This window comes from Camellia sinensis, chromosome 8 (assembly GCF_055761805.1).
Source record: "Camellia sinensis isolate YWXY chromosome 8, ASM5576180v1, whole genome shotgun sequence".
NCBI lineage: Eukaryota > Viridiplantae > Streptophyta > Magnoliopsida > Ericales > Theaceae > Camellia > Camellia sinensis.
In genome coordinates, this window is record NC_138968.1 from 8,164,670 (window position 1) to 8,236,758 (window position 72,089).

The 72,089-nt window shown below is 34.8% G+C and overlaps 4 protein-coding genes and 1 pseudogene across 17 annotated transcripts; 3 read left to right on the forward strand and 2 right to left on the reverse strand.

Moving 5' to 3' along the window:
- Positions 1 to 7,142: 7,142 nt before the first annotated feature.
- On the forward strand, positions 7,143 to 10,647 carry LOC114287634 (cell division cycle 20.2, cofactor of APC complex). Of its 3 annotated transcripts, none has more exons than XR_014339022.1 (6): positions 7,143 to 7,468; positions 8,164 to 8,433; positions 8,995 to 9,264; positions 9,348 to 9,929; positions 10,038 to 10,282; positions 10,396 to 10,647. XR_014339022.1 is itself a non-coding variant. In XM_028231044.2 (6 exons), the coding sequence occupies exons 1-5, from the start codon at positions 7,373 to 7,375 to the stop codon at positions 10,179 to 10,181; spliced, it is 1,362 nt and encodes a 453-aa protein (XP_028086845.2). In that variant the 5' UTR covers positions 7,144 to 7,372; the 3' UTR covers positions 10,182 to 10,207; positions 10,396 to 10,647. The 3 variants fall into 3 exon arrangements, 1 of the variants encoding a protein (XP_028086845.2); XR_014339021.1 differs by having other exon boundaries at positions 7,144 to 7,468; positions 10,038 to 10,292; positions 10,381 to 10,551; XM_028231044.2 differs by having other exon boundaries at positions 7,144 to 7,468; positions 10,038 to 10,207.
- Positions 10,648 to 19,009: 8,362 nt separating this feature from the next.
- LOC145797488 (late embryogenesis abundant protein At5g17165-like) lies at positions 19,010 to 25,081 on the forward strand. Its single transcript, XM_082884657.1, has 2 exons — positions 19,010 to 19,294; positions 24,548 to 25,081. The coding sequence occupies exons 1-2, from the start codon at positions 19,182 to 19,184 to the stop codon at positions 24,804 to 24,806; spliced, it is 372 nt and encodes a 123-aa protein (XP_082740783.1). The 5' UTR covers positions 19,010 to 19,181; the 3' UTR covers positions 24,807 to 25,081.
- Positions 25,082 to 26,174: 1,093 nt separating this feature from the next.
- Positions 26,175 to 53,907, reverse strand: LOC114287631 (uncharacterized). 12 transcript variants are annotated; one of them, XM_082884649.1, is made up of 12 exons: positions 53,765 to 53,903; positions 51,903 to 53,154; positions 37,423 to 37,575; positions 37,265 to 37,336; positions 36,330 to 36,565; positions 35,348 to 35,487; positions 34,960 to 35,081; positions 32,619 to 32,729; positions 32,410 to 32,526; positions 28,800 to 28,889; positions 28,617 to 28,708; positions 26,175 to 26,393 (listed from the first exon to the last, which is right to left on the reverse strand). In XM_082884649.1, exons 2-5 carry the CDS (start codon positions 53,145 to 53,147, stop codon positions 36,458 to 36,460), a joined length of 1,578 nt encoding a protein of 525 aa, XP_082740775.1. In that variant the 5' UTR covers positions 53,148 to 53,154; positions 53,765 to 53,903; the 3' UTR covers positions 26,175 to 26,393; positions 28,617 to 28,708; positions 28,800 to 28,889; positions 32,410 to 32,526; positions 32,619 to 32,729; positions 34,960 to 35,081; positions 35,348 to 35,487; positions 36,330 to 36,457. The 12 variants fall into 12 exon arrangements, with proteins under 12 accessions (XP_082740775.1, XP_082740778.1, XP_082740779.1 ...); XM_082884652.1 differs by lacking the exon at positions 28,617 to 28,708 and adding an exon at positions 28,083 to 28,160 and having other exon boundaries at positions 26,303 to 26,393; XM_082884653.1 differs by lacking the exons at positions 28,617 to 28,708; positions 28,800 to 28,889 and adding an exon at positions 28,083 to 28,160 and having other exon boundaries at positions 26,303 to 26,393.
- LOC114287636 (ADP-ribosylation factor-like protein 8a pseudogene) lies at positions 31,573 to 32,156 on the forward strand (annotated as a pseudogene).
- Positions 38,762 to 41,688, reverse strand: LOC114287635 (uncharacterized). Its single transcript, XM_028231045.2, has 2 exons — positions 39,944 to 41,688; positions 38,762 to 39,852 (listed from the first exon to the last, which is right to left on the reverse strand). The coding sequence occupies exons 1-2, from the start codon at positions 40,453 to 40,455 to the stop codon at positions 39,213 to 39,215; spliced, it is 1,152 nt and encodes a 383-aa protein (XP_028086846.2). The 5' UTR covers positions 40,456 to 41,688; the 3' UTR covers positions 38,762 to 39,212.
- Positions 53,908 to 72,089: the final 18,182 nt, after the last annotated feature.

The following is a 72,089-nucleotide window of genomic DNA, read 5'->3' on the forward strand; positions in this document are numbered from 1 at the left end:
TATGTGCTTATAACTGTTACCCCTTTCAAGTGATGAAATATAAGGAATGATTATGACCTCGTGTAGTGGACTAGCTTAGAACTTGTTGCTGACATTTTTTTTTTCTTTTTCTTACTTTTTCTTCGTTTTATTGTCGGTCACCGAATAAAAAAATAGAAAACCGATGGGTGAATTTCCTTGTTTTTAGTTAATAAAGTTAATAATCATTTTAATTATTTTCCTGCTTTTATTTCGCTTTTGCTGGTGCCACATAATTTGTGCAGTTAGAATTAACAAGTTGTAATTCCAGCCCTAAGCATCCGGGGGTTGTGTCGTGACAAAGGTGGTATCAGAGCAATGGTTTCAAACAAAATAATAATAAGAATAATAATGAATATGGAAATAAATTGTTTTTACATGCGACATTAGTCCTTTTATGTAGAATCTTACGTTGTACCATGACTAAATTTGGTGATGTAGGGATGTCCAAGCAAATTCTTAGTGAGGCATTCTAGAATGAGCTCGAAACCCTAAGTCTGGAGGGAATCTTAGGAGTGCACCACGCCTCTGCCTCACCAGAAGGATGGGGAGACTCTGAAGACATAGTCAGGCGACTACATTCGGGCCTAGACCAACTGATGGGATGACCAATATATGTACAGGCCAATCCTAATGATATAGCATATCTATCCTGGAGGTAGAGGCGTGCCTATTTGCGAGGACAATATCTCGACCACATTTTGCTAAGACGAGGGGAAATGTTTTCCCCGGTGACTATATATTCACCCACATCCCTAACCCTTTGGACATTATTAATGTCTAGAATGTTGATTTTACCAATGGCTTAACATATGTCGAGACACCTGGGTAGATCGTCGACCGAGCATTTTGGGGATACCTGCAGTCTGTTCCTCTTTATACAGTTTGGGTAGCATGGGTATGTTTCAGGATAGTGCAGCTGGGATGGGAATTTGAGTTTCTTATGCAACAGTACTTTCCATGGCTTTTTGACTAAACGCTGAAGAGGAGGAACCTTTTGTTTTTGTTTTTTTGAGAGCTATCCATGATTAGTTCTAATCCCTATTTTTGTACTCAAGGATTAGACACTGACATAACTTTTAACTTTTGCATAAGAATGTGGTACTAACACTATATTTGTATTAAGGAAAGTTGGTGTTCTATATATATATATACACGATACTAAATTTACTTTGTAGTAATGACCAATGATAGTAACGGAACCGGGTCATCTGTCAGCGGAACTAAGTTAATGGAAATAATCATGGAAAGAGCAGTTACCAGCTTTTTGCAAGCCCTGCAAACTAACAAAAACAACGGAATACCAGGACGATGAGAAGAGCCAGTTACAATAAAACAGTTCCAGGATCTGAAGCCTACCACATTCACGGGTGGTTCAACCCTTTGATAGTAGAAGTTTAGGTTAGGGACATGGAAAAGATTTTTTGCACGCTACCTTGCACAGAAATTCAGAAGGTAACTTTTGCTACTTTCACTTTCAAAGATGATGCGCAGGAATGGTGGCTTCTCACACTGGAAAAAGAAGAGATCGCGACTTAGGCAAGATTCTTGGAAGTATTTTATGAAAAATACTTTCCAGATTCACCGCGGGAACAAAAGGCGTCTTAATTCATACATCTAAAGCAAGGAACCATGACTGTGGCCAAATACGAGAGCAGGTTCACATAACTAGCTTGAAAGTTTAAAGTCAGTTTAGAGGATGACATCAGGAACAAAATTGAGGTTTTGAAAATGCCAACTTATGCGGAAGTGGTAGACCGAGTGTACATTGGGAAATAAGATATTAAAACCTCGCACTCCGGGGAACCAAGCCAAGAGAAAGGATTTCGGGAAAGGGACAGCAAAGAATACGGTGTTGCGCCTCCCAAGAGGGTAAATATGAACATACCCAGTTTAGGCAATCAGGGTCCTACTAACCCCAGAGGTTGCACCATTCCAATTTGCCCTACTTGCGGAAGGGCTTATTGGGGACGATGCTATTGAGATATAGGAGCATGCTTTAAATGCGGACATTGGCTGCGAGATTGTCCAAAGCTTACCAATCCTACAGCCAGCCCCTCTGAACCAGTCCCAAAACCCGCAGTACTTGGAAAAGTGAGGAATGACCAAAAACGCTAAGGAAAAGCTTTTGCCTTGGTGCCTGGAAACACGGAAGTTATTGAGAACATTGTGTCAGGTACACTTTTGTTTGTGGTCGTTTAGCTCATGTTCTCATTAACTCTAGTTCAACTCATTCTTTTGTTGTACCACACTTTGCTTTCAAGTTAGCATCAACACCCGAACCCTTAGGATATATACTGTCTATGTCCTTTCCTTCTGGTCATTCTGCCATTGGTATTGAGGTGTACAAATTTTGCACTATATCCTTAAAAGATGAAACCTTATACGTAGATTTGATTCCCCTCCATATTGGTAACTTTGATGTGATTTTAGAAATGGATTAGCTAGCTGTTAATCACACCTCTATCTATTGTAAAATCAGAAAGGTCTCCCTCCAATTACCAAACCAACCCGAGCTTGTCTTTAATGGAACTGGAGTTTTCACCCCTTCATGTGTCATATCCTCTATGACAGCCCAACGACTTTTAAGAAAGGGTTATTGTAATTATATCTGTTATGTGATCGATACTCAACAAGAGGCCCCTATACTTGATACAATCCTCGTGGTTCGAGAATTCTCAGATGTCTTTCCTGAAGATCTACCTAGTACCCTGGTTGACCGAGAAATCAAATTTACCATTGAAACTCAACCTGGTACCCAACCAATATCAAAAGCCCTTTACCGCATGTCAATGACGGAATTAAAAGAACTAAAGACCCAACTCTAGGAACTACTAGACAAAGGTTTCAATCGACCAAGTATGCCGCCCTGGGGAGCTCCAGTACTGTTCATAAAGAAGAAAGATGGTACCATGAAATTGTGTATCAATTATCGAGAATTGAACAAGGTCACCATCAAGAATCAGTACCCTCTGCCATGAATCGATGACTTGTTTGATCAACTTCAAGGCACCCAAGTATTCTCGAAAATCGATTTGCGTTCCGGCTATCATCAATTAAAAGTTAAAACGATAACATCGAAAAGACTGCCTTCAAAACACGTTACGGGCACTATGAGTTCCTCGTCATGCCATTTGGCGTCACAAATGCTCCAGCAGCCTTTATGGACCTTATGAATCAGGTGTTCAATCCCTATCTTGACAAGTTCGTCATTGTTTTCATTGACGACATTTTCATATACTCCAAATCACCAGAAGAGCATGAACACCACTTGCGAAGAGTTCTACAGACACTACGTGATCACAAACTTTATACCAAGTTGAAGAAATGCGAATTCTGGATCACTAGTGTACATTTCCTCGGTCACGTCATTAACAAGGATGACATCTCGGTCAACCCCCAAAAGGTTGCAGCAATCGTGGATTGGCTACAAATTACTAACGTGTTTGAGATTCGAAGCTTCTTGGGTCTAGCTGGCTATTACTGACCCTTCATGCAAGATTTCTCGAAGATACCATCACCCTTGACCCAGCTAACTCAAAAGAACACACCCTTTGAATGGACTGACAAGTAGAAACGTTGCTTCCAAGAGTTAAAAAACAGACTTGTGACAACTTTTATACTAGCACTCCTTACGGGAATGGAAGGGTTTGTAATTTATAGCGATGCCTCATACAATGGTTTGGGTTGTGTCCTTATACAAAATAGAAAAGTCATTACATATGTCTCACGTCAATTAAAGACTCACAAGAAGAACTACCCGACCCACAATCTGGAATTAGCTGTAGTAATCTTTGCCCCTCAAAATTTGGCGCAATTATCTCTACGGAATAACTTACGAAATTTGCAAGGATCACAAAAGTCTTAAATATCTGTTTACACAGAAAGAATTGAATATGAGGCAACGACGATGGCTATAATTTATGAAGGACTATAATGTAGAGATCCATCACCATCCAAGCAAAGCTAATGTCGTAGCAGACACGTTGAGTTGAAAAACTACCAGAAGTTTGGCATGTACCCTTGTTCCTTGCAAGATCAATGGTGTCAGGACCCAAACCCGCCCCTATAGGTTTAGCGTCTTAACCGGCCAGTAATCTTAAGATTACCAACGGCCTCTGAAACAGAATCACAAAATAAAGGGGCTAGCGGAAGCAAATAACAAAAATATAATTATCCAATAAGCTATGCAGACTTATATGAAACAGAATATTTAAAACTTTATATACATATCCAAAAATCATTCTCACGTTATACACACACACACACACTTAACTACAACATTTTAAGTACAACCAACAAAAACAAACAAAGTCTTATATATAAAAAAAACAACCGGAGCTTAACACGCGACACTTTAGGAACCTCCACATGAGGCACAATGGTTGGCTGACAACAGAACACAGATCCGAACAGAAGTCTCAGGCCTGATCTCCAGAACGCTCATCGATATATATATATATATATATATATACATAGTGAGCTAAAACCCAGTGAATAACATAAATGTAAAGAGGTTAGTGAACGAATTCCGAACATATCATATTCATAAACCAGATCATAACCAAAGAAATTCTCATATCCGAACATAATAATGGTGCATCTAATAGAACATATCACATCATCATCCAACTAGAGTAATCTGTTCCAGATACCAATTAAACACATCACCAATTTGTCAAGTGGCTAACGAGATCTCATAATCACATATATGTCATGAACCCGCATTAACATGTCCCATGACTTGGGACTATCTATAGATACCATAATAGATTTCAAACATAGGACATTCATTCACATAAACAAATATCATTTCAGAAATCATAAATTATCAAATCACATTTGGAACATAATTCACATGAACATATCTTTATAATAACATTACTCACAGTGGGCTTCCAGAAACAGTTGATCGGCCTCCAATTCTCGACCTACAATCAAAACATATATAGCACAAAACACGTCTTATCATTACACATCTATATGGCCATCACGGCTTAGTTTTCTTTGCATTAGCTTCTTATTCTTTTTATCATACGCTCGTATACATTGAAACACACTCTTTGTAATCTCTTAACTTAGTACATTTATTTCTTAGTGTGTTTCTAATTCATATCCTCATTATTGTTTCTTAATTAAGGCTTAGGAATGTCTAGGATGCAATGAGGATGCTCAAAATGCACTTTAAAACACCTAACAAAATTTCAGAAAACAGGGTAGTTCGCTCAAGCGCAACTTTGGTCGCTCGAGTGGACCCCTAGGTTTGCAAAAAGTTCTGAGAGCATTCATTTTGTGCTCGAGCTCAACTTCCTTCCCTCAAGCCAAGGTTCAAAATTAAGGGTAGTCACTCAAGCATAGATTGTGTCGCTCAAATGGAGTGCTCATGTGTGCAAAACTTCTGGGAGCTTGCATTCTTCGCTCGAGCGCAACTTTCACTGCTCGAGCGAAGAGTGTGAATTCTGGAATTTCCACATTGCTCTCTAAGCTTCAAAACTCAATTCCAATGAATCAAAACTCATTCTTTTGGGCCAAAACTTGAGAAAACACTTGTAAACTTGTAAAACATCATGAATTGAAAGTTATTTTGCCAAAATCAAAATCCAAAAGTATGTCAATTCTTCAAAACCAAACTTTAAAACACATGTATGTAAAGATTCATAAAATCCAAACTTCCAAAACATGGACAAATGAGATGTTTTCATGTAAAATCATGGTGAGCTCTCGAGACATAGCAAAGATATGCATTTGCATGTAAGAATTTGTGGAAAATGGAACTCAACAATGTAGAATTGTGCATGCATGTACATGATCTCTTTTCAAAATTTATGAACTTAACAAATTTGAGCTCAAGGCTCCATGCATATAAGAAACTCCTTTCTAAAACATGTATTCAAGAGTTAAACATGGTGAATGAACCATGTATGTACCATATAACTCATCATTTGAATATAAATACTCAAAATCAAACTCAAGGATGTAAGAAATCATGCATGCATATGAAGCTACTTCAATTTCCATCATTTTTTGACAACCTTATGCAAAATATATGCAAATGATCATATATGCACCATGAATTCAACTCATGCTCAAGAATTGGGGGGTACAAAACTCACCTAGAGCCTTGAATTACTCTTGTTCTAACATAATCTTGACCAACCCTAGCTTAAGCTTCAAGTTCTCTTTCAATTTCTCCCTTTCTCTCACTAGAAGTAACCTCACTCACTCTCTAGAAGTCTATCTCAGATTTTGAAAGTTCAAAATGATATGGAATTTATTGGATTGTTAGTTACATTTGACATATGGAGTTTATCCTCTATGCATTTCTTTCCATTTATAACAAAAATGACCACTATATAAATTATAATCAAGCAACACATCTTCAATTATAAAAAAAATATATATATTTCAATAGGTCATAACTAATATCAGAATGAGTCATAACTAAATATTACTTGATATATAGTTATAGCCAAAATAACAACCATAAGAAGTTATAACTAAATTATATCTAACACTATAATGTATTATAACTAAAGACCATTGCGACATATGATAGACACTTTTTTGCGGTATGTTTTATAGAATTTCTTTACTAAAATATATCATTTCTATCTCAACCTATCTTTTTTTAACTCTTAACATTTAAGTTTAGTAATATCTCATTGTTATTTATTATAAAGAAAAAAAAATTAATGTTATCATTAATTTGTGTCCTTTCTTCACCGAATTCCTGACTACGCCACTAATTGGAGCATTTAGAGCTTTTACTTAGTGGAAAAAAAACAGATACACCATTGGAGATGTTTTTAGAAGTAGCAACAAATTTCTATTTTTTTAACAAATAAATAAACTAGTTAGAAAATTTGTAGTTCAAGCATTAGCTTATGAATTAAAAAACTATGTTTTACGTTTAAATTATTAAAATGCCCTGCTAGTAAAAGCGAATATCTTCGACATAGTCAATTTGGCGCATCACGATAGAGGGTGTTTTCGTCAACTGAATTGAAACGGCTATTTGAACAATATAGCCGTTGCACTTTCCAGAATCTGGACAGCAAACGAGTGATCGAAATTGCAATCTTTATCAATATATAACCCTGTCAAAACTCTTGATAATTCAATCAACTACTCTCTCTCTCTCTCTCTCTCTCTCTGCGCTCGGTCCTACCATCAACAATCAACAAAGCTACCAGCGATTGACATCGTGTTCTCTCTCTCAATTTTGTTGTTGTTTACTTTCTTTTATCTAACTTGCTTTCCAGGCTTGCTTTTCTCTATTGTTTTTGCAGGGTGTTTCTTGTTTTTGCTTTTTCAGGGTTTCTCTCTCTCTCTCTCTCTATTTTTAGTGCTAACAATGGATGCAGGATCCATGAACTCTTCAACAGGGAAAGCACAAACTCGATGCCCCCTTCAAGAACAGTTTCTTCATAGGAAAAGTTCTCGAGAAAATGTATGCATACGTATGCCCTCGAATAGAGTTGTAAATCCTTTAATTCATTGACGGTTGTCATTATTATACATGTATATTCTCATTTTTTTTGGCCATGAATCTTGGTTTTGTTTTCTCGATTTGATTTGATACTTGCAGCCGTGATTTTGCTTCTTCTTGATTCAATTCTTAGGCTAGGATTTAATATTTACTTTAATTGACACTAGGTTTCATGATTGATTAGTTTTTTGAATTTGGGTATTGTTGTTCATAATTGGATTTCTGAAGCTAGGGTTTCTGCAGACAGGAATTTGTTTAATGCAATTGCTGAAAGTTTACATACCTCAGTGATTCTTATTGTCGGTTTCTGTTTATTTGAATTGACAATAGGGTATATGCTTAATTAGTTTTTTTGAATTCGGGTATTGGATTTCTGAAGCAAGGGTTTCTGGAGACTAGTTTTTGTTTAACGCAATTCGTGAAAGTTTACATACACCTCAGTTATTCTTATTATCAGTTTCTGTTTGTTTGAATTTGACACTGGGGTTTATACTTCATTAGTTTTTTCAATTAGGGTATTGTTGTTCTGGTTTGTAATTGGATTTTTGAAGCTAGGGTAACTGGAGACAAGTTTTTGTTTAATGGGATTCTTGAAATTTTATGTACCTCAGTGATTCTCATTGTTAATTTGTGTCTTGCTGTACTGTTTTCAACAGTTGGATAGATTCATACCAAACAGATCGGCGATTGATTTCGATTATGCACATTACATGCTGACTGAAGGGCGGAAAGGCAAAGAGAACCCAGCTATGAGCTCTCCATCCAGGGAGGCATACCAGAAGCAACTGAAGGAAACCTTCAACATGAATCGAACCCGGATACTGGCTTTCAAGAACAAGCCGCCCACCCCAGTTGAGGCCATACCAAACGAGTTCTCAGCTATTCACCAGTCCAAACCCACAAAGCCCCGTCGTTACATTCCTCAGGTAGGTTCATATTCTACTATCGCCCTTTGATTGTGTTGTTTACAGTAACATTAAGATTGATCGTATAAGATAGGTTGAATTTGGACTTGGAAGGGTTGCCTTAGAGTGGTAAGATGATGATTTAAAATGCAAAATATTGGACATAAAAAATAATCAAATGTAAACTACTAACATTAAGATTGATCATGTAAGATAGGTTGAATTTAGATTTGGACTGGTTGTCTGAAGAGTTGTCAGATGATGATTTAAATTACAAAAAATAGGAAATAAAAAGTAATCAAATGTGAACTATTTGAATTTTGCTTCCATATATGCATTAATAAGTGGAGATTTACACGTGCTCATGAATTTGTGAATCAACAATAATTTGGATGAATGTTTATGTTGTTTTTCTTTTCCATTTTATCTTTAAAATTCTCAAGTTATCAACCGTAATAAGTGGAGATTTACACGTGCTTATGAATTTGTGAATCAAGAATAATTTGGATGAATGTTTATGCTGTTTTTATTTTCCTTTGTTATCTTTGAAATTCTCAAGTGTTTTTCACTTGGATCATACAGACTTCCGAGAGAACGTTAGACGCTCCTGACCTGGTGGATGATTACTACTTGAACTTGTTAGATTGGGGTAGCAGCAATGTTCTTGCTATTGCTCTTGGAAACACAGTATATCTGTGGGATGCTACTGATGGTGCCACCTCAGAACTTGTCACCATTGACGACGAAAATGGCCCTGTGACCAGTGTCAAATGGGCTCCTGATGGACGACACATTGCAGTTGGCTTGAACAACTCTAATGTCCAACTTTGGGATTCTACAGCTAATCGACAGGTTTGTTACTCTTGTAGATTGCAGTTGAGTACTCTTTTCCATTGTTTAATTAATTTTGTTACCGTTGAATGCTGATTCTACAGCTACGAATCTTGAGAGGTGGCCACCAATCACGAGTTGGATCTATGGATTGGAACAATCATATTTTGACAACTGGAGGAATGGATGGTCAGATCATCAACAACGATGTAAGAGTAAGATCACATATTGTTGAAACCTACAGGGGACACCATCAAGAAGTCTGTGGGCTAAAATGGTCAGCCTCGGGTCAACAGTTAGCAAGTGGGGGAAATGATAATCTCCTGCATATATGGGACAGGTCGACGGCTTCTTCTAATTCCCCAACACAGTGGCTTCACAGGCTTGAAGACCACACAGCCGCTGTTAAAGCCCTTGCTTGGTGTCCGTTCCAGGGTAACTTGCTGGCCTCTGGTGGAGGTGGCAGTGACAGGTGCATAAAGTTTTGGAACACCCACACCGGTGCTTGCTTGAACTCGATTGACACTGGATCACAGGTCTGTTCTCTTCTGTGGAACAAGAATGAGCGCGAGCTGCTTAGCTCTCATGGCTTTACACAGAATCAGCTTACGCTTTGGAAGTACCCATCTATGGTGAAAGTAGCAGAGCTCACTGGCCATACATCCAGAGTTCTTTTCATGGCTCAGGTACAATTTAATTTAATCTGAAAATTTTATATTTCTTCTACCTGAGTGAGTGAGTGTTTTATGTCGAATTTATTGATTCTGATTTCTTTTCGGTGTATTTTGATTCAGAGCCCAGATGGATGTACAGTAGCATCTGCTGCAGGGGATGAAACTCTAAGATTTTGGAATGTTTTTGGGACTCCTGCTGAAGTGGCGAAACCTGCACCTAAGGCAAATCCTGAGCCATTTGCTCACCTGAACCGCATTCGTTAAGTGGCATAAACAACAAGGATGGTGTGGTATGCACAAAAAATCCCAAAGTCTTTGGGTTAAAGAGACTGTCTCATGGTTTTTGTCAACTAAACTATTTTTAGGTAAATCAAATGCATTTTTTTTTTTCAAAATCTTTTCCAAGGTTGCTCTGGCATTTTCGTGCATAGAAAATAGAAAAAGTTATTTATTTTCTCTGTTTTGCATTTTCTCACAGGTTGGTAGAGGAGATTGCAACCTATGTCAATTGTTCATTCGAAACCCCCCATCCCATCGTCCAATCTGTAAGATATTCAATTTGGAGTGCAATTCATCTTGTATTCTACAATTCCATGCTCAGGTAGTGATGACTAGATTTGATTTTTGAGTGCTTCTTTTGTGTGTGTATCTATTTGTACCCCAAATTTTGCTTAATGGAAAGCCTTCAATTCCTGTGGACGTAGTCACTCATTGTGATGAACCACGTAAATGTCTTTTGTTCAATCTATATATGCATATATAATAATTTAAAATCTACTCAAATTCGTGTCCCAAAGTATCCCAAAACACCTTACAGTCATTAAATCTCAAAGCCAGAAGAATTTGGAACGGATCTTTTGCTCTTGAAGTAACATGAAGATGACAAGATGTATTGATTGTAAACTTTCTGCATGGTTTACCTCTATTCTGAAGCCTAACCATGAGCCCTTCTCCTCCCAATTCATTCTAATGATGCTCAGTATACAAATCTGTGTTATTCATTACAAAGTGTTTCTGTTTTTCATTGCATGGCAGTTAAGAAAGCAGAAAAAAGTACTAATTCGAGGGTAAAAAGAAAAATGACAAGTGCTATTGAAGAGAATTAGGAAGTGTCTCATTAAATAAACAATGCTCCAACTGTATCAACACCGGCCATGAGCCCAATAATGACTCCATATATGAAGGGTATGATATAATTTTCATACATAGGGTCCGTTTGGGAAGAACTTTTCTAGGTTTTTTTTGGCTATTTTAGTCATAAAAGACAAAATAGTCTATTTTAGTCACAAAAAACAAAACATCACATCCAACCCATAATCATTACGCTCTTCTCTTACAAAAAAAATCAAAAAAACCAAAAAACTCTTCCCAAATCAAACTTTTTAGTCCAGGCTAAAATAGTCAAAAAAGCCAAAAAGCCAACTCACTTCCCAAACGGAGGCTAACAGGGAGGCAAATAGGCAGCTCAAGCAAGTATTATTAGAGTGCAAAATCATCAGCAAGGCTGAAGTTTGGGCTCCACATAGAGGCACAGGCACAACCGTAAGAGAGGGAAATGATACCCAAAAAAAAAAAGAAAGGTTAAAATTGACACGAAAATGAAAATTCAGAGCAATCTTATAAGATGAATAAACAAATGTTCCCCGTTAAAAATAAATAAATAAATAAAATAAAAATGACCATACTCTCAAGTGTTACAACAAACAATATAGAAAATAGAAACAACATAAAAAAAGCAAGAAATATGATGGGAAGAGAATATATGCTAACGATAAAGTAGACCAAATATGGTTTTGTTTGGATGATAGTTTTTGTAAATACTAGCTTATCAGTGGGCTTCCATAATATAAAATTACAAGTCCTCGAATTTAGAAACAATTCACCAGAAAAACTCATTGGTGCCCCGCCAAACGTAAGTCTGGTGCGATATCAAATATTATTAAAAGCCTAACATCAATTGGTTTTAAGAGAGACCGTGAAACATGATTCAACTAACAATTGGTATAAGAGTCAAATTGTGTCACCGGTTTGATTCGCCGAAGTGTCATCTTGAGAGAGGGGATTTATTGACTACACGAAGAGTGTCTGCAGGTGAGATAGTAAAAGAACTCAATCTGGGGCATCAAATAATTTGTATGTGAAATGAAAGATTGGAAGAGTAACGACTCTCACATTTCCACCACCTGGCGTTTTGGACCCAATGTGAGGCAATGTGAGGCCCAGTGACTTTTTGCACCTCTAGTTTCACAATATAAATTTAAATTTTGAGACATAATTATTCAATGAATAATGACATATAGAACATTCATTAATAAAATGATGTGAATTAATATAAAGTTTTTACTTAAAAAAAAATACTAATAAAAATATTTTTATTTATAATATTATCACTTCATTTTTTTTGTTATTTTTTGTGTAATATTTTTACTTTCTTTTGTTACTAATAAAAATATTTTTATTTATAAAATGATGTGAATTATTTATAATATAAAATGATGTCTTCTTCCATATTCAATTAGAAGTATTTTGAAGAGGAGAATTTTGGCAATTGGGTTAAAAAAATCTAAAAAGCTGGCTTTTTGAATTTTGTGTGCCACACTGACTTTCTACTTTTTTGTACATTTAAAAATAAATAAATAACAAAAAAATTGACTTTTTAACCTACTTCTATGACATTAAGAGGACAAAAAATAAAATAATAAGCAATCTATCCTATAAACAATCTAAGAAAAATATTTTATTTATTGTGGATCAATTTGAGAAAAATAAGAGCATAAACTCGTATAGAGAATGAGGGTACCATGCCCTGATTCTAAGGGTCGACAATTTATTTATTTACGACCAATATATTAGTAGTTTGGGACAATTCTCTATATTAGTAGTTTGGGACAATTCTCTATTGTTTGGCTCGATTATGACAGCCAAGTTTGGAACAATTCTCTATTATTTTTGGCTCAATTATGACAACTAATCTATATTTTGTTCATGGACAAAAATTAGTCTTAGAATGAATAGAATTTAGACCTTACACATTAAAATTTTAAAATTAAGGAATTTTATTTATTAAAATATCATGAAGTATCCTCCTTCACTAGTTAATATTATTTAAAAGAAAATTTTATTAATCTCCTATTTTTTTATTTTATTTTTTGTATGTAAATATGATTTAAACATAATTGAAAAGAAATATGTAAAATATGAATTAAAATTCTAACTTATGTGGTATTAATTGATTTTCATAAAATTGGAGTAATTATATCCTACTGGAATCTTGAAAAGGTAATGATTTATTTTATAAAAAAAAAATTTATTGTTTTAATTAATAATATTTATAAAGTTTCTCACTCATTTACAATTATTTTTTAAAAAATTTCAGTGATTTAATATTTTCCTAATAAAAATCCCCCTAATATGAAAGGATAGATAGAGTAGTCATTTCAAACTAAGCTGCCGTTTAACAAGTTAGGGTTGAGTTGGAACAAAAAAAATATAAATAAATTAAATAAATCGATAAAATAAAATATCACATATTTTATTTTTTTTATTAAAAAATCAAAAATAATTAACTAATTAAACTAGACTAAATTAATTAAAAATTTTAAATTTTAAATTAAAAACGTTATTCCCAAACAAACCGGAAATGTTTTGTGATCGTAAGAGCATCTCCACTGGAACCTTTATTTTAAGGGGCTTGATGGCTCATATATACTTCCAGAAGCTCCATTAAACACTCTTCTAAAATATGAATTGCTACAGTGCCTCCCTATTTGTAAGGAGTCATTGTAGGACCCTTATATATATTTGTTTTATTTTGTTTTGTTTAAGGATTGTAGCACACATTTATGATTTTTATTTTTTAAAATTTAGGGCAAATTACAAACACCCCCCTCGAGGTTTGGTGAAAATACAAATTCTCCCCTAAGGCTTGAAAAATTATATCCCGCCCCCTGAGATTTATATTTTCATAACAAATTGCCCCCTGAAGTTTTTATTTTCATACAGATTCTCCCCTAATTTTTTCTAATTTGTTATCTCGGGGAGCAATTTGTAATTTCTCAAACCTCAGGAGGAAATCTGTATTTTCACCAAACCTCGAGGGTGGTGTTTGTAATTTGCCCTAAAATTTATAATGAAAAATTATATTTTAATAGAATAGAAAAAAATATAGAGTTTGTTAATAAAATAGAAAAAAAATAAGAAGCCTGTTGAGGAAAGAGATGAAAAAATAATTTTTAAAATAAAAAATAAATTTTTTAATAATATTTTAAGATGCTCTAACAATCCAATTAGAAACGCCATTTTAGAACTCCTAACCGCGTCAGGATCCTCTAGAGTTTAAACCCTGAAGTGATCTCCTAAAGTGATCTATCCAATGGTTGAAATTGAACCTCACAAAACGACGTCGTTTTGGTGAGTAATTTGAAAAAATAAAAAATAAAAAAATTCAGATCTATTTCTTCGTTCCTGTGATTGTAAAGCAGAGCATTAGAGAGAAAGAGAAGGGTTGAGAGCAGAGGAGGATCCACATCGCCGCCCTACCTTGGCCCCGACACACTGCCGCTGCCTCTGCCATGCCGCTGCCGACACCCTACCCGCCATACTCCAAAACTGAACTCATTCCACCATTACAGAACTTTTCAACACTCAAAATCAAACCAATGGGATAAACAAACCCAGCACAAACCAACTTGGGTACTATTTTGTTTTCAGAACCGATTAGGAGCTCGAATTTGAGCTCCCCGAATGCCCTTAATATACAAAAATGACGTCGTTTTTGTTTTTTTTTTTTTAGCAGAAGGAAGAAGAAGACGAAGAGAAGGGGAGGGAGGGGAGGGGAGGGGAGTAGGCCAACAAACTCGGGGCTGAGGTAGGGGGCGGAGGCGGAGGCGGCGAGGCAGAGGCGGAGTTGCGACGAGCGGGGCTGCTGCGACTGCGACGAGCGACAGCGGGCGACGATCGAGCGGCTGCAACGGCGAGCAGCGAGGCGCCGAGCTGCGGTTCTCTTCCCCTCTCTTCTCTCTCTCTCTTCTGAATTTCGAGGCATTCGGGGCGGAGAAAATCGGGGCAAAAAACATTTCTCTTTTGTTTTTTGTTTTTATGTTTTCCCCAATCAGAGTTCAAATTCAACCATAAACCCACTTAGGTACCATTTTGTTTTTTGTTTTCTCCAATCCAAAGGTCAAATTCAACCTCCAAACGCGAATCCTTTCACAATAATTTCAAACCCTGTTCTTGAAACTTTGTAAATAATAATTATATTAGGAATAATCACGAAGAAGAAATAATCCATTATTTACAGGAAAAGGGAAACAATAATCATCCAACTTAATAGGGAATGAAATTGAAGAAGCAACTGGCAAAAGAAACAAATTTAACAATCATGAGAGACAAATATACGATTGAAAAACCTAACAAAAATTCAAACAGGTATTGGTTTGTATGCATTGATTGAATACCTTACTGGAAGGACTTCGTTTTCGATTCCATTGAGGAAATGCTTTTGTGTATATATATACTAGCATATCACTTGTGCTATGCACGGATTTTGTTTACAATTATCTACATATGTGAATTGTGATTTTTATTTTTTTTTTTAAGTGTCTTCTTTTTTTCTTTTTTTATATTATATTAAAGTTTATTATTTTGATAATAATAATATGTGTTGGACTTTTCAAATAATTAAATGTCTTTTTTTATTATTATATTATATTAAAGTTTAATATTTTGATAATAATCACATGTATTGGATTTTTCAAGAAATTTTTTTTTGTACTTGTTCTTAATACATTAAAGTGTTATTATGAGGGATAATAATCATATGTGTTGGGACTTTTCAAGAAATTCATATGTGTTGGATTTCAAAGAATTTTTTTTTATGCTTGTTCATGTATTGAAGTGTTATTATGAGGGTAAGACTTGGGCGTTAGGAGAAATTAATAAATGTTAAGATTTTTTTTTTAAATCAAAAAATTAAAAAATTTAAATTGGGAGATTGGAACTCTCACAGGGCTTGAAGTTAAAAACTCCCTTTTACTTAATATATAGTATAGATATCTTCTTTACTACTCATACAATTCTCCATAGCCCAGCAACAAAGTGAATATTTTTGTATATATATCAGAATATGTATCTATAGAATTAGTCGGTCCCGGTACGAAATTGGATGGTTCAATCGGAAAAGAGAGAGAGAGAACGACGATGATTTTTGGCAAAGAAATATTTTTTTCTTTCTGCTTCTCTAGTACTCTGCTTCACAATCCTAAAATCGTAGATATAGATCTGAATTTTTTTTTTTTTAAATTACTCACCAAAATAACATTATTTTAATGAGATTTAATTTTAACCGTGGATGGATAACTTAAAGAGAACACGGTTTAAACTCTAGATCCTGACGCCTCGTGGCCCACTCATTTTTGTCGACTTCCGCATGTGCGCTCCAGAATATTCCCCTATAGATTCGCAGAAGACAAACTGACGGCGCCAATGTTAAACGTCAAATAATTTTCACTAGGGCAGTAAGATTCCGTTAGTTAACGGCGACCGTGTCAAAATTGGTGCTCTCCCTGGTAGGGGGTAGGTGTAACCAAAGAAACAGAGACCGTTGGTCAGGCGTGACTCAAACACACACCCACCACGTCTCCTGAAAATTATTCTATATTTTGAGGCAAATCCATGTAGTACCCATTTTATTTTTGGGATTAATTTTTGTCATATTTATATCTCAATATCAAAAAATTTGAGAGATACATGAGATACACTAGGGTTGGCCGTGGATTGGTTACGATCACAGAATTTTCAATCCGTCATCCGTCTGTCAGATTGGTTGATTAGAGAAAATCAATTTGACGGATGTATATTGAGCGGATTGGAGAATTATGCGAATTGGTTTGGCGGTTTAAAATTTTATAAATTTTCAACATAATTCAATTGTGCACTTCCTAAAAAAATAAAAAGAGTATTATAGTCAATGACTTAAAAAAGTATTACAATCACTACACGTTTCATCCAAAAAAAGAAAGTTTGAAAATTTAGAATATTACAATCACTGCATGTCTCATTTACAAAAAATATTACATAAAATATTACAATATGTGGTTCTTAAAATATAGAAACAATTCAAACCACCACAATTATCTATATTATTTTTAGAGTTAGATTTAAAAATCATAAAATATAAATAAATAATACATTTATTTTTTTCAATTCAAAAAATATATTCAAGTTGAAAACTCTTTTTCAATAGAATATATTCAACAGAATATTTGAACTATTTTTCAATTGAAAACATAAACAGAATATCTAAATACTTTGAAAACACAAAATTTTACAAATTACTAGGGATGCTCGCGATTTGACGGTTCGGTTGTCGTCAAAGGAACCTCAAATCCATCATCTGTCCAAAACTAGGCGATTGGAAAAAAATCAATCCGCAACCGTTCGCTCGTCGTCACGCATCCGTCTAAAATGAGGTGGAACAATTCGGTTCGATCGGTTTGGGGGGATCGATATATCCGTTATTCACCCCTAAGATACACCACGGGCTCTATTTCAATTATTTGAACATTTTATTTTGTAAAATCTTTTATGTATATGATTTATAAAAATATTAAATCGATCCGATAATCACAACATTTTCATTTTATCATATTTGTTTATAAAAAAAAAATAGATAGTCTATTTTAAAAATATATTTATAATATATTTTTTCACAAAAAAATGTGGTAAAATAAAAATATTACAATTATTATATCCAATTAATTATTATTATGAATGATATATATTGAGAGAGTCTTACAAAATATATAATTCGGATCATAAATATGAGACTCATGATAGGCTCTGTAGATATTTCAAATGTAAATACGAGAAGCCTAATCTTTTAATTTTTATTGATTAAAAGGATATGATTCATATTTTGACGTTGACTTTTAAAAAGAATGGGATCAACATCACAAACAAGGTGTTTGGCAAGTTGGTTTGTAACTAAAATAACTACAAAAGACAAAATAGACTATTTTAGTCACAACAAACAAAACATCACATTCAACCCATAATCATTACACTCTTCTCTCACAAAAAAATCAAAAAAGCCAAAAAGTCAAAAAACTCTTCCCAAACCAAACTTTTTAGTCCAGGCTAAAATAGCCAAAAAAGTCAAAAAGTCAACCCACTTCCCAAACGGAGGCACAGTGTAGATATTTCAAATGTAAATACAAGAAGCCTAATCTTTTAATTTTTATTGATTAAAAGGATATGATTCATATTTTTATGTTGACTTTTAAAAAGAATGGGATCAACATCACAAACAAGGTGTTTAACAAGTTGGTTTGTAGTTAAAATAGTCACAAAAGACAAAATAGGTTATTTTAGTCACAACAAACAAAACATCACATTCAACTCATAATCATTACACTATTCTCTGACAAAAAAGTAAAAAAAACTAAAAAGTCAACAAGTCCTTCCCAAACCAAGTTTTTTCGTTCAGGCTAAAATAGTCAAAAAAATTAAAAAGTCAACCCACTTTCTAAACGAAGATAAAATATAGATATTTCAAATGTAAATACGAGAAACCTAATCTTTTAATTTTTATTGATTAAAAGGATATGATTCATATTTTTATGTTGACTTTTAAAAAGAATGGGATCAACATCACAAAGTGTAGATATTTCAAATATAAATACGTTAAACTTAATCTTTTAATTTTTATTGATTAAAAGGATATGATTCATGTTTTTATGTTGACTTTTAAAAAGAATGGGATCAATATCACAAAGAGAATGAGATGGGATAGGAAAATGTAATGGGCCTCAAATAATTTATAAAAAATTTTATCAAATTTTTCACATAAGTGTGAGACTTGTACAAATTTACATATGTGTAGATCCTACAAAAGAGATTTGGTAAAAATTTTGATAGATTCTTAACATCACTCTATAGGATAATGATAGGAATATTAAATTTTTTACTAAATAAATAATCGAATGTCTTAGCTGAGTGTGTGATCTGTAATTTTGTGGACCTCATACTCATATGACACATTTGATCATTTATTTGATAAAAAATTTAAGACGGATAACATTTTCTAATGATATGAAATAATGTTCCAACCGCACCAAATAATCTCTCTCCTCTGTCTCCTTTTGTATATATGAAGTGTGTTAGGATTAAAGCAGCAATTCAACCCACCACATTCTCTCTCCTCTTTTTGGTTCAATCCACTCGTTCTCTCTGTCTCTCTCTCTCTCTAAATCGGAGCTATATTGTATGGCCGCCAATTCGCAGAGTAGGGGACTCGTGGGCATCGGGAAGCGTTTCGTTAACCAGATCCGTGCCGGAAGCTCTCGCGATCCATTTCAGTCTCCTTCACACTCTCTCAGGTATACACATATATACACAATACATTGCTTGATACTGAGGGGACGGTTCGGAGATGGTTGAGTTGCAATTGAGTTCAGATGGTTGGAATTAGAATGTTGTTGTTTGAGATTTTAATTTGTGCATTTTTTTAGCACTCTGTTGAAATAATTTTCTCTCAGATATTCATTTCTAAAAATTTTTAATGGTGTTTACTGTTGCTGGTTTTTCTAAGGCCCCGAAATGTATGTTTTCTCCCAACGACTGGGCTCCCGGCTGGAGGGTGCTGTCTCAGTTCATGGAGTATTAGACCATTAGTCCCGTTATAATGATCCAAATTTTTAATTTTGAGGGATTATTGGTATATTATTCAAAAAATTATTCGTACTGTATCTAATTTTTGTAAAGAATAATATATAAAAGAATTATAAATTTTCGAAAGGATGGTGGAGAATGAGACACGGAGTGGAGTAGATGGGAGGTAGGCCCTTTCCCAGGACGATATTTTGCAATAAAACAAACAACAATAATTGCGAGGATTTTTTATTTTTGTTATTTTATTAATTTTTTTATTAAAAAAAATCTCAAATCTCCTTCTGCCGGCTAAAATATGTGATTTGTTGCTTGTTTTACAGTAATACATATGGTATTTTTAATAAGAATACAGTCATATGTATTAATTGGTATATTAATTAATTTATTAATGATAGTAAAATTTTATTGATTTTGAATATTTATAATTTGTATAATAGCGGGATATATAATTTTGAAATTACATTGTTATAGTATGTGTTAGTACACTAATAGATATAACAATTGATGTGTGTAGCATCATTATTTTAATAATTTTAGAGGAAGATAATGTTGATTTATTTGTATTAAATAATTAGAAAATAAAAATAACCTAGTTATTGTGTATTACGGTTTCACTAAATACGGTTATGTCGGTTCGTTTTTGCATATTAAAAGTCGTGGAAGCTGGGCTAAAATAATTTTGTTCCTCCAATTTTTCAATAACTAATTTTAAAAATTCACTTGAGTTATTTTTTTATCAGTTATATAATAAATAGAAACCATGCTAAATATTATGATACATATTTTTAAAATAAAAATAGAGTGCCGTTATTTTATACCATTTTATTCTAAATATACTCTCTTTTTTATTTTTATTATACATAATTATTATTCTTATTTCACTTTGCTTTAAATACATTCTATTTTTTTATATAATAAAGATAAAAAAGGAAAAAATGTTTGGTGGCTCGAATTTTTGTAGCTCGAATGGTTCGAATGTGTTAAAACAACGTCGTTTTTGGTGTTTCGAGCCATTCGAACTATAATTTTTCAAATCATCTAGCATTATTGTAAAAAAAAAAAAAGAAGTGTATTTAGAATAAAATGGAGTAGTAATAACAGGTTTTTAGAAATATATATAAAAAAATAAGTGGAGCCAAACAGATTTACGTGCCGTACTGGGCGGGCGTGTGTGTGTGTGTGAGAGAGAGAGAGAGAGAGAGAGAGAAAGAGAGAGAGAGAGAGAGGGAGGGAGGGAGGGAGGGGATAAGAACAACTTTACTGCCTTGGCCTTTGGAGGATTGGCAATTGGTGTTGTCATATGGAGGGGTATTTTAGTAATTGAATAATGTTATAATATTTTAATTTCTTGTCATGAATTATAGGATAAGTTAAGGGTCATTTAGGTAGAGCGTTGTCGGCCCACCTTGTGGGGTGGTTGTAGTTTTTTTTGCCATTCTGAAGCAAACAAAAGTAGGCATTGATTTATCAGTGGGGGTCTATGTGACATTTTGATGTGAAATGTTGTTTGTCATTTGTTTAAAAAATCCCTTCTTTTAGACCTGTTTAGGCTTTTCAAAGGAATGTAATATTAGTTTAGTTCATTTCTTATTTAATCACTTTAATTGTTGAGCTGTTAATTTATACATTTGTGGATTTGTCTTTAGCTCATACATGCTTTTCTAACACCACTTGTTTTGACAAGTGGATCTTTAATGCAGGTTAGTTAGGCAATAACTTAGATGAAACTTCAAGAATGGGCAGTTAGTTAGGCAATATGTTAGATAAAACTTCAAGAACGGGCAGTCGACTTTTATGTGGGAAAACTTAGATCTACACATGAATTATATTTATCATTTGAGAGAGAGAGAGAGAGAGAGAGAGAGAGAGAGAGAGAGAGAGAGAGAGAGAGAGAGAGAGAGGGAGAGGGGGGGGGGGGTTGGAATTCGTAGATATTAAACAAGAGATCTCATATGAATAAGAATGCCTTCACTATATTGGGAGCGGTGGTGTTACATACATTCATTAGTGTACACACTAATGTATCAACTAGTATTATGATATTATTATTGATTATATTTATTATACAAGTTACAAATACTTAAAAGAGTAATGCTAGGGACACCAAATTTTCTAATATCATCTATTAGTACACTAATATGTACATTAATTAGTACATATAGTATTATTCATTTTGAAGTCTCTTGTATCATGAGTCCCAACTTTAAGCCAGAGAAAGTTATTGATTGTGGCATTAATGTTGTTTAGTGTAATTTATTATATATTAAAAGTTAATGATTAAAAAAGGGTAATGTTAGGGATACTAACATTTGATCACATGGGTGTGGGGTCCGCAATTTTGTAGACCCTGTACCTATGTGAGACATTTGGTCATTTATTTAGTAGAAAATTTAAGGTTCTGTTTGGTTGTGAACTGAAATGGTGATTCTACACCTTAATTCCACAATGGTGTTTGGTTAGTGGTCTGAAATGTTAATTACAAAACTCTGCACAGAACACCTGTTATGACAGAAGCGTTGTTTCTTTCCACATTTACAAAATTTGGCTTTGCGGGACGTCCGGCCGGTCGTCCGGCCGGTTGACCAGAATTTTTTTTTTTTTTTTTTTTTTTTTTTGCAATTGATTTATATAATCGGAAAAAATATTTTCTGAATATTTTTTTAATTTTTTATGTGTTTTAAAATAATTTTGAATTGTATGTTTAGTTATGAGTTGTAAATTTTTGTATCACATATCAAATGTCACATCAACAATTTCTCACTCAAATCTAACCTTTTTTCCAAAATTATTTTCAAAACTCTTTACCAAACAAATTTTCTACACTCAAATCATAATTCTACAACACACAAACTCAAAATATAACTCATACTCTCAAATCACATTTACAAAATACAACCAAACGCAGGCTAAGGCTTATAGCATTTTCTATTAAAAAATCAAAATCGATAGCTCCTTTAGGTTATAATTTATTTATTTTTTTTTTTCCAGCTTATTTCAAATAAATTTGTTTAATAAATTGTAAGTACAAACTATATCAAATATTCTGACACAATCTCTCAAAATAAAATTAAAAAACAATTATAAATAACTTAGATAAATTGTATTAAACAGTCCAATTCATATGTTATTTTATAAATAAATATCAGTCATTTATTTATGTGGGCCGCACACAAATAATGATTAAAGTCTCGTTTGAAAAATAACAGTTTTAGCTTAAAAATCAAAAAATTACTAAAAAAATCAAAAAGCATATAACTTATAGTAAAAAGTCAGATTTATTTTTCTTTCTATTTTTTACACATATTTTCGTAAAAAATAACAAGTACTTCATTCAACTCTTCTAAAGAAAGTTAAACCTATAATCTCTTGTCAACTTTTAATTTTAGTTAAAAAGTCATTATAAATTATTATATCACTTTCTTTATTTTTTTATATATATATAAAAAGTTAAAAGATTTGTAAAATAAATGTTTCTAAATGAGGTTTAAACTCTTACCAAAGTCATAATACCAACTAGACTATGCCAAATTGGTTAAAAGATTGTGTGCTTTTGAGCTGTTATTATTGAAATTTGATTATATATTCTATTCAAGATGGGTTGCTATAAAAAAATCATAACTTGATTATATCGTGTTCAAGATAGGTTGCTATGATGATGAGGTCAATGCTGACTAGATTATTTTAGTTGTGAATAGGTGTGATCTGATCTGATCTGATCTATCTAAATAAATTTCGTTTGGGTCGGTGAACGATATGCTAATCACGTGACTATCATCCTACACACACACCCCATGGGCCTATCTTCAAGTGTGACATTCAGGAGGAGCCACCTTATATTCCTTGTCTTGTGCTCAGCTCAGCACAGCACAGCACAGCACTGGTTATCAGATCACTAGTCTCTTTGGCTTCCATTTTTGGTATAATAGGAAGAAAGGGACAAGAACGTAGTGGGTGGGCTACACAGTTTTATCTTTTCTAAAAAGAGAACAAGGGTATTGCTGGAGTACGATTGTTTTATTTTATATTTTACACTGATAAGTCTTTGCTAAACATGATCTCCATTAAAACTATATAACATATTGTTCTGTTAAAATTATATTGATTTGTATCAATGCGTACCGTTCTATCTATTAGTTGTGCATTAAATTTTAAAATTTATAATTTACTTTTGAAACTGTTCTGCTCTGTTATAGTTAATATATATATTTTTTAATCTCTAATGAAATATCAAAGTAAAAATGAATGTAAGAGAGATTTAATCTGCAAAATTTGTTATACATTAATAGTTATATATATAAAAACATATTATGTAAAATTAATTTGTGTTATATATATGAAAAATATTATGCAAATTAATATTATATATTATGTAAATACTTGATAATTGGTTAGAATATTCTTTAATCCGTCAATCCGTCTAAAACCACCCAAATCACGATTTGTTAATCTGTCAAACTACTATTCAATTTATAATTTTACTCTCAAACCATCCGAATCACACCGTACACACCCCTAGTCCTAGTTATGGCAATTTTTTTGGTTGAATTGATAAATCGATCTAGATTTATCCAAATTAAATCAGACTGTTTAATTCAATTTTCTTAGAGGACGGTGTTTGTGCCCCTTTTCTTGCCGCCACTAATCTTTGATCAGTCCTTTTCTGCTTTATAATAGTTTACAATGTAATTAGGGAACATCCATTGATTGATTACGTTTTGATTCCCGAATTAAGGTTCAAAAAAATTGAACCTTTCATATTCATAAGATTTTTTTTTCCCAAGTACTTAATTTTTTTTCCCGTTTCAAAAGCTATGTGGTCCAGTTGTGTTCCTAAATTTCTGGAACCAGACTGATATGTAAACATCCCAAATGAAAACTTCGGCCATTTTCATTGCCATTCCTATTTTATTTGATGTAAATTTTACTGTCCTAACAATTATGAGATGGTGATGATTATGCAGGAGGGCTGTGCATGGTTCAGTGTACGATAAGAACCTGGACGAACAGGTCCATCCAACCGTGGTCCCGGACGATGTAATCAAGCCTCAATCCGACAAATACTGGGCTCCGCACCCACAAACAGGGGTATTTGGCCCAGCCACCGAGCAAAACCGAGCTGCAGGCTTCCACTCCACTGTGAATGGTGGTGAGGATTCAGTGTTGGAGCAGAAGGCCTTCTTCCGCCCCCTCGAAGATTTGGACAAGCCCTCCCAACCTTGACACAAAGCAAAGGAATAGACTGTCCTCTGATACCAATATATTGGAGAACAGAGGACAGTTAAGCAACTGTTACAAGTATTGTCAAGTAGAATAATTATATATAATAGTATCAAGAGTGCAACAGAAATAACACTGGTTTTTATGTGCAGCAAGCTAAAGCAGGTGAAGAGAATATACGAGTCTTGTGTTATGTAAGGTTATGTACTTATGGAGGCATGTTGTTATGGCATGCACTATGGTTTTCTTGGCTATAAAAACACTTGGTTAGACCTATATATGATTGTCTCACCTTTATTTGATTCTTAATAGCTTCTGCATATCGTATGTGTATGGGTTTAAATGTTACTTGGAAGTTGATGGGCAAACTACACACAGCCTCAAGATTTACCAACAACAGTTTTGGGGCCCAATGGATGTAGAGTGTGGAAGAGGGAAAGAATATCTACACTTTCTTTCTTTCCTAAAGGTGAAAATTCTACTGAAAATGCATATGATTCGGGAAAGACACAACAGTTACTATTGTCTGGTGCCGATTTTGATAGCCACATTGTGGAGTCATACTATCTTGAAAAAAGAATGGTCTATTATCAAAATTATATTTATTGTCTAAATTTTAGAAATACAAATGCGATCCACGTTATCTCTATTAATATTAGATTTTTACCAAATAAACAATTTAGATCACAGAAATAAGTCTGAAGTGAGCCCACCGAAGGGCACAGTACTCCACTAATCATTACGAGGCTGGTTTGGAACAGGGTGAGCAAAACATTAGGGTGTATTCTAGTCAGTTTGGACAGATTTGTAGGAGCGTAGGAGGTCTTTATTTAATGTGTGAGATATCAGAATTGTTCAATGTGACGATAACACCAAATCATTGTTATCAGAGAATATTGTAATTCTGAACGAAAACATAATTCTGAATGAAAACAACTTCAATTTCTCACTAACAACGCTTCAGCACACTATTAAAAAAATACTTTTTGCGACAATTATAAACCGTCACAAATAATAAAAAACAATCGCAAAAGACTTTTTGCGACGGCCCATGTGACGGCAAATGGAGGTTGCGAATGTGGGGGTGGCAAATACTTTTTTGCGACGGCAAAGCAACAGTCGCAAATTATTTGCGACCGCCTAAACTACTTATGACGACTGTTATTTTGCCGTCACAAAAAACAAAGAAAAACACTAACATGATTTTTGACGATTATCTTGTTACCGTCGCCAAAAAAAAAAAGAAAAAAAAAGAAAAAGAAAAAAGTGTACCGTTAAGCACTCTAGGAATAGCAATGACAAGAATTCAAACAGTATAGCATTGTAGTTTAATTGAACATTCCATTTGAGTCTCAAAATTGGAGCGCATTGTAGTTTAATTGAACATTCCATTTGAGTCTCAAAATTGGAGCCATACGTGAAAGTTATTCAACTAAAAACTTGGATAAAGTTCTTTTATGAAAAAAATACAATCTAGAACTGGCCAATCTTCTCATCAATTTTCTTGCTCGGGTGTTTCTCCACTCTATCGGTGAACTGGCCAATCTTCTCATCGATTTTCTTTTCAAATTCCACATCACCACATTGCACCTATGCAACAAAAATTTCAGGCATTAATGATAAAAATTATATACTGCCAAAATAAAAATTATCAATTTTAATCACTCCTATGGGTATAGTGCACTTAGATTGAAAAAAGGTAACATGTCACAATCCAGATTTCAAATAGCAGGAGGCTATATATTTCTTATTGCAAATTTAACAACGAGATATGCAGTGCAAAACCTGCCTCGGTTTTAACATAATTCTACAAGCACATGGCACTATCCCTACAAGATTAAAACTAAGTCAAAACCAAATCAAGTATAAGACAAACCACACTTAGCCGTGTTTGAGAATGTGAAAACAGTGGTGTTATTTTCTTTAATCTCTAAATGTTAGATCCAAACAAACCACACTTTGTCCCTAAATTTTAGTCTCTAAAACCTTCATTTTTTGTAGTGTCATAAGAATGAAACTAGGAAGCATCAACACTAGAGCTCCCAGCTCTTATTACATAGTGTCATACTATAACCATTATTCATATATAGCCATTGCATTAAGCTTGGACAAGCTTAGAATCAACATCTTTAAAGAGATTAATCAAGTAGTTCAGATATTTCTGTGGATCAGGGACATCCTTATTTCATTTCTCATACTCTATTGTAATTTTCACCACTTTGGTCTCTCCTTTGGGAATGATCTGAAAGATGAGGTTACAACTCTTATAGAACTCCAAGCAATCTATTCCCTCCAATGCTGTCAAATGGACTGTTTTGTTCTCTTCATCTATAGAACAATGTAGTTGGTTTTCAGCTTTATTATCCCAGAATTTCCTTTTCTAAGAACAATGTAGTTGCTGCTTCATAGATGTTCTCTTTTAAAGCAACATGCCTCAATTAAGCACTCTGTTGAGGAAGTCTAACTTGAACTAAGCACAGATGCTACCCCATGTCTCCATCAGCACAGACTCATGACTAATTGAATGACTATAAGGATGCCTAAAAATGATTGTCTTACTTCCTAAAAGTCATTTTCTGGTGCCATCAACATCTAATCTAGGACATAATTCAGAAACAGTTCATTGTTGTCATAATAAACAATTTTCTCAAAGTTGAACTAACTATAGATGCTGCTACCTGTCTCCATCAGCAGCAACAAAATCATCATTTAATCACACAAGCTACCCCCTAATTGAGGAGAATTAAAAAGATCCTCTTCTTTCCCTTGCTGTTGGAAACAGGTGTTCGCAGCGTTTTTTAAACAAAGGAATAGCACCCCATGATCCTTATGCCCCCTTGTTTATAATCCAAATTATCTATAATTGCAAACTTTCCAACCAATTCCTTATCCTTATGCCCCCTTGACCAGTCATGCCACAGTTTCTTATTAAATAGAAAGTGTAATAATAGCTGTTCTAACCTGGATGGCATTTGCTGTCCTCAATCAGAAAAGTGGTGAAGAGTACCTAATTTGTAACACATTTAAAAAATTCTCTACAGCAGCAAGAATGTGACTACTCTGAGGCTTGAAGGATGGATCTGCTAATCTTGGTTTAATTCTGAAGAAGAAACAACACCTTCAAGCTTATTATAGATATTATATATAAAACTGGATGCTTATAAAGCAAGGGGTAAACCAAGAAATAGAATTGTATGCATAGAAAAATTAAACTCCAAAAGAAGTTTGGGTGTAACCTATATAAATCCATAGTTAAAAAGGAAATAACTGAATGCTTACAGGGGCCAGTTTTTTTCATTTTTTTCTTTTGGTGGAAGGCCGACGCCCCAATTGTTAGATTTGTAGCTGAAGTCTAACCTGAAAACAAATTCACCTAAACAATAAGTTGAGGTGATGGAAACATGCTACAACTTGGACTAAAGTCATCTGCATTATGAGACCATAAATCGAAAGTAACCATTTATGAGCATAAATTTAACCAAAATATGATTCGGTTGTACCATCATCAGGGAGTTGGAAAAATATTTCAAGCAGAGCAGATAACAATTCTGGAAAAATAAGAATTGTAAGTAACTAGAATTCACTTATAATTGCAGACCTGTTAAACCAATCACCAAAATTAACCACAACATACAACAATGATGAACTAAAAAAAGTTTTAAGATAACCTACAAGTCAATGTTTGATTAGCAAGAAAGAAAATGAGAGATATATGGATAATGGAGGAAGAAGTCATTCTTAATCAGAATATAATTATTCCACTAAGCCATAAAAATGATAAAAAAAAATAAGAAAGTAAAAATCTCCACTCACCAAAGACTGCTTTTGCGACCCAAATAGTTGCACCATTTTTTGTAGTTTTTGAAAAGTTTCTTAATAACTTCTGTAAGTGCGGTGTCATCCAACTGAACATGAATGAGGTATATGTTATGAATAACTAAGTGTTTTTAAACAAAATAAAATATTATGAGCCAACGCTATTTGTGAGCAGAATACCCTGGGCTGCTGATCAGGCTGAAATCACTGAATATGCACATTTGCCAGCAACAATATTAAGTGCTCCCTCTGATTTGCCACATTATCCTTCTGCAGATCAATAGTTAGAGAAACAGATTCCCATCAAGATTCAAATGAAAAGAAGTGTAAAATAATCAATGTATAAAGAGAAAAATACAGAGAGAATAAATGTATCTATTGATATTATTTATTGATGAATATTGATGTTCTTGTCTATTTATATTCTGTCTATTACAAATAGTTCCTTATATAGATGTAGGTGTAGTGGATGGTGTGTAGTGGATGGTGATAGTGGTGTAGTGGGTTAGGTTTAATGGAGTAGGTGAGGTGGTAGTGGTGGTAGGTGATGGTAAATTAGTGGATGGTGTGTAGTGGATGGTGATAGTGGTGTAGTGGGTTAGGTTTAGTGGAGTAGGTGAGGTGGTAGTGGTGTAGTGGGTTAGGTTTAGTGGAGGGGTTTAGTGGAGTAGGTGAGGTGGTAGTGGTGGTAGGTGATGGTAAATTCTAACAGCCCCCCGCAAACTTAAGGAGGATAGAAACTAACCAACTTGAGTTTGGAGAGAGTAACAAAACAAGAAAATACATAAAAATAAAAGAGGATAGGAGACACTGTATGGTCGTGTCAGACCGTTGGTGAAGACACTGGATGGTGGTGTCATAACGTTGTAGAGGACACTGTATGGGGGTGTCATAACGTGGTAGAGAACACTGTATGGTGGTGTCAGACCGATGTAGTAGACAGTTTATGGGGTCATGTCGGACCGTTGTAGAAGACAGTTTACGGGGTCATGTCGGACCGTTGTAGAAGACAATGTTGTGACAGTTGTGGTGACAGTTTACGGAGTCTTGCTGGACCCTTGTAGAAACTAACCGGAATCAATATCGGGACAGTTTACAGAGTCTTGTCGGACCCTTGTAGAAACTAACCGGAATCAATGTCGGGACAGTTTACAGAGTCTTGTCGGACCCATAAAGGAGCTAACCGGAATCAATGTCGGGACAGTTTACAGAGTCTTGTCGGACCCTTGTAGAAACTAACCGGAATCTATGTCGGGACAGTTTACAGAGTCTTGTCGGACCCATAAAAAGTCGCACCCTCAAAAGGTGTGCCCAATCTTTCAAAAGGCGTGCCATCAAAAGGCGTGCCCAATCCATAAAAAGACGTGCCGGACATGATGGCGAGGCACGTGGGCGCCTTGGCTTGCGCGCCCGTTGGTCGGCTGGCGTCAAGAGGCGCGCGATGCGCGTGGCTGCCTTGGCTATTTAACCAAGGTTGATGCTGAGGCTGAGACAGAGACAAAACTTGCTACAAAACCTCTGAAAAACTCTGCGGTTGCTGAGAGAGAAACTCTGTAATACGCTGTAATACTCTGTTGCCCAGAAAATGGCTTCGTCTTCCCGTGGACTGCTCACCCTCTTTCCCGACCTCAACGAGTCAACAAGAGAGAGAACTGGTGCGGTGGCACTAGAACCTCAACCAAGCGCCCCGGAGTTTGCTCCGTTGAACTTTCCGATGCGGTCGGTGGAGCAAAGAATGGCAGTGCAGTCAGATGTGGAGGCCAATCAGTATACCTTGAAGTCATGTGTGGAAACCATGACTGCGGTTACAAACTTGTCGAACCGGCTGCAGAGTAGGGCAAATGAGGTGCAGCAGTTAAACTCCCAGCTTGCTCTGCTCCAACGCATGTATAAGGATGCGCGAGCAGAGATAAGTGTGCTAAAGGCGGAAAACAAGGAGCTGAAGCGGAAGGCCACCGTGATGTTCCGTTTTGGAGGTCCGCCATATGCTGCAGTGGAGGAGCAGGGAGTAGTGATCATGCCCAGTGGAGTGGGAAACACGGAGGCAACACCGGCAAGGGCCGCCAAGGACGGAGGCAAGAAGAAGAGACCGGCAGCAGAGTAGAGAAGAAAAAATGCCACTGTTGTGATTGGTTGTGGTGGTGTTTTTTTTTTTTTTTTTTTTTTTTTGGTTGTGTAAAATTGTGCTCGGGGTGATTCCGGAGATGAATAAAAATGCCACTGTTGTTGTTTTTTGTTTTGTTTTGTTTGTTTTTTTTTTTTTTTTGTGTGAAAAATGGAACACAAGAAAGTGAAGATAAATAAATAAAGGGATGCTATTTTTGTGGTGAGGGAGTCAGTGAGTGAGGTGCAAAAGGTGATTAAAAGAAATAAATAAAGAAAAGAAAAGAAAAGAAGAAAAGAAAATGGGTTTGAACTATGTGCTGCGGTGTGTGTCCATGTGCTGTCTCCTCCTTTCATTAGACTTAATGGTGGGAAAGGTGACAAAGTGGGGGATGTCCTGGAGGGGAGAGAAAATAATAATAATTATGATTATTATTATAAAATAAATAAAAAGTTGCTAGAGATATGGGGAGGCGCCCATACTGCCTGTTGAGGTCGGCAGGTTTTTTTTTTTTTTTGTGTTGATTACGAAAAATAAAATAAAATAAAGAAAAGTGGGGTGGTGGATGCAATTATGATGGGGGGATAAAGAGAGAGGGAATATACCAGAGAGAGAGAGAGAGGGATAGGGTGTCGGTTTGTGAGTCCGTCCCTCCCCCATGCGCACCACTTTTTTTTTTTTTTTTTTTTTGTTGCTGTCCCGAGGTCAGATCTCTCTCTCTCTCTCTCTCTCACCATCAATGGGTCTCTGGGAAGCTTTTCTCAATTGGCTTCGAGGGTTAGCTCTCTCACTCCTCCAATTTTCCATATATACAGACGATGCCGTGTTGTCCTCTTCTTTAAGCAGGAAATGGAGCTTTCTTTGATAGGGCTGCAGAATGCTGGAAAAACTTCACTTGTAAATGTCATTGTTACTGGTGGATATAGTGAAGACATGATCCCTACAGTGGGATTCAATATGAGGAAAGTAACTAAAGGGAATGTTACAATAAAGTTGTGGGATCTTGGAGGTCAACCCAGATTTCGTAGTATGTGGGAGAGATATTGTCGTGCAGTTTCTGCTATTGTTTATGTTGTTGATGCTGCTGATCATGACAACATCAACATCTCAAGAAGTGAACTCCATGATTTGCTGAGCAAACCATCACTGAGCGGTATTCCTTTGCTGGTGTTAGGCTCAGTGGGTGAGTCGCCGGAGATTTGTCTTCTTCGTTCTCAGATCTGTGAAAGTCTCTCTCTGGAAGGTACAGTGTTTGTGATATGTGGTGAAAAAAAACTCCCGCGGGCAGCGACGGCAAGGTTGCCGGACGGCTGCCCGCCGGAAAGAAATGAGTATAGGCCTAAATCTTATAGCTCTGATACCATGTAAAATAATCAATGTATAAAGAGAAAAATACAGAGAGAATAAATGTATCTATTGATATTATTTATTGATGAATATTGATGTTCTTGTCTATTTATATTCTGTCTATTACAAATAGTTCCTTATATAGATGTAGGTGTAGTGGATGGTGTGTAGTGGATGGTGATAGTGGTGTAGTGGGTTAGGTTTAGTGGAGTAGGTGAGGTGGTAGTGGTGTAGTGGGTTAGGTTTAGTGGAGGGGTTTAGTGGAGTAGGTGAGGTGGTAGTGGTGGTAGGTGATGGTAAATTCTAACAAGAAGTGATCGAAAGCAACAAGAAAGTCACCTGAAATCCAAACATAGCCTGAAGCCAGTCTAGAATGTCTTCATCTACTTTCTTCTTGTGGCCCTTGGGCCATGGCAGCCCTCTGGTGTTTTGAAGTGCAGAAACAGAAACTTGAATCTGTAAATTAAACAACCAAGGTATAAAAAAGGTACTTTAAAGATATAATTCAAAAAGGTCAAGAACACTACTCTAGATATTCAAAAACTAACCTCAGGATATTTCATGATTGCTTGATTTGAGCTGTCAGGATCAAGAGGAAGTATGTTATAAGTTACATATATCGCAGTCTTTTCCTCAACCTTACTGTGAGCTTCCAAAATCTACATGCATATGTATGTCCAATTATTATTATTTTTTTAAAAAAAAACTTATATATATATATATATACAAAACAAACAAACAAACTAGATACAGATACATCAACACTCAATATGAAAGAAGACTACCAGAAGCACAACAAAGTTCTAAATAGAAGTGGGTTAGTCTTAGCCTAGACAAAACTGATACAAGAAGTTCCATCGAGGGACTGATATTATTCAAATATCACCAATCAACAAACTGTCAGTTTCACCTCATCTGCCACTTCAAGAGATTCTGTCAGATTAACAGCCTTCAAAACCTCAAATAGAACAGCAGCAGTTTGATATGCTTTTGTAAGCCGAGCGCTGCATTAGGGAAAAAAAAAAAAAAAAAAAAAAAAACAACAACAACAACAAAAACAATTTCCTATCAAAATCAGGTGATAAAGATTAATAGATTGAAAAGCCAAAAAACAAAACAAGTAAAAACAATGGTGTAAGAACATAGAGATTCAAAGAAATAGAGAGAATTTGATTATACTGTAAAAAATTGAGCAGCAAAACATTGGAATTGAATAAAACAAAGTGTATGATTATACTATAAAAAAAAAAAAAATAAAAAAACAACAATAAATTCTGAGCTATAGATCAAGTACAGATAAGAACTCAATATAGAACGAGAACAAATCAAAACAAACCGAATAGAAAAACAAAGGAACTTTTAACAGAGTTGGAATCTGAATGTGAAGAAAACAAGCAGCATAACGAGAGAGACATTTAATAATAAGCTGTCATTGTAATTTGATCAATCCAAGTAGTTCAAAGAGTACCTATCATTCAAACTTCATTTGACTAACGCTATATAAAATTACAAAGAACTGCAATCATAAGATTGTGATCCATATCAATGTGACGAGCAAATACTGAATCTAAAGATAACTAAATTAATCACAATAAACCAAAGAACTCTGATCTACAAAACCAGATCAAACGCAATTTCAAACTCAAATGAGAACAAACAAATCAATAAAAAAATGTATTATTATAGTGCAAAAAATAAAAACACAGGAATTCTCAGATACAAAACCAGATCAAGTACAGATATGAAACGAATCGAAACAAACTAAATAGAAAAAACAAAGGAAATTTGAAGAGAGTAGGTACCTGATTTGTACACAATGAAGCTCAAAGATAGTCTAAGTGTGTGTGTGTAACGTAGGTGAATTTTGAGATAGATGAAATGCATGATAGGTGAGCTTACTCTGCTGTATTTGAGAACTCCAAGAGACCTTTTCAATGCAGTCTACTAGCAGAGTTAGGGTTTCTCTGCGATGAATCGAGCAAATTGCAGCGAGAGATGTACACAGACATAGCGAGAGAGCGAGATTGTGCGAAAGAGAGATTGAGAGATCAAGAGAGGAAGAGAGATCGAGACAGAAACAGAGAGATTGAGAGATCGAGGGAGAGATTCATACCGGTGGAGTTCTTCAGACAACGATGGGCAGGTGAGTGAGAGCAAGAGCGAGGCAGAAAGCAAGAACGAGAGAGAGAGAGTTGAGTGAGTCTGCTAGGGCAAAACTAAGAAAAGCGCGCAAATAAATGAAAGAAAATAGGAACCTTTTACTACTGCTTGCGTTTCATTATACCGTCGCCTTTTCTTTCTTTTTTTTGCCACGGCTAATCAGACAATCACAAAAAAATAGACGCAAAAAATCAATTTTCTAGTAGTGGCACCAGCATAACTAATTGGGACTCAACAACTGAACTAATATTTTAATCAGCATGCCAAATGTAAAAACATGATAAACCAAATGATCACCAGTGCTCCCATTGATATTTATTTTCATGTCATATGCAAAAAGAAATTTAGCAGAATTAAATCGAAAGGACAAAAATGAAAGGGCACAGGGAACCACAATTGTCAACATTACCTAATAGCTACAACACACAGAGAGAGTGGGGGCCACTGTCATCCAAGTGTTTATGAGGGAGAGAAAGGGGGGACCAACAGTTGGGGTGGTTAATTTGTAAGCATGCATAATACCAGCAGAAGATAAGATGATATCATGAATCAAGAAATCTAATGGACACTATTGTCTGCTTCAGTCACTGTTTAACTCTAACACCCTATATGGAGGGTAAAACATAACCATTGCAAGAGTCACATCCTACACCCACAGAGAGTCATTATGCAGATAAATAGCTAGGGCATATACAATTACACAAGACAACAACCAGTTTCGAATGTTACCATCTTCTCTGGGAACCAATCTCAACTTTGTGACTTGTAGCATAACGGATGGAGACAACATTGATGTTGCACATTCAAACACTTCAGCTTTGTTTTCTTGTTTCCAGTTATTGTTGAGCCTCCTGCAATTATTCAATTTCAAGATTCACATTCCAAATCCTTAGTTGATAATTCAGTTTCTTCACCTTAAAATCACTGGTTTTTTTATGACACGCATATGGCTCTATGGTGGACATTGAACCGGGCATATCATCTGATCATCTGTAGAATATATGTTCTAGGAAAGGACATGCCTTTTGGTATCTATCTGCCAACAATGGGAGGGAATCAATGCTTCTCTACCTGAACAGATGTATACATACATGAAATCCAAGAGAGCAGAAGATACCTCAGAGATCCAAACCAATGCTCAATTTGCAGTTTGACCAGCTAAGTTGCGACTTGGGAGGGAAGAGAAAACAGTCCAGTTCTTGTCATTCACCATTCTTTGACACTGCAACCACAATTCCCAAAACTTCAAGTTTGGTGCTGCAAAAGAGATTTAGCATTCATCTAAGAGCAAAAGAAAGCAGTATAGACATTGCTGGAATGTTAGAAAACCATACAAATAATGCCAAAACAGAAGAGTATCAGATATGGAACTTCAAGTTTCCTAATTTGTCTTGGATTAGGGACAAGAAAGAATTGTATGTATTATATATGAACACATGTACGTAAAGAAGGAAAGAGAGAAATGTGCAATACCATGACATTAGCATTCAAGGCCCCAAACTCCATTAGTAATTAGGAAAGATGCACATCAACAACATTCTGGATAATGTTTTTAGTTTAGTATTCACTTTCCAAAAAAAAAAAAATTCATTGCAGTACTTTTGGTCCTCTTAAGCCTTCAATTTTGAGAAATATATCGGCCCCGTTTGGGACCTTGGCTATTTTAGTTGGCTTTTTAGCTATTTTATGAGATGAAAAAAAGTAGTGTTTGGGATGATTTGTGGATTTTTTTGTAATTGAATATACGGTTGTGACAAAAAAAGTGATTGATTGATGTGTAGGATGTGACATTTTGTCTTGTTGGTTATTTTAACATTTTTTTGTCTTTATTGGCTATTTTAGCCCAAACTTCTCATCCCAAACACCCCCAATCAAGAGGGTCAAAGCCTCTGCACTAAGTGTGAGGCAAGGCACAGCAGCCATTTCAGAATAATAGTAGGCAAACTTTTCAAACATGAGCACAACGAGAAACATGGGAGTACAAAGACAGTACTGAGTGAGAATTCAGAGTGAATTAAAATGAAATGGGCACTTACGTATCAAAAGCAGAACATGTAATGAGATATCCAAATATCACATGGTCGAAAATAAATCCTTACCTGCTTCAGCAATATGATTGGAATCCCAGAAATCGTGGTGATTACGAGTATTAGAAGTACTCTGGAGTATGATTATATATACAGTCTGTTACAGGCAGAGGCAAAGGAGCTGGAGATCAAATGTAACACTATAAGTGTCTCTGTTCAAGGACCATTAACGCATTTTGCAGCATTTCTCTAGCCCTCCTATCCGGTGTACATCCAGCAGATTCCATCTCCTTGTATATTACAGGGATCTGGTCAGAAAACCAGTTAAATGAATTGGTTAAAAAGCTGTAGAAAGGAAATACAATTCTTCAATTGGAACTCTAATTTCTCTCATAAAATTGGGATCTAAATTTTACTTTACACTTGCACTTTAAAATAAATGAAGTACCCATCTTGAACACAACACAACACAACCACTACATGTGTGTCCCACACACAAATTGAATATGCACACAAAGGCATGTCCAACTGGGGATAAGGAACATACTCTTTGTTCAGTATTATTTAGCCCATTTGCTTTCTCAGGTCACTATTTTGTTGCAAGTATAATTCAATACTAGCAAAAAAGCCATGTTGGATATTTTCCATTCACAATTTAGTATGCCCTAAAATATAAAGGATGATAAATTGAAGAATTCAATAATTCATCCATGTCATTCTGTCCTATAATTTGGGGATTTAAGGATCAGTCTCCTAGACACAAAGCAAGGACCAACGCAGAAATAAATTCCAAGGGTTAGGCAACATTTCATTGGCGAGAGTTGCATAAAACTAGACACTCTTGAACATGCAATAAATTTCAAATTTTCATTTCTTTTAAATCTTCCTGAAAATCCAAGCAGAATGAAATTAAAATGGAAGAAATGATGCGTGTAACTTGGAAAGAATGTGCTAGTAAAATTTTCACCAAGATATGATTATTAGATCAAGACTAAGATATAGCAGACCTGGTCAAACTTCTTTGCTCTCATAAATGCCTTCATAAGTGTGCTATAGGTAACCACATCAGGACTAACACCCTTCAGAACAACAAGACTATTGTCAGTAACAAACAATCTAGCAGTGTATTTTAGAAGTAAATAGATCAAGAAATATGAGGTCCTACACTTTCTTTTATACTGTGATAAACAGATAATGCCTCCGAAAGCCTTCCAGAAATACCAAATGCATTGATTAATACATTCAGCATTACAAGGTTTGGTTCAATTCCTTCTACTTCCATGAGTTGAAGAACCTTTACAGTCTGTTCACATAATCCCTGCACAAAAAATCAAATAATTAAGTGTGTTTTGAACAAGTAGGCATAAAGCAATAAATAACTTGCAAAAATATTCTTGATTATATTATCATGCATTACTTCACACAAAGTAAGCAAGATTTAAATAATTGAGCACTGTACGTGTGATAACCATGTTCCATATTATGCTAATTGGTCCTTATTATGAATATGATTATGTGTCTAATATGATTTTGTGTGCCATTTATGTGAAAATATGTGGTTTTGAATTTCTATCTGTTCATCATAGGAATATCTGTTTGATTATCTGTTTTGGAATTTAAATTGAAGGTCTTATCGGCCACAAAACCCGAAATTGACTACGCCATTGTGATTGACATAATTTTTAGAGCCTACGGTGAAATTTAATTGGAAATTGATTCGGATCAAATTAAATAGATTAAATTAATGAAATGGTGCCCAATTATTTAATATTAAATAATTGTATTTGAGAGGGAGCTTTTAAAGGGCCATTATACACCCTCACTTTGTTTTTTTTTGAGCTCAACATCTAAAATTATGCTCTAACATCTGAAATTATGCTCTAGAGACAGAGGGGAGCCAAAATTAGTGAGAAAGGAAGCTCAAGGAAGAGAATTGGCTAGGGAACTTGGTAATCTTGAAGCCACACTCAAAAGCTAACTATAATTTGAAAGATTTGAGCCTCTAGGTAAGTAAATTCAGGAGTTTAATGTTGTAATCTTGTGAATTTAAAGTTGATTGATGATTAAGAGCAAGAATTGTGTTATAAGTGATGGAATTGAGTTGGTTTTGTTGAATTGGAAGTCAATATGCACATGTATGTGAGAAATTGCTTTGAAATTGCATGTTTGAGCACAAAATGTACAAACCATGTGAGATTTTAGTTGAAGCTCATATTTTGACCATCTCTTCATCATCTAAGTTGAGAATAGAAGTTGTGTTTCACATGCATGTACCATCCATAAGAAGATGGGTTTGAAATTCATGGAATTGTTATGATGGAAACAAGTTTGTGCAATTTGGAACATGCATGTAAGTAATTCATGGAATTGAGCTTCATAATGTTGTAATTTGGTGCTATGAAGCACGGACACGGACACGGACACGGATACGGATACGGATACGGACACGGGACACGGCAATTTCCAAAATATGGGGACACAGACACGGCGGGGGACACGGCGAATTTTTTTTTTTTTTTTATATATATATTTTTATGTGTTATGTAGATTCGTATTACATTCATTCTAAATCAAAATTAACAAACAATAACATAATACCATTAATTCAATAAATATAAGAGAGGCAAAAGATTCAACATCCAACATCCAACAATAAGGGCTAGTTTGGCATGTACTAAATAAGCCAAAAAGTCAAAAAGTCACTATCTTATTTAAGTCACATCATCTTATTTAAATCACATCACCTCTCTAACACATCACATCAAACCCAACCCAAACCCACCAATAAGTCAAAAAGTGCACTTTTTTAGGACATCCCAAACCAACCCTAAATATAAGGGGAAAACATCCAACATCCAACATCCATCAATATTCTTCACAAAAGCACTAAATAAGAGGCAAAGAAGAAGGAAAAAGAAAAGAAAAGAAAAGAAAAGAAGTAGGCCTTTCAAAACTTCAAATAGATCCAATTTCTTGCACATCTTCATCATCATTAGCATCACCACCTTTTTCTTCGTTTGCACCTCCATCATCTGTAAACAACACAACCTCCATCTCAGGTTCATCAAGTGATAGATTTGCAACCTCAAGCATCCCAACATCATCAAATGAATCAAATGTGTCGCCCGCAATATCCCATAACTTGGTCTCTCCTTCAAGGTATTGTGGGGTTCTCCTTGATAAAAGACGGAGGTTGCTATGAACAAAAACCAAGTCCTCTGCACGTTGGGGTGTCATCTTGTTTCTTCTCATTGAATGGATAAAAGAGTATATACTCCAATTCCTCTCAACACATGATGAAGAAGAAGGTTGCACAAGTAGCCTTAAAGCCAAAGATTGAAGAGTGGGTGCAGATGCACCATAAACAACCCACCAACTATGAGGATCCATATCACATCTATTTCCAATGGAATCAATGTCAGCAAATGGCCCCTCTTTTGTTGAGAACTTAGCATACTCCAAATTTGCTTTAGTGCGCTCCATTGGATCATCAAAGAACCTTTTCAAGCACTTTTTTCTCTCAAGACAAACCTCCTCATCCCTATGTGGGGGAATTCGGCTTGGATCCTCATGAAGCCACACATCACTATAATACCTAAAATGAAAAAAAAGTACTACTCATTATAAATATGAAAGAATAATATTAAACTTAAATTAATAAAAATAGTAAATTGTGTTGTAATTACCTTGGATTCAATGAGTGTGCCAAGCAATGAAGTGGTGTGTTGTTCTTGTTCCACCGGTCTACAAGAATCTGATGTACTACATTATAGAATGTAGACTCGTCTTCTAGTCGCTTTCCTTCATGCTTATATATCACCATATTCACTTTTTCTATCATTGTATCCCACATGTCATATACTAAGTGAAGAGAAGGTCTATCGGTGTTACAAACTCTAATCATGTCATAAATAAGAGTAGTAAAGGAAAATATGTAGTTGACTTGATCCCACCAAAAGTCATCCAACAACTTATCCTTCACAAACTTGGCCTTACCAATATCATCATCCCTATAACAACTCCATTTGTCACTGATTACCATTGTTTGGAAACCTTGCTTTATCAACTTGACCCTCTTAAGCATGACAATGGAAGAAGCAAAGCGTGTTTCGACAACTGAAAGAAGCTTCAAACTCACAAACTCATTGTACATTGCCAACCTCATGGAATGATTACAAATAAAATTCTTGATCATCATCACATCACCCACAATCTCACTAATCTAATTACACTCTTCCAATGCAACTGAATTATTTCCCACATTCTTGGCAGCACAAATATTCTTCAAGGCAAGATTGAGGGTGTGCACAACACAAGGAGTCCAAAAGATGTGAGGAAATTGTGCTTCAATTAGATGCCCCGCTGCCTTGCAATTTGCAACATTATCTGTAATTACTTGAACCACATTTTTAGGCCCAACCTCCATAATTACTTCCTTCATCAAGTTGGAAATAAAATACTTGTCTTTTGTTTCCCCTGAACAATCAATTGCTTTAAGAAACATAGGCCCACCTCCGGTAACAACCATAAAATTTATTAATGGCCTCCGTTGGGAATCACTCCATCCATCACTGACTATACGCACACCCTTCTCTCTCCATGTGCCTCGAATAAGGTCTAACAACCTATCAATGTTTATCCTTTCTTTTTGAAGCAATGTAGTTCTCAACATATTATACCCAGGTGGTACATATCCTTGTATGTTGTTATTTGCAGCAAAAGTAAATGCACTAACATAGTAAGGATTTCTTGCCAAATGAAATGGCAAGCCTGCTAAATAAAACATTCTAGCTATCTCACTATTTAGTCTTTCTCGAGCCCCAATGTTAAATGCTTTCAGAACAGGGTTACTACTACTTCCACTCCCAATAGCAGTTGACCTCTTCCTTTTTGATCCATACATCTCCTCTGGTTCATTAAAACATAAACCTAATGATGCACTTGAACTAGGAGGAGGCAATGGGACTTTCTTCAACCTAGAGTTTTTCAATTTCAACTCTGCTTCTGCAATTACTCTCTCAAAATTAGCTTTATCCTTACTTGTTGCTTTTGGACACACTTCTATCCCCTGATTTTTAATTTGCATCAAATGGACTTTTACCCTAGTGTATGAACCTTTACGTGTAACCCGACAAAAGTTACATTGAAAAGTATAATTCCCCCATCTTGCACCAAATTTTTCTAATCTAGTCACATATTTCCACAGTGGCTTATCATCTTCAGCATCAAAGGCAGATTGTGTGTTATTGGCAGAATTTGAACTAGACATTTTTCCTATAAATTAAAATTAACATTAGAAGGATAAAAAATAAAAAATAAAAAACAGAGTTTACATACTGTATATATATATATAAACCTATAATTATTATTTTTTAAATACAGCTTTATATATATACATATATATAAACATATAATTACAAAAAAAAAAAAAAAAGTCTTATATATATATAAACGTATAAACAAATAAAAATAAAAATAAAAATAAAAGAAGTCTCACATATAATTATATATAAACGTATAATAAAAATAAAAATAAAAATAAAAATTAGTCTCAGTCTCAGTCGAACCGAAAGCAAAGCAGAGAGAGAGAGAGAGAGAGAGAGAGAGCGCGAAAGAGAGAGACAAAGGCAAAAGAGGGCTTACCTTTGAAGACGACTGGATCGAAGGTCGAAGACGACTGGATCGACTGAAACAGAGACTGGATCGACTGAAACAGACGACTGGATCGACTGGATTGGAGGTCTACGATCGACTTCGGAGGGCTGCGACTGAGAGAGAGATCTTCGATCGACTTCAGAGGGCTTCGACTGAGAGAGAGGAGGGCTTCGCAGGTCTGATTTTACTCATTTAATCCCTCAGTGGTTCGATTAGGGCTTTGCCCGTTGGTTTTTTTTTTTTTTAACTTTTTAAATATTATACTTTGACCCCAAATAAATATAAAAAATTTAAAAAATAGCCCCGCCGTGTCCAGATATGGACACGCGTGTCTCCGCCGTGTCCCTGCCGTGTCCCCTTCCAAAAAAATCATTAAATTAAAGGGACACGCCATCTGGCGTGTCCCGGGCGTGTCCCGTACGTGTCCCCGGTGTGTCCGCGTGTAGGACACTGCCACGGCACCATTTTCGGAATGTCCATGCTTCATAGATTTGGTGTTTGTACCATGTTAGTATATGTATATGTGAAATTTGAGCGATAATATACAAGATATGTTGATTTGAATGTTGAATTTGAGCTCAAGATCAGTTCTGGAAAACCCAGATTTCTTGACGTCCGCTCAAACGGGAGAACCGCCGCTCGAGCGTAAAATACGGACTCCCAGTATTTTTGCAGGCATGGATGTCCGTTTGAGCGGGGAAGTTCACGCTCAAGCGGGGAGCTATGTAGGATGACCTTTAGCTCGAGCGTTCAAGTTCACGCTCGAGCGTAAAAACGAGGCAGCCAGTACTTTTGCAGACATATTCGGTCCGCTCGAGCAGGGACCCCTATTTCTGAAATTTTGTAAATGCGTTCTATGTTTCGTTTTCCGTCCTCTTTCACTTCTAAGCACTCTTAGGCACGCATTGAGCATTGTAAATGAGTTAAAAGGGTAAGAATAAAGTCTGAAGAGGAATATGTGAATTAAGAACGGATTGAATCATTTGTGACCCATATGTGTTATGTAATGTGTAGGGTCAAGCTCCAGGGCAAATTGCTGGAAATTTGTGTTAATGTATATAATAAGATAGTGGCATATATATAATATGATAGTGGCGTTGGTGGTAGATAGTGGCATGTATATAATATGATAGTGGTGTTGATGGTAGATAGTGGCATGTATAGAATATGATAGTGGTGTTGGTGGCAATGTATATAATATGATAGTGGTAGATAGTGGTAATATATAATATGTAAGTGGCATATAATGGGTTATAATGATGTTTGTAATATCTCCTATATAAGGAGTGTCATTTGGTCTTGTAAGATAAGAAGTTTTGAATATAACAGAAATATATTCCTTCTTCCTCATATTTTCGGAGTTCTTCTTCCTCATATTTTCTAAGTTGGTATCAGAGCAACAAAAAACACAGCAGCCCTAAAACCGTCATAGCCATGTCGGAAGTCACGTCCGAAACCACTTCAACCCCTGCCGCTGCCATTCCGGTGAAAACGTCCAACTCTCACTCGGTCCAAATCACCACCATCCGCCTAAATGGTGATAATTTTCTCCGCTGGTCACAATCTGTCCGGATGTATATCCGTGGGCAAGGAAAGATCGGTTACATCACTGGTGACAAGAAAGCTCCTGCTGTTAATGATCCGCTGTTCGACAGTTGGGACGCTGAAAACTCCATGGTTATGACATGGTTGGTCAATTCCATGGAGGAGGATATAAGCTCTAATTACATGTGCTATGCTACTGCACAAGAATTGTGGGATAATGTTAGTTAGATGTATTCTGACCTAGGAAATCAATCTCAAGTTTTCGAATTAACTTTGAAGTTGGGAGAGATTCGTCAAGGAGATGATTCCGTCACCAAATATTTCAATTCGTTGAAAAGGTTGTGGCAGGATCTTGACATCTTCAACAGATACGAATGGAAATCGGTTGACGACTGCAACCACTACAAGAAAACTGTGGAAGACAGCCGTATTTACAAGTTTCTTGCCGGCCTCAACATTAAGTTCGATGAAGTGCGAGGAAGAATTATTGGCAGACCTCCTCTCCCATCCATTGGCGAAGTATTTGCCGAAGTCAGAAGGGCAGAGAGCCGAAGGAGCGTCATGCTTAAGAAAAAAGGTACTGGTGAATCAATTGAAATTTCTGCTTTAATTAGCGATGCTGCGGCCAACAAGGCTGCAAATTACTAGCGCAGGTTTGATGATAAGCCACGGGTCTGGTGTGATTTTTGCAACAAGCCTCGCCATACACGCGAAACGTGTTGGAAGATCCATGGCAAACCTGTCAACTGGAAAAGCAGCAAACAAGGAGAGAAGAATCGTGGCTTTCCTACCGCTAATGAAGCCGATTCAGGTTCCTTCAACAAAGAGCAGATTGATCAACTCTTAAAGCTGATAAAATCCAACTCCTCGTCCGGTACTCCTAGTGTTTTGTTGGCACAAACAGGTAGAAATCCTAAAGCCTTCTCTTGCCTAAACTTCTCTCCGTGGATCATAGATTCCGGTGCCTCCGATCACATGACTAGTTTTTCCCATTTATTTAGTACCTATTTCCCTTGTTCTGGTCATGACAAAATCAGAATAGCCGATGGTAGTTTTTCACCTATTGCAGGAAAATGATTTATTAAACTAACTGAGAAAATTAATCTCAATGCTGTTCTTCACGTCCCCAACTTAGCCTGTAACCTTTTGTCTGTCAGTAAACTATCTAAGGATTCTAATTGTCGTGTTACATTTTTTGAATCCCATTGTGAATTTCAGGACCAGAACTCGGGAATGATGATTGGGAGTGCTAGGATGCTTGAAGGTCTTTACTACTTTGATGAAGTACCTGTTAGTAATAAAAAAGCTCAGAGCTTTAATAGTACTAGTTCAATCTCTGTTCGAGAAAAAATAATGCTATGGCACTATAGGCTAGGACATCCTAATTTTCTTTATCTGAAACATTTATTTCCAGAATTATTTAAAGGGATTGATTGTTCTTCTTTTCATTGTGAAAGTTGCATTTTTGCAAAATTTCATCGCTCTACTTATTTGCCAAAACCTTACCAGGCTTCCAAACCTTTTTATTTGATTCATAGTGATGTTTGGGGCCCTTCTAAAATCACTACTCTTTCTGGTAAAAGATGGTTTGTTACATTTATTGATGACCATACCCGCTTATGTTGGATTTATTTGATGAATAAAAAATCTGACGTGAAAAATTTATTCACAAATTTTTACAATATGATTGAAAACCAATTTCAAATCAAAATTGGTATTTTACATTCTGATAATGGAACAGAATATTTCAATGAGCAGTTGGGTGAGTTTTTGGAAAAAAAGGAGATTTTTCATCAATCTACATGTTGGGATACCCCTCAACAAAATGGCATTGCAGAACGAAAAAATAAACATCTACTTGAAGTAGCACGTGCTATAATGTTTTACATGCATGTTCCTAAATATTTATGGGGTGAAGCAATTTTAACAGCCTCTTATTTGATAAACAGGATGCCTACAAAGGTGTTAACATACAAAACACCTTTTGATTGTCTCAAAACTTTTTTTCTGACACGAGGTTGTTTTCTGATTTACCCGCCAAAGTTTTTGGATGTACTGCCTATGTTCATGTTCCCAGTCAATTTCGTTCAAAACTTGACCTCCGTGCTATAAAATGTGTTTTTTTGGGTTATTCCTCAAACAAAAAGGGGTATAAGTGTTTCGATCCTCAAACCAAGAAATTTCATGTGAGTATGGATGTGTCATTTGTGGAAACAAAATCCTATTTCCCCAACACTTCTCTTCAGGGGGAGACAAGTGGAGTAGAAGATCGTTTTTGGGATATTTCTATCCCGCTCCCCAATGTCATTTATCCTACACAAAAACCACATCTGTCTGATAATGATCACTTAGGAGAACCAAGTTCTATGGTGCCTAGTCAAGAAGATTCTTGTTTAGGGGGAGAAGTACTACAAAATGATCTAAATCCTGAGCTTCAGGTTTATACTAGGAAGCGATTTCATCTGAGGAATAATGACCCGAATGTCCATCCTAATGACTCGAATGTCCACCCGAGTTCTGGCATCGAAATTTTAAGTAATCCTATTCCTTCTATTTCCGACCTTGATGTTCCTATAGCAATTAGGAAAGGTGTCCGAAATTGCATTAAACATCCTATTGCAAATTACCTCTCCTATCAAAGACTGTCTAAAAACCATAGAGCTTTCACATCTAGGATTTCACACTTGTTTGTTCCAAGGAATATACAGGAAGCATTGGATGATCCGAATTGGAAATTAGCAGTCATGGAGGAGATGAATGCTTTAAGGAGAAGTGGTACTTGGGAGATAGTTGATCTACCCAAAGACAAGAAAACAGTGTAAATGGGTGTTTACGATAAAATGTAACGCAGATGGAAGCGTTGAGAGATACAAGGCGAGACTGGTGGCTAAAGGCTTCACTCAAACTTATGGGATCGACTATCAGGAGACGTTTGCTCCTGTTGCTAAAATAAATTCCATCAGAGTACTGTTATCTCTTGCACTAAATTCAGATTGGCCTCTACATCAACTTGACATTAAAAATGCATTTCTCAATGGTGATCTTGAAGAAGAGGTGTTCATGAGCCTACCGCCGGGATTTGAGCAGAGACTTGGAAGCGACAGAGTATGCAGATTGAACAAGTCATTATACGGACTCAAACAATCACCAAGAGCGTGGTTTGAACGCTTTGGGAAGGCAGTTATCAGTTGTGGCTTCTCGCAGAGTCAAGCAGATCACACAATATTTTATAAACATTCAAAAAACAGTAAAATTACAATTTTGATTGTTTATGTTGATGACATCATTTTAACTGGTAATGATGAAGCAGAGTTAGCAGCCCTCAAAGAGAAACTCGCAAAAGAATTTCACCTTAAGGATCTGGGAGCCCTCAAGTATTTCCTCGGAATGAAATTTGCAAGATCCAAGGAAGGTATATTCGTTAATCAGAGAAAATATGTTCTTGATCTCCTTGGAGAAACAGGTATGCTTGGTTGTAAGATGATGGAGACTCCGATCGAGTCTAACTTGAAGTTACAAGCTGCTAAGGCTGAAGAAGTCAAAGAGAGGGAACAATATCAGCGACTTGTAGGGAAATTGATTTACTTGTCTCATACGCGGCCTGATATTGCCTTTGCAGTCAGCATGGTAAGTCAGTTCATGCACTCACCAGGGGCAGAGCACTTTGAGGCCGTTTATAAGATCTTAAGATATTTGAAAGGAACTCCAGGGAGAGGCTTACTGTTCAAGAAACATGGACATCTTCAAGTTGAAGTATACACAGATGCAGACTGGGCAGGAAGTGTTACAGACAGGAGATCAACATCCGGATACTGCTCCTTTGTAGGTGGGAACCTAGTTACATGGCGGAGTAAAAAACAGAATGTGGTAGCTAGAAGTAGTGCAAGAGCAGAGTTCAGAGCTGTTACCCATGGAATCTGTGAAGTAATGTGGATTAAAAGAATTCTTGAAGAATTAAAGCTTTCTCACCCGACACCTATGAAGGTCTATTGTGACAACAAAGCAGCTATATCTATAGCTCATAATCCAGTTCTACATGATCGCACAAAACATATAGAAGTGGATAAACATTTCATCAAGGAGAAAATCAATGCTGGCATAATCTGTATGACCTACCTTCCAACAGGTGAACAATTAGCTGATGTGCTAACGAAGGGACTACACAAGAAGCAATTTGATAAGCTGACTAGCAAGCTGGCTATGGAAGATATCTTCAAACCAGCTTGAGGGGGAGTGCTGGAAATTTGTGTTAATGTATATAATAAGATAGTGGCATGTATATAATATGATAGTGGTGTTGGTGGTAGATAGTGGCATGTATATAATATGATAGTGGTGTTGATGGTAGATAGTGGCATGTATAGAATATGATAGTGGTGTTGGTGGCAATGTATATAATATGATAGTGGTAGATAGTGGTAATATATAATATGTAAGTGGCATATAATGGGTTATAATGATGTTTGTAATATCTCCTATATAAGGAGTGTCATTTGGTCTTGTAAGATAAGAAATTTTGAATATAACAGAAATATATTCCTTCTTCCTCATATTTTCGGAGTTCTTCTTCCTCATATTTTCTAAGTCAAATCATCCAGCCGATCACTATGAGTAATATCTTAATAAAGCTATCTGAAATGTTTTGTTTGTCCAATTGCTTACTTCTATGTAAGTCTTATAAGTTCGTTAATTTGAATGGTGGATAATGTTTGTTAGGCCAAATGAATGGGCTAGAGGCATGTGTAGAACTCGTCGAGTATTATATGCTTATAAAAAATCACGTTGCTTGGATATCAATAGCTATCTGATCGTGTTATTTTTTCTTGTCAACTGTTAACTATAACACCATCCATTTTTTATACAAAACTGATTTGATCATGTAGTTAGCGATTTCCGATTAACGTAATTTTTTATAGGCATATAGTTCTGGACGAGTTCTACATATTGAACGGTTCGGATTATCAAAACGGGACCCGTGGTGGCCCCCATGGGCCCAACATTTCCGTCCAACTTAGTGATTTTATATATGTAATTCTTTTTTTTTCCCCTCTCACGGTACTAAAGGGTCAATTCAGCCCCGAAAATTGTGTAAAGTTTGTTTGATTAAAATATTATGTATATTAATTTTTTAATATTTTTAATTTGTGAATAGTGATAACTTTTTTGTTTTTTTTGTAACTTTTTTGGCTTTTTTGAAACACCCCAAACCAGGCCTTAATGTTTTTTGTTCCTTTCTTTATGATAATTACTAGTCCTCAACAAAGGACATAAGCATAATTTTAGGGTATTGAATGTAAGATAAATATAATTCTTAACTTTCAAAAAGCAAAAAGTAGATATAGAAAGTGTAGGATGAGGTTCAAACTATAAGTTTAGAGAAGAGAAAGAGATAGGAAATGAGTTAGACCTCATCCCCTTTTATATTGATAATAATAAGTAATTACAGGAGTGCCATAAGGCATAAATTATGGGCCAACCCATTATACCAATCAACATCAATCAAGGAAAAATAAAATCAAATAAGAATAAAAAATAAGTAATACTATTTCCTATTCTAACACTTCCCCTCAAACTGATGCGAAGATATCTCTCATGCCTAACTTGTTGAAAATGCCATGAAATGGTTTGCTCCCTATTCCCTTAGTGAGAGCATCTGCTAGTTGACTCCTAGTCTTCACAAATGGAGTACATATGGTGCCACTAGTGAGCTTTTCCTTGATGAAGTGCCTATCAATCTCCACATGCTTGGTTCTGTCATGTTGAACTAAATTATGAGCTGTGTTGATTGTGGCCTTGTTGTCACAGTATAATCTCATGGAATCAGTCTGATATATCCCTAAGTCTCCCAACAATAATCTAATCCATAGCAACTCACATACGCCCTGTGCCATAGTCCTGAATTCTGCCTCAGCACTAGATCTAGCAACCACATTATGTTTCTTACTTCGTCACGTGACTAGATTGCCTCCAACAAATGTGCAATATCCAGAAGTTGACCGTCTGTGTCAGGGAAATGTTTAATTCATGCTACTTCTTCCCTTCCTTTATTCTCTGTACTCCATGTTCCCAATTTTAGTGTTAACCTTTTATCTTTGAGTCGTATTACTCGTGATTTAAATTGTAGCGTGACGTTTTTTCCTGATTATTGTCTTTTTCAGGACCTTATCACGAGGGAGAGGATTGGCCGTGGTAGAGAAGAACATGGTCTCTACATTCTGGATTAGACAGACAAGTTGGCTCATTCATCTCTTCAGTTACCATCCTCTAAAGAAGACCTTTGGTTTTGACACCGTCGCTTAGGACATCCCTCCTTTTTACTACTTGAGTATTTATTTCCTTTTGTTTTTGAGAAAAATAATGTGTCTGATTTTCAATATGAGTCTTGTCAACTTGAAAAACAATACAGAGCTTCTTTTGCTCCTTCTATTAATAAAAATTCAGTTCCTTTTTCTTTGATTCATTCTGATATGTGGGGTCCCTCCCGTTTTGTGTCTTTAAAGGGTCAAAAATGGTTTGTCACTTTCATCGATGATTGTTCTAGGACCACTTGGGTATATCTGATGAAAGACAAGAGTGAAGTGTTTTTTGTATTTCAAAACTTCCACAGCATGGTTTGCACTCAGTTTAGGACGGTTGTCAAAATTTTGCATTCTGATAAGAGGGGAGAATATCTTGACTCTGCTCTTGCTAGTTATTTTGCAACTCATGGCATTATTCACCAAACTTCTTGCAGTAATACTCCTCAAAAAAATGGTGTTGCAGAACAGAAAAATCGCCACCTTCTTGATGTGACCCGTTGTCTATCCTTTGAAATGCGTGTCCCACGATCCTATTAGGGGAAAGTGGTTCTCACTGCAGATTATTTGATTATGCTTTTATAGTTACTGTTGTGCTTATTCTCATCTTCCGGGTTTGTGATTGACATCGTGTTTGAGGAATAGTTAGTAGAGTGTCTATATCAGATTTGACTAGTAAATTTACTATCTCTCAACTACCTTAGGGCGAGAGTTCTGTTATCCCTTCCACTATAACTAATAACTTCAACACTGGCTTTAAAATCACCACTTCCCTATTCAATGGTCAAAATTACCTAGAGTAGTCGCAGAGTCTGACTATTTTCTTGAAGAGCAGAGGGAAGATGGAATTTGTTGATGGGAGGATCCAGATACCCAGTATCATAGACCCTCATTATAACCAGTGGGAGATCACCAATTCTCTGATTATGGGCTGGTTGATCCATTCTATGGTTCCGGAGATTGGAGAGGGCTATTTGTCTACGGACATTGTCCAAGATATTTGGGAGGTCATAACGACTACTTACTCCAGGAAAGGGAACTTCTCATCGGCTTTTGAGTTACATCGCTCCATTGAGAGGTCAGTACAAGGTGAGATGACTATCCTCCAGTATTTTGCTTTCCTTAGCAATGGGTGGAAGCGACTTCATCACCTTTAGAATTACAAGCTTGTGTGTCCCACTGATTCTACTGGTCACCAGAAGTTTGTGGAGAAAGAGCGGGTCTTCAAGTTCTTAGAGGGTGTAAATGTGGAGTATAATCCTGTTCAGAGTAGAGTACTCGGCATGGATGTGCTTCCATCTCTCCAAGAAGCCTTTGCTTTTGTGCAGAATGAGGAAAGTCGCCGCTTTGCTATACTTCCTCCTACCACTATTGATCACTCTGATACCATGTAAGTTTAAAGAAGATAAACATATAGGGAATGAGTTAGATCTCATCTCCTTTTATATTGATAATAATGAATAATTACAGGAGTGCCATAAGGCATAAATTATGGGCCAACCCATTACACCAATCAACATCAATCAAGGGAAAATAAAATCAAATAAGAATAAAATATAAGTAATACTATTTTCTATTCTAACACAAACCATATAAACAAAATGAAATCACCCAATTGAGCTTCCAAGTTGTCTTTCCCAAACAGTTTAATTCCTGCTTCAAAAGCATCTTTCAAACAAAGCACACTTCCCAAGTTCCAAGATATCCAAAACACTTATGTTGCTACTTGCTAGAGTTTGATTCAGTTCTAAATAAATGTATAAAACCGTGAGTTTTCTCCATGTCATGATATCATTTACTTCACCGCATTCAGTTTCTTCAATGAAACAAAAAGAAAAGGTGTTCAACCATGAAATTACAAGCAACATGGGATGTGCTCAATTCTGGCTTTTGCAAATTAATGGCAAATTTTACATCTTGAACTCACTATCCACTTCCCATTACCGAAATTTTTCAACATTTTCTCTCTACCACTAGGTTTCAATCATATGATAAATTATATAGTGCCATCCAACTGCCAAGCCAAGTATGAAGAAAATATAAATTATATTAAGTACAAACAAAATGTATGAAGAACTATAAGAAAATTATGTTTAGGAATCATATATTTACCCTAGAAATTTAGTATGCCAATGAAAGGGGAACACACCTGTTGGGCATAAGCATTTGCCAGCACAGAAAAGACACTAGCTGAAAGCTGAATGCCTTCCAACTTTAAAGCATTTATGCATTCTTCTGCATCCAAAAATCTTCCATACTGACCATAAATATCAACCAAAACAGCATAAATGACTCCACTTTTTTTATGCCCTCTACATTTCATATTCTCAAAGTTCTTCTTCATCATATCCCAATTTCCCTGCTCCCCCAAACGACTAATGATGGTAATGAAGATCTTTGGATCAGGATATACCCCTTGTTCTAGCATCTTTGCAAACAACTCAAGAGCATTAGCAACATCCCCAAACTTGCAATGCCACTTGATCAACGAATTCCATGTTGTGATGTCAGGTTTTATGCCTTCTTGTTGCATTTTCTCAAACACTTCTAAGGCTTCTCCTAACTCGCCATATTTCCCAAATGTATTGATGATGCTATTGTAAATCCTCTTGTCCAGTGGCACCCCCGTCTCCTTTATTTCTCTCACAATGCCCATTGCTTTCTTCCACATCCCATTGTCCCTGTAAAGTCCAATAACCTTGCTATACACAAATGAATTTAGTTGTAACCCCTCTTGTTTCATCTCACCAATAACTGACCAGGTATCTGGCAGGCGCCCAGCATGGACATAATAATCTAGAAGGATCTCATATGTTTCCTGATTCCTCCTAATACCCAAATCATCTATTGCCACTAGAACCTTATCTGCAAGCCTTAAGAGGCCTTTCTTCAAGAAGCCTCTGAGCAAGACATTGTACACCTTTCGCCCAGGCTTAAACCCTAAACGTATCATATCTTGGAAAATTGCATCAGCCTCCAAAGTCCTGCCAACATTTCCAAGAGCTGTAATCAAGAAAGTGTAAGATACTGCATTTGGACGAAAGCCCAGAGCCTCCATTTGGGCAAGCAATGCCATAGCCTCATCAGCATCCCCCACTCTGCACAGCTCACATATAAGATTGTTGTATCCCTCGCGGGAAAGTTCCTCTCTAGTTTCGGAACCACATGGGTGTGAAATTGAGCTCTTGATGGTATTTGAACTACTCCCAATTGCATTAACATCAAAATCTATGACTCTATTGCATTGCAGGGGATGATATGAACAATTAAATATCTGGAATTTTTTTTGACAATTGAGATATTTCAGACAACCAGGGAAGAGTGGCGAGCTGCCATGAACAAATGAACCTGAATGCGGCTTGCCATGGAACATGAATTGCATCTCCAAGCACATGCTATAGCTGCATTAAAGAAACTACTTAAGTTTATAGTTTTAATTCGGGAATTCAAATTATGAAGAAAGTTCCCAACTTTATTTGGCAGCACTATTCAAATTGTGGGGGGGAAAAAGAAGAAGTTTTGAATAAAAATCAGCAGCCTGTTTGATTTAAAATCACCACAGAACCATCACATATAATCATAACCAATCAAACCTCATCAAATAAAATTGTGGTTTGTTTGGAAAATAAAAACAATTCTTGGACTAGATTTTTAGAATCTGCCGTGTCGAACAAAAAATTGTGCTTCTGGTTTTGAAATAAAAAATAAAAAATCAGAGAAACAGAATCAATAGCTACAACTAAACTTGGATGAACCCAATCAAGAGTCAAAGAAAATATTAATTCTATAATTGAAGCATCGATTCATACATACAATAACCAGTTTAGTTTTCCAATCATTCATTCTAGGGCCTTGAGATCGTTCAAATTGCATGTGAGGTTTAGGGAATTCAAATGAACTCGTGAAGAGAACACAAGAAGGAAAGTGAAGATTACCCATAGCTCCAACACACCCATCTCAGAGAAACAATTACTATGAAAGAGACAACGAGAGAACCAGACAGAGACTCACCTAGCCGGAACCGTGGTCAGAGCCGACGGAGAGAGTCGCCGCGCCGGAGGGGAGGGAGAGAGAGAGAGAGAGAGTGAAGTAAAATACAAGACCCGCTGTTTGTCAAAACATGGGGCGGGTACCTATGACGAACCAACCGATTTGGGAATTTAGGGGAGTTTTGGGAAGTACAATTATTATTATTATTATTATTATTTTTTTTTTCTTGTAGTGTATTTTTTTTTTTTATTAATGCTTGAGGCCTCGAATTTGAGGCCTCTAAATTGCCTCGAAATTCTTTCTTTCTTTTTTTTATTTCCCTGCGTGTTTGGTTTTGGGAAAATTGGTTTAGGGTCCCTCTCCCACTTTTCGTAATGGAAGAGATCCACAAAATTATTTTTTGATGTCTAAGGTCCCTAAACATACATCAGAGAAATTTCAGTCCTTTATACTATCTTCATCATCTGACCCACCGCCACCCCCAACAACCCGACTCTCAGTTCTCCTCATCTTCCAACACTTCCCAAAGCTTTACCCAGTGGAGATTCCCGGCCTCGTTCTCCTCCTCTCCTTCCCTCTCATCGCAATCGCATACATCTTCGTCTCCGAAGCCCCCGCGATCTAGGCGTTCATCTTCATCTCCTACGCCGGACTGAAGATCCGCGACATCGAGCTCGTCTCTCGCGCGGTGCTGCCGAGGTTCTTCGCGGCGGACGTGAGGGCCGAAAGCTTATGTGCAAAACCAACTTGAACAGTCCGATGCTGAGAGGAAACGGACATCTGTTCATGATAGAATGACGGTACCTGTTACTTACGACGATCTGATTGGAGAGGAGGATCCAAAAGACAAATCAACATGATCTGGGAAAAACTGCATGTTTCTGTGGTTCGAACAGTTTTGTGAATTTTTGGTACTCCAATTTAAATTCCTTTCCAGCATTTTCTTTTTCAGCTACCAAGATAATAGAAGACATATTTTGCCTATTCTCGAAGAAATGAGGTGTTTGTGTTTGGAACTTTGGATTAGTGAAAGGATTTGAGGAGAGAGAAGAAAAATGAATGGAAAAGTGAATGAAGTAGAATTTTTTTTTTCCTTCACTTTTTCCATCAACAAATCCCTACGTAAATCTATTCTCCAAACAAAGCATGAAGGGTAGGGGAAAGAAAATAAATGAAATGAAAAATCAGAAAGAAAATGAGAAATTGCTTTTTGTTAGTTAGTACATATATGGTTGGTTCTTATTTAAGAATCCCATTGAATTGAATTGAGGTTTTTTGTTAGTTATTTATCTTCTTGATGTATACAAAGTTGCCCATGATGTTAAAGCAGAGAACTTTGCCTCCATCTCTGGTATCCCAATCACAGAAATTGGAATTTCTCTGGATTGGAGAGGAAGAATTTCTCTGGTTTGGGTTGGAGAGAGAGAATTTATCTGGGTTAAGTGAATTTCTTTGGATTGGAGATGAGAATTTCTCTGGTTTGTGAAGTTAGAGAAATTTCCTAGATCAATGTACAATCACCAAGTTCTGCTCATAAAAATACAACTTTACTGTAAATAGAAAGAATTTCTCTGGTTTCAATCCAAAGAGTTTCTCTGTTTTGTCTGGTTTGAAGAGAATTTCTCTAGTTTTGGACCAGAGAAATTTGTGGGTTTGTGGGTTTGTCAGACATGGGTTTAATTGTAGTTAATAGAGCCAGAGAAATTTGCGAAGTCAAAGAAATTTCCTAGATAGCCATACAAATTTCCTTTCCACAATTTTCTCTGGATTTATTTGGTACTCAGAGAAATTTCAATTTCCTCTGGAGAGAATTTCTCTAGAACTGAAATTTCTCTGGATTTCAATTTTCTCTGGAGAGAATTTCTCTAGGACTGAAATTTCTCTGGATCCTGTTAAGGGACCTTAGACATCATGAAAATATTTGATGTCCTTTGTACTATAAAATCATAATATCAGGGACCTTAAAAAAAATATCCCTTTGGTTTTTTTTATTTATTTTTTTTTTTTATAAGGGTGGTTATATGTATTAGACATCTTGTACTAACTCAGTCTATATGTTTATAAAGTCTAACTCCACTCACTCACCTTATCAAACTAGATAGGCTGAGTTTTTTTTTTTTTTTTTCTTCTATTTGTTGGGTTATGTTATTTTTTTAATTTAATTTTATTTTATTTTATTTGTTGGGCTATGTTGGTTTGATATTTTTTTTTAAAGGTGGTTATGTGTAGGGGTGTGCCAAAAAACTAAACATTCCGCACCAACTTATCGTACAAAATTATATGAAATTAACAAAATTTAACTAGCAACTTAACTGATCAGTCAATTAAGTTGGACTGGTTAAGTGATAAAATTAACTAATCAGTTAGACTGTTGGTTAAATTTTGTTAATTTCATATAATTTTATACGATGAGTTGGTGTGAAATGTTTAATTTTTTGACACATTCTTACACATAAACCACCCTTAAAAAAATAAATAAATAAATAAAATAACTAACTAACACAGCCACCACCCAAAAAAAAAAAATGTTGTCGAGGCAAATTCGAGGCTTCTAGCACCGCTGTTTTTTTTTTTTTTTTGGAGTAAAGTACACATTGACATCCTTTAAGTTTGGTTCAATTATATTTCATCTCCTGACGTTCCAAAAATTATATTCTCATTCTTATGATTAATAGTCTCATTTCACAAATCTTTGTTTATATAAAAAATAATAACTCTTAATAAAAAATAGAAAAAATTATATTAAAAAAAAAAGTAAAGCAAAATTAAAAGAAAAAAAAATAGAAGAAGTAAAGCAAAGTAAGAAAATAGAGAGTGCGTGAATTCAGTGTTATCATTTCGTCTAAATAATTACAATGACAAAGGATTAGTGTAATTTTTCAAACGTCAAGATGATATGTATTAAACTTAAACCTTAGGGGGTGTAAATATAATTTATCCATTTTTAAAATTTTTTAAAATGTTTTAAGTTTTTAGATTTAGTTTGACAAGACAAATAAAAAAATTATGTTTTTTTAAAAAAAATTCAAAAAAAAATCTAGAGAAATCAAAAATAAGTTAAAATAAATAATTTTTTTTGGACTTATTTTTGCCTTTAGTGTTTTTTTTTTTTTTAAGTTTATCTCGACAAGACGGACTATAAAATTAAAATTTTAACATAATTTAAAAAAAATTAAAAAGAGAGAAGAAATAACTCAATAATACACTTGTTGGTACAATCTTCTATGTATATAAAATAACTTGAAATAAATTCAAACAAAATAAATAAATAACATACCAGATTTATTTATCGAACCGAATTAAAATTAAGACCAAGTCGAGTGTGTGACACTCTATCCTTAAGACAGATTCGCCCCGCTACGATACTTACGGTTGAGTGGCGTTTATCTCCCAGGATACAATGATCTTCACAAACTGTAGTAGTACTCCAAACAATTTGTTCGGCGAATCAAACCTGTGATCTATACTCTCTTTAATTTATTCTAAAACTAAATATGAAGAATAAATGCACTAGGGAAAAATTGGACAGCAAAAAGACAAAATTTTAGACTGATTTTTCATACCCAAGACTGTTGGAAATACCAAGTATTTATAGGCAACAACAATGGACCCGAAAAGGTGCAATATGGTAATGAACAGGTGCCCAACCTGTTTGACCGTTGGAACTTCTGAACATATTATTCAAACTTTTAAATAAGAAACCGTTGGTCAACAATAAAAACCTGTAGAACTTTATTATTTACTTAAACTATTTCAAATATATATATATATATATTAAACTAATTATATATATATATATATATATTAAACTATTGAAATAGTTAAATAAATAAATAAATGATGAGATACAAACTTTAAGAAACTTTTTAGGAACCTAAAATTTGAATTTAGAATTAAATTAAATTCTCACAATTACAAATTTTAGGAAACCACTTAGGAACTCAAAATTTGAATTTAGAATTAAATTAAATTCCCACAATAATTTTTATTGAAAAAATTCAAATGAATTTTATCAAAAAAATTAATGTTAGACCAGAAAACGACGTCAACTTCTCATTCACTCATAAATGGTTTTGACGTTCCGTCTTCACCATGTGACTTGCCACGCGGCAAGGAACAGGTCACCTCTTCGGATCTACCCCAAACGTTGTTTGGGCCCACTCAAATTAGGGCTAAAAAATATGCCTATATTAAACTATTTTTCCGACAATCCCCCACATGAATGGAATTTGACGGAGAGAAAATGCAACAACATGATCTAATTACAGAGAGTACAGAAATTGAAAATATTCTGCAAAGGATAGGTAGCTTTTGGTTTTGAACATTCCCTTGTGAGACACTATCGGATTTACTAGCTAACCAGTGAACATGATGTCTTGAACTGTTCAGCCGTTTGTGTAAACCAAGACAATAGAACTCACACAGTATATCCCCAGACACAGTTTAGTTCTCACTATAGTGTTCATTTTGGCCCTAAACAACCTGGTCTTCATGAGTGCTCTAAAGACTTGTAGCCCTTCACAAGTCTTATAGAACCGGCCCAGTTCACACTCACATAGGTGATTCTTATGAAAAGTATCCTGCCATACTCCACTAGGTTTACCTAGATACAAGAATCATTTAAAGTTTTATTAACCTAAAACGCTGCAAACATCACTATTTCATCATAGAAATGGGTAGGAGTTAGACTCCCCAGTGATTCTTCTGAGTCATTCACAACTTGGTTGTCCCTTTGAACTTAGATCTTGGGATCTCCAGTCAACTAGGTTGGGTTGCCGTTGTGGTAACTCTTATTTAATAGGCTTAAGTCCCATTCCCCTCGATGAATTCTCAACTAACTCTCTTGCTAATCCTTTGGTTAGTGGATCCGCTATGTTGTCTTTAGACTTAACATATTCTATGGAAATAATTCCATTAGAGAGTAGTTGTCTCACGGTGTTATGTCGACGACGAATGTGTCGTGACTTACCGTTATACACATGACTCTGTGCTCTACCTATAGCTGATTGACTATCGCAATGTATGCATATAGCAAGCACTGATTTTGGCCAAATTGGAATATCTTCAAGGAAGTGGCGAAGCCATTCTGCCTCTTCCCCTGCTTTGTCTAAAGCTATGAATTCAGATTCCATAGTAGACCTAGCAATACAAGTCTGTTTGAAAGATTTCCAAGATACAGCCGCCCCACCAAGAGTAAAGACATACCCACTGGTGGACTTCGAGTCTCTAGTATCCGATATCCAATTTGCATCACAGTATCCTTCAAGTACTGCTGGATATCTAGTATAATTCAGCCCAATATTACGAGTAAATCGGAGATACCTTAGAACCCTTATAACTGCTTTCCAGTGTTCTACTCCCGGATTACTCGTATATCTACTTAATTTACTTACTGCATAAGCTATATCTGGGCAAGTGCAGTTCATCAAGTACATTAAGCTTCCAATAATTTGGGCATACTCTAATTGAGAAATACTTTCCTGTACATTCTTAGAAAGATACAAATTAACATCTAAGGTGTTCTAGCAAGATGATCATCATCTTTGCTGAATTTGTCAAGTATTTTCTCAATGTAATGAGATTGTGACAAAGCATATCCTTCTGATATTTTGGTAATTTTCATACCAAGAATTACATCAGCAATGCCCATGTCTTTCATGTCAAAATGTTTATTTAACATTTTATTGGTAGTTTTAATCATGTCATTATTACTACCAATGATGAGCATATCATCTACATAAAGACATACAATGACATAACCTTTATCTGTGTTTTTAATATAAACACATTTGTCACACTCATTAATTTTAAATCCATTTGACATCATTGCCTTGTCAAAATTCTCATGCCATTGCTTTGGCGCTTGTTTTAAACCATATAATGATTTAACCAATTTACACACTTTCTTTTCTTTCCCTGGAATAGAAAACCCTTCTGGTTGTTCTATGTAAATTTCTTCATTTAACTCACCATTTAAGAAAGCGGTTTTAACATCTATTTGATGAATTTCTAGATTATATAGAGATGCAATGGCAATTACCATTCTAATGGATGTTATTCTAGTAACCGGTGAGTATGTGTCAAAATAGTCTAGACCTTCTTTTTGTCTAAATCCTTTGACCACAAGTCTTGCCTTGTATTTGTCAATTGATCCATCCGCTTTCATTTTCCTTTTGAAAATCCACTTGTAGCCAAGAGGTTTACAACCTGGTGGCAAATCCACCAATTCCCAAGTGTGATTTTGCAAGATGGATTCAACTTCACTGTTGACAGCTTCTTTCCATAAAGGAGCTTCAGGACTAGACATAGCCTCTTTAAAAGTTAAAGGCTCATTTTCTAACAAAAATGTTAGAAAATCTGGACCAAAAGATTTTGAGGTTCTAGCACGTTTACTACGCCTATGTTCTTCTTCCTCATTTTTGTCTAACTCTTGCTCTTGATCATGTTCTTGATAATTACTAGTAATAATATCAAAAGATCTCTTATTATTACTAGTCTCTTGTCCAATTTTATTTGGAAATACATGTTCAAAGAATGATGCATTCCGAGACTCAATAATAGTATTTACATGCATTTCGGAATGTTCTGATTTATGAATCAAAAACCGATATGCACTACTATTCTTGGCATAACTAATGAAAATGCAATCAATGGTCTTAGGACTTATCTTAGTCTTTTTAGGACTAGGAATAGCCACTTTAGCCAAACACTCCCACACTTTTAAGTATTTGTAGGATGGTACTCTACCATGCCACATTTCATAAGGTGTTTGATTCACTTTCTTTCGGGGTATTTTATTAAGTATATAATTAGCAGAAAGTATTGCTTCCCCCCACAAGTTCTGAGGTAATCCAGAACTGATTAACATGGCATTCATCATTTCTTTTAAAGTCCTATTTTTCCTTTCAGCAATTCCATTTTGCTGAGGTGAGTAAGGAGCGGTGGTTTGATGAATTATTCCATGTTCTTTACAAAACGCACCAAAAGGTGATTCATATTCACCACCTCTATCACTTCTAAGTTTCTTGATTTTCTTACCAAGTTGATTTTCAACTTCATTCTTATATTGAATGAAAGTTTCCAAAGCTTCATCCTTGGTTCGAATTAAATAAACATAACTATATCTAGTATAGTCATCTATAAAAGTGATAAAATACTTTTTCCCACCTCTAGTTTGAATTGAATTAAAATCACAAATGTCACTATGAATTAATTCAAGTGGTTCCGTACTTCTTTCAATTGAATGAAAATGAGTTTTAGATAATTTTGCCTCAACGCAAACTTCACATTTATGATTTGAATCAATGTTAAATTTAGGTAAATATTCCATATTAATTAATCTATGCAAAGATCCATAATTAACATGTCCTAGTCTACCATGCCATAAATTTGAAGACTCAAGCAAGTAAGAAGAAGATGTAGTATTATTAATAACTGAGGGTACAACGGTTATTACATTTAACTTGAAAAGGCCATCAGACATGTAACATTTTCCTACATACATTCCGTTTTTGGTAAGTACAAACTTGTCACTTTCAAAAACTAGCCTAATCCCATTTTTACTCAACAAAGATCCGGAAACTAAATTCTTGCGAATGTCCGGTACATGCAGCACATTGTTGAGAGTAAGTTCCTTTCCAGATGTCATCTTGAGTACAATCTTTCCTTGTCCTTCAATTTTGGAAGTTGAGGAGTTGCCCATAAAAAGTTGTTCACCATTGTCCACTGAAGAATAAGATGTGAACATCTTTTTGTCGGCACAAATATGGCGAGTAGCACCAGTGTCCACCCACCATTCTTTAGGATTTCCGACAAGATTTGTCTCGGAAACAACGGCAGAAAGATTTATGATATCTACACCATTGGAAATTATTTCCATTTCGGTTATATCGGCTTTAGTAACCTTCTTACTTGTTCTTCCTTTGCCTTTGCAAAAATCAGTTCTTAAGAACTTCTCTGCCTTTTCACTATTATTCACTGGCACAGTCCCAACATAAGGAGAGGTTGGCGTAATGGCAAACACCATACCAGTATTGGTTTGAACATTAGTTTGACCAGTTTTAGTAGCCATAAATTCTAAATTATAAAATAAAATTATAATTAGAATTTTATACTACACAGAAAATTTAAACCAAAAAACACAGAATTTTAAATTCTGTAAAAATAAAAGAAACAAGAATTGTAACTTTTATTTCCAATTAATTTGAAAATAAAATAAAATTTTATTTAAACAAATTAAACCAAACTACAGATATAAAATCTGTTAAAATAAAAGAAACAAAACAAAATGTAACTTTTATTTTCAATTAGTTTGGAAATAAAATAAAATAAAATTTTATTTAACCAAATTAATTTCACATAGAAAACTAATCCAAATTCACATAATTAAATTTTATAAAAATAAAAGAAACAAGAATGTAACTTTTATTTTTCAATTAATTTAGAAATAAAATAAAATTTTACTTAACCAAATTAATCCCACACAGGAAATTAAATTCTGTAAAATAAAAGAAATAAGAAAATAACTTTTATTTTTCAATTAATTTGGAAATAAAATAAAATTTTATTTAACCAAATTAATTCCACGCAGAAAATTAATTTCTGTAACACTTCAATAATTAAAATATTGAAACAAAATTTTAATTAATGAAAACTCAGAAAATAATTTCTAAACCCAAAATTAATTTCTGAAAAAATTTCACAAAAATATATTCTGAATTGTTAATAACACCAGTATCGTACTACTAGTTGTTGTCAAAGAAAAGAGACAGTATATTACTACTATCTGTCAAATAGCATATAATCACTATTTGTTTTTCCAACTAGAATATTATTTTGTAAATCCACAGAAAATAATTTTCTTCCGAAATTATTTACGAAGAATGAAAAAAAAAAAGAAACAAACGAAAAATTCTGTAAACAGAATAATTCGAATCTGTCTTAAGATTGTTGGTACAATCTTCTGTGTATATAAAATAACTTGAAATAAATTCAAACAAAATAAATAAATAACATACCAGATTTATTTATCGAACCGAATTAAAATTAAGACCAAGTCGAGTGTGTGACACTCTGTCCTTAAGACAGATTCGCCCTGCTACGGTACTTACGGTTAAGTGGCGTCTATATCCCAGAATACAATGATCTCCATAAACTGTAGTAGTACTCCAAACAATTTGTTCGTCGAATCAAACCTGTGATGTATACTCTCTTTAATTTATTCTAAAACTAAATATGAAGAATAAATGCACTAGGGAAAAATTGGACAGCAAAAAGACAAAATTTTAGACTGATTTTTCAAACCCAAGACTGTTGGAAATACCAAGTATTTATAGGCAACAACAATGGACCCGAAAAGGTGCAATATGGTAATGAACAGGTGCCCAACCTATTTGACCGTTGGAACTTCTGAACATATTATTCAAACTTTTAAATAAGAAACCGTTGGTCAACAATAAAAACCTGTAGAACTTTATTATTTACTTAAACTATTTCAAATATATATATATATATTAAACTAATTAAATATATATATATATATATAAACCTGTAGAACTTTATTATACCAAAAGGGCGGAAGCAGCACACAGAATGAAGAACATGGATTACGAAATCAAATATGATTATAATTTGATCAAAGGAATTGGAATGCATGCACTAATTACAACAAATCATTTTAAAATAAATATAACATTGTAATTTAAATTACAGAAAATAATTTACAATTACAATTAGCAACTGCAACTGCAAAGATCTTTAATTGGTACAAGGGAAAGAGTAATTGTCACTCAGAGTACTCTGGTTTTTCTTACAACAACATGGAAAGAAAAATTGAAGCTTTTTTGTATGAATACAATTGATTACAATATATAGAAAATAAATTAACTATACAACATGTGAGTTAGCAGAAGGCAGCTGGCAGCATTGGAGACTGAGCAGAGTTGTCGGTTGCTTTCGGCTGATTGATTGAACAGTTGAAGCAGCTTTTAACAAAAGTTGATTGGGTGAATAGTGACGGTGAACAACAAAAGTGAACAGTAACTTTTACTATTCATCACTTTCGGTGGAGCATGTGAATAAAGGAATCAATATAAATACAAATTGGCAGCTTTTCTCAAAAGAGTATTGATTGAAGCTAATTTGTATTTATAGGGAATCCTATGTTGATTAATTAAACGGATCCTGAGCATCTTGAAACTCTGGACCAGAATATTGATTGGTGGATCCTTCAGAAGAGTGGGAATGTTTTGAACCTTCTTCTGAACTATCTGAATTGGATGAATGGGCCTCACTTTGATCCATAATTTGTTGAACGAGCTGAAGCACTTCATCTTTAGATAATTTGGATTTGCCTTTAGCTTTGACTTTGGGCTGATCAGGAGATGAAATGGGCTTGGACTGAGCCTTTGATTTGGATTTTTGCTTGGGCCGTGAATGATCCTTGGGCTGGGCCGGAGCAATAGGAACTTTGGACTTAGCCTTGGATTTTGTTTGAATAGACTGGGTTGTTTTGGATTTGGGCTTGGAGCCACTGGATGAGGGGCTTCCAAGATTGATTGGAGGAAGACTGGGCTGACTTCCTTGACTGATTGCAGCAGTTGGGTTCTGCTGGGCTTTAGCAAGTGCAAGAGTTGGAGCACATTGATCAGATGGGAATTCTTCTTGAACAATTTCAAATATGCGGGGCAAATTGAACTTAGCCCACCATTTGACTGAATGCTGGCGGATGACTATTTTATCATCAAGTCCATAATGCCATTTGAATATCCATGGGATTTTATATTTGGATATAAATATTAACAATAGTGGAAATTGTCTTTGGTGAGTGGTGAATGGGTAAACAGAAGCAAAATAATGAATTAGCTCATTAAGACCATCAGGGAGAATATCTGAAATGGCACCATAATGAGTCCACCATCGGAGAAACCAGAAAGGTAACTCAGATTTGAATTTTTGATCAAATGAAATAAACCAAGAATGGCTGAAGGTTTCATTTTGGTATAAGAAAATCTTGAATCAGGCATCAACATAATCATGGTAATTATACTGAATGGAGTGACCAGATAAATCTCGAAGTTGATAGGGAGGACCCCATTCAGCTAAGGAAACAATGTTGTGAATGTAGACTGAATGATACAGGATCTTATAGGAATAAGTTCGATCCTGAATTGGTTTAATCAGAATAGATTGATGATGAATCAAAATATCTTTGTAATAGGAGAGTGTTTTCTCTGGATGGGAAAGGATGAAATGGCATCCAGAGCCAAAATAAGATTGAGCAATTTCATGAATGGTTTGACTCTTGGGGTGACTTGGTTCTTTGTAGAACAGATTAGTAATATGTGATTTGGTGTACTCAGATCGGGATGATTTGATTGGATTAACTGGAAGTGGAGTAACTGAAACTGATTGGCTAGAAGCAAAGGGATCTTTAGCCAAAGCAGATGAGTAATTAGGTCGACCAATGTTACCAAGAATTTGGTAACGATTAACCATCTCAAGAGAGTGGGATTGGGTGATTGATTCCAAAGGAGGAGGAACAAAAAGTTGATTAGGTTTACTGGAGGATAGGACCAAAGCCTTGGAAGAAGGCCTTGGGCGAGACATCTGTGGAATCAAGAAACAAGGATTAGCAACCAGAAAGAAGATCTAAATAATTCTGGTAATAGTTCAAATGACTAATGTATTCAGTGAGTAAAGTGCGACGAGCTTGAATTTGATGGAAATTGATGTATTGGGCTCTTTTAGTAGTTTTTCTGGCTAATTAGAGGCGTTGGATTCGGAAAGTAACTTGGTGAATCAGGGTTTGGTAATGGGTAATTTGGGTTTTAATATAGGCAATTTGTGGAGTAACACTCATCCCTTACCCCCCTGTAAAAATTCCCAGGTAAGAAAATCAGGAAGGGAATTTTGGCAACTAGGGATATAGGTAATGTCAAAATCAAAAATACTCAAAATAGATTGCCAACGAGCAAAAATTTGCTTACTAGCAAGATTTTGAACATCTTTTTCCAAAACATATTTAGCAGATTTGCAGTCAACACGAAGTAAAAATTTTTGATTTAAAATATCATCTTGAAATTTTTGAATACATAAAACAAGAGATAAAATTTCTTTTTTAATAGTACTATAATTTAATTGTGCTTTATTCCAAACACCAGAATGATAACGAACAAGTTGTTCAGATGATTGAGGAGTGACTTTCTGAAGAAGAATGCCACCATAACCAATGTCAGAAGCATCAGTTTGAATAATTTTGAAGGAATGCTCAGTAGGAATACCAAGACAAGGAAGAGTTTTAACATATTGTTTGACTTGTTTAACAATAGCAGTATGAGCAGAAGACCAAGGAGGAGGATTATTTTTTAACCTATCAAACAGAGGTTGACAGACTTTCCTAAGGTCTTTATAAAATTCAGCAATGTAATTAAGAGATCCTAAGAATCGCTGTAATTGGGTTTTATCAAGAATTTCATCAGGAAATTTAGATGCAAACTCAATGGAGCGACTAATGGGGAGAATAGTATTATGATGAATATTGTAACCTAAAAATCGAACCTTAGTTTGGAATAACTTAATCTTAGGAGCAGATATGACTAAACCATGGTTTTTAATTGTGTAATAAAAAGCAGTTAAATGTTTCCAATGGTCATGAATTGAGTTGGAAAAAATTAATATGTCATCAATGCAAACAATTGAAAAATGACTAAATGGGTTGAATATATCATTCATAATATGTTGAAATTCACTATGAGCATTTTTTAATCCAAATGGCATGACATTCCATTCATATTGACCAAATGGTGTATTAAAAGCAGTTTTATATCTGTCTTTTGGGTGAATTTGAATTTGCCAAAAATCACTTTTTAGATCAAATTTACTAAAAATAACAGCTTGACTAAGTCGTTTGATTAAATCTTTTTTATTGGGAATAGGATAGCGAATCCATTCTAGAACAGCATTTAATGGTTTATAATTGATAACTAAGCGAGGAACACCTCGTTCCAATTCAGCATTTTTATTGACATAAAAAGCAAGGCAAGACCATGGGGATTTACTAGGACTAATAATCCGATTTCTTAATAGTTCATTTATTTTTTTTTTGCACATTTCAAGTAATTCATGATTCATTTGAATAGGTGTAGATTTAGTAGGAATTTGTCGTTCATCAAAATTCTTAATATATGGTAAAGTAACTACATGCTTTTTCCTATGCCAAAATGCAGTAGGTAAAGTTGAACAGACAGTTGATTCTAATTTTAATTTAAAATTATTAATCTGGGAAACAATAATTGGATCAGTTAATTTTTGATCAATTCGCTTGTAATTAATTTCTTCTTTAAGAAAATTAATTTGTCTGGTTAAGCGATTAATAGCATGAGAAATAGAACAGTCTTTTAATAGTTTTAATTCTAGCATTTCTGGTGGAAATAAAAATTTAAAAGTAACAGGTTGACCTAAAACATGAGTAGTAATGCCTGTAGCAGATGTAGTAAATGGATAGAGTAAATGTATAAATGGAGTTCCTAAAATAATTTTATCAGTCATGTTTTTAACTAAAACAAATGAGGTTTTGAAACAGACATTATCTTGACAGACATGTACTTTAGGCAATTTATATTGGATATACATTTGACTACCATTAGCAGAAGTTAAGTTTTCATGACATTTTTTATAATATTTAGTAGGGAGCAAACCTTCTTGAATGCAATTTAAATCAGCACCAGTATCAATTAAAGCGACTAATTCTAATTCAAAATTATTGACAATAATTTTAATTGGTGAATACCATTTTTGCATATAGATTTTATTGATTAGATTCAATCGTTTGTCTTCAAGATTATTAGATTGAGATTGATTATCAAATAAGAGTTTATCAGGATTAGTATGATCAGAATCAGAATTATGTTCAGATTCGTGTGGGGAGGTATTTTGGTTAGGTTGGAAATTATCAAAACTTTGATTAAGTTTTAGAGAAATGGTTTCATCTTCTAATTTTTTGTCTTTATTCTGTAAATCTCGGATAGTTTGTTTAATTTGGTTGATTTCAGATTGTAAATCTTGGAGTGTGACTTCTTTATTTTTATTTTTGAACCGTTCTAAAGTTTTGGATAAACTAACAATAGGTTTATTAAACTTAGGCTTATTATCGGAATGAATTAATAAAGATTTTAATTTTTCCATGTATTTTTGTTTTAAACTAGGATCATCCAATTTGCTAATTAATTCAATTAATGCAGATTCTTCTTGATTTGATTTTGTTAGAACAGTAATTTGTTTTACTGGTTTACAGCAGACATCATTGCATCCTAATGTTATTTTATCATTATCAGAAGCAGTATTGGTGGAATAATTAGTAGAGGACGTGTTAGGATTATCAGAAGAGGAATCACTAACAGATTGATTTAATTGAAAGATTTCAAATATTTGTTGTTTAGAGTCATCACTTATTTGTAATTGATTAATTTTATTTTTTAATTTTTGTTTCTCTTTACATTTATTAGAATAATGACCTTTTTTACCACAGTTATAACAGGTTATATCTTTAGTGGATTTAGATTTTGGATGTGATTTCTTGTAATATTTCTTTTTGGGTTTAGTATAAAATTTATCAGTGGATTTAGAAGGTGAATAATTCTTTTTGTATTTATTAGAATATTTGGATTTATTTTTATGCTTAGAATATTTATGTGATTTCTTACGAGAGGGTGCGACATGAGGTAAACCATATTGTTCACAGAAATTTCCTAATTCATATTTAGCTTTGTGTTTGTCTTTAGTGGCTTTTTGACTAAGCTTAAGATCAATACACATTTTTAATCCTTCTTTTTGGATAGTGCTAATTATATCGCCATAGGTTAAATTATCACATTCAATAACGCCAGTAGGTTGACTAAGGACATCTCTAATTTTGTGAGCAAATAGACTAGGTAATCCATTAATAAATTTTTCTTTCCAAAATGATTTAGTACAGTCTTCTCTTAACATAACTCTAGAGGTAAATACATCTTTATACCATCTAAAATCACTTAAGGTAGGACAGGTAAGATTACTAAGTTGATCATGTATGCGAGAATAAATATTAGTTGGGGTACCAATAAAATGTCGAACAATTGTATAAATTAAGGCATTAATATCATCAGGGTGGCAACATCCAATGTTTTCATCAAAAATAGGTAGACCATTATCATCGGTTTGATTAGCGTAAATGATAGATTCTCTTTGTTCTTCGGTTAAATATTTTTCCCACCAAGATTTGAGCATACCAGTGAAACCAGAAGTAATTAATGTAACAATTTCAGGTTGAGTATAATGGGGATAATTACTAAGATTGCTATTAGCAACCATAGAGAAATGATTTAATTTTTGGAGGATTTGATCTTCACTAAGACCATCAGTATTCCATTCGTATAATTTTTTGGCAGAGACAGAAAATTAATTATTAAGATTATGTTCTTCAAATTGAAGATCAACAGGAGTAGGTCGAGAATACCAATTTTTAGTAGTGTGTGGATTAACTTTGGGATAATGAATTTTATTTAGATTAGAAGTTTGAAATTGTTGGACTAATTGATTGAGTTCATTATCAGTAGTTTCAGTGTCAGATTGGGTAGAAATAGGTTCAATAATAGTTTGTTGATTCAAAACAGTGAGACCTTTATCTTTAGATGGTGAAGCATTATCAGAGGTAGATAATTTAGTAAATAATTTTTCAATAGCTTTAACAGTAGATTGATCATTGGTAACTAAACTAGTTCGTTTGGAACGATTACTGGGTAGATTAAGCAAAGGTGGATCTAAGGGTTGTTTAGTAGCTGTGGTTTGAACAGATTCTAAATTGGTTTCTATTTTGTCTAATTGTTTACCAATTGTGTTTAAACATTGATTAGTATAGTTATTTTGTTCAATAACGTTTTTAATCTCATTATCATTACCAGGTAATTTGAAAGGAGAAGTAGGGATTTCAGAACCTTGTTGGGTAAGGATTATTTTTTCTAAAGGAGGATGACTAGAACTAACAGAAGTAGTGTCAGAAGTTTTCCATTTATGTTTTGTGATTGTATTAATCTTTTTATAATATTTGTCAACATATTCTAATAGAGGTAATTCAAAACCATATTCAACCATAAAATCATACCATTGTCTAGTAATTTTGGACATTTGAGCAGAATTATATTTAGCATAATAAGCATGTCGTTGGGGTTTATTTTTAAAGGATTTAAACTCAATTTGTAATTTATCTAGATCAGGTTTAAATTCTTTTTTGATCATCATTAATTAAGGATTAACAGGTGGTATAAATTCTTCAAAATCAGTTTGAGTAGGAGAATTATTAGAAGCACTTTCTTCTTTAGGTAGATGAGTATGTGTAGAATAAACAGGTTTACTGATCTGAGAGGAAGTAGTATTATCAATTCCTTTTAACTTATTAGTAGAAGGTTGATTATTTTGACCGAGATAGATTTTACTATTTTTTCGAAATAAAGGAGTATTAAATATTTCATCTTCAGTTTCAATGTCAGTTGGAACACTAGAAGTACTATGTCTAGAGGATTGACTACGATTAAATTTTATTCGAACAGATCCATCATTAAATTGGTGAATGTCTTGGATATCTTGTATTGAGGATTGTTGTTGATTATGTTTGTAATTTTCATTAACAGTAATCCATTGATCAGGTAGATCTATATTTTTCCATTCAATCATTTGGGGGACATTAATATGTGATTCTCCAGGGTTACTACTGCTTTGGATTAATAGAGTTTTGTCTTTGGGACTCTTGTGTAGAGCGTGAACATTTAAATTAGTTTGCATACATTTGTAATGAACACGATATATTAAAGCAATATTATGTACTTTTTCTTTCATGTTAGTAAATGAACCATGTAATTGAATATTTAGTGTTAATGCATCTAAAATATGTGGATCACGTAAACTAAGTGTAAAATCAAGAAGGCAATTAAAATGTACTGGACCTTTATGAAGACCAGTTTCCATCATACCCATTAAACTATCATTATAATCAAGAAAGCGAGCATCTCGTAAACATAACAGAACAGAGGTATTTTTACCTACCATGGTTAATGGATTAAGACCGACTTGGATTAAACCAATATGCATGAAATTATAACCATCATTTAAATGTCTTTTGATTAATTTTGAATCAAATAATTGACAGGTTTGTCGAGGCTTTTCTAAGGCATAAACTTGTTCAATAGTTTTAACATGCAGAGCAATCTTAAAAACATTATGTATAAAGTAGTTTTATAAATTTCCTTGATTGGTAATTTAGGTATATTCCATCCTGCATCAAATTTATCATTTTGTATTTCAATATCTTCTTCATTTATTACTAATCCTGGATTTGGTATTGAGGGCAAAGTTGTTGACCTAGAACTGACTGATGAGTTACTTCTAAATAATCGACTCATTGTTCAGTTTAATTAATCAGTTTTACAGATATCTTAATACATACCCTATTCTTGTCATGTTATCACAGACCAAAATGGTTTTAGTACAGACCTTATTCGGAAGAACCCCTATGTCCTACACTGCCTAACACTAAGGACTTACTCTGGACAGGGAACGAAAGTGGGTGACTGAAACCAGGTGGATAAACACAAACCAATCTCTTGGGTGATCAAGATAAACTGAAAACGAGATTAATTAAATAAACAACAAAATAGATTAATTGGAAGAAACAAAGCAGTTAGAAACAGGATACAACATGACTTGGCTCTGATACCAAAAGGGCGGAAGCAGCAAACAGAATGAAGAACATGGATTACAAAATCAAATATGATTATAATTTGATCAAAGGAATTGGAATGCATGCACTAATTACAACAAATCATTTTAAAATAAATATAACATTGTAATTTAAATTACAGAAAATAACTTACAATTACAATTAGCAACTGCAACTACAACTGCAAGGATCTTTAATTGGTACAAGGGAAAGATTAATTGTCACTCAGAGCACTCTGGTTTTTCTTACAACAAAATGGAAAGAAAAATTGAAGCTTTTTTGAATGAATACAATTGATTACAATATATAGAAAATAAATTAACTATACAACATGTGAGTTGGCAGAAGGCAGCTGGCAACATTGGAGACTGAGCAGAGCTGTCGGTTGCTTTCGGCTGATTGATTGAACAGTTGAAGCAGCTTTTAACAAAAGTTGATTGGGTGAATAGTGACGGTGAACAGCAAAAGTGAACAGTAACTTTTACTATTCATCACTTTCGGTAGAGCATGTGAATAAAGGAATCAATATAAATACAAATTGGCAGCTTTCTCAAAAGAGTATTGATTGAAGCTAATTTGTATTTATAGGGAATCCTA

Bases quoted from the DNA above. Each gene is read 5' to 3' on its own strand.
- LOC114287634 (XM_028231044.2), top strand. From the start codon at position 7,373: ATGGATGCAGGATCCATGAACTCTTCAACAGGGAAAGCACAAACTCGA. The intron at 9,265-9,347 runs GTTTGTTACTCT...CTGATTCTACAG, and splicing joins ATTCTACAGCTAATCGACAG to CTACGAATCTTGAGAGGTGG. The intron at 9,930-10,037 runs GTACAATTTAAT...ATTTTGATTCAG, and splicing joins GAGTTCTTTTCATGGCTCAG to AGCCCAGATGGATGTACAGT.
- LOC145797488 (XM_082884657.1), top strand. From the start codon at position 19,182: ATGGCCGCCAATTCGCAGAGTAGGGGACTCGTGGGCATCGGGAAGCGT. The intron at 19,295-24,547 runs GTATACACATAT...ATGATTATGCAG, and splicing joins TCTCCTTCACACTCTCTCAG to GAGGGCTGTGCATGGTTCAG.
- LOC114287635 (XM_028231045.2), bottom strand. From the start codon at position 40,455: ATGATGATCAAGAATTTTATTTGTAATCATTCCATGAGGTTGGCAATG. The intron at 39,853-39,943 runs GTAATTACAACA...TTTTCATTTTAG, and splicing joins GCACACTCATTGAATCCAAG to GTATTATAGTGATGTGTGGC.
- LOC114287631 (XM_082884649.1), bottom strand. From the start codon at position 53,147: ATGTGCTTGGAGATGCAATTCATGTTCCATGGCAAGCCGCATTCAGGT. The intron at 37,576-51,902 runs GTGTGTTCCCCT...TTTTTTGTGCAG, and splicing joins CAAATGCTTATGCCCAACAG to GGATTATGTGAACAGACTGT. The intron at 37,337-37,422 runs GTAGGACCTCAT...GTTGTTCTGAAG, and splicing joins ATCACAGTATAAAAGAAAGT to GGTGTTAGTCCTGATGTGGT.